Source organism: Oncorhynchus masou, unplaced genomic scaffold, assembly GCF_036934945.1.
Source record: "Oncorhynchus masou masou isolate Uvic2021 unplaced genomic scaffold, UVic_Omas_1.1 unplaced_scaffold_912, whole genome shotgun sequence".
Taxonomy (NCBI): Eukaryota; Metazoa; Chordata; class Actinopteri; order Salmoniformes; family Salmonidae; genus Oncorhynchus; species Oncorhynchus masou.
Genome location: NW_027015596.1, coordinates 212575 through 284663, shown reverse-complemented (window position 1 = coordinate 284663; position 72089 = coordinate 212575).

The following is a 72089-nucleotide window of genomic DNA, read 5'->3' as shown; positions in this document are numbered from 1 at the left end:
AATAACTGATGGCCCACTCTCCTGATCGCAACAGATAGTTCAGATGAAAGGTAACAGAGTCTGTGGACTTAACGTGGATTCATAGACGCACAGAACTTCTGGATTAGACGGAGTTAAGGAAGAGAAAGCAGCGAGATCGGGCGATGGCCATTTCCTCCTTTTATGGAGTTGAGATCTGTGAGATATTTCCACCTGACCTAATTAAAGCACTCCTGGCCCAGCTGAGCAAGTGGCCTTGAATTAAAAGATTCTTCCACCAACTCCATGGGCCTTTTCTACACTGTAATTGAAATTGAGTTCTATTTGGATTTCATGTAATGGACATACACAAAATTGTCCAAATTGATGTAGTGAAATGAAAAAATAAGATGTTTCAAAGAAATTCTAAACTGTAAAAGTGGTGCGTGCATATGTATTCACCTCCTTTTCTCTGAAGCCCCCTGATGCAACCAATTACCTTCATAAGTGGCATGAAATAGATTGCACACAGGTGGACTTTAAGTGTCACATGATCTCAGTGTATATATATACACCTGTTCTGAAAGGCCCCTAAGTCTGCAACACCACCAAGCAAGCGGCACCACCAAGCAAGCGGCACCATGAAGACCAAGGAGCTCTCCAAACAGGTCAGGGACAAAGTTCAGGGTTGGGTTATAAAAACATATCCGAAACTTTGAACATCCACGAAGCACCATTTAAATCCATTATTAAAAAATGGAAATAACGGGCCTCCCGGGTGGCGCAGTGGTTAAGGGCGCTATACTGCAGCGCCAGCTGTGCCACCAGAGACTCTGGGTTCGCGCCCAGGCTCTGTCGTAACCGGCCGCAACCGGGAGGTCGGTGGGCGACGCACAATTGGCCTAGCGTCGCCCGGGTTAGGGAGGGTTTGGCCGGTAAGGAAATCCTTGTCTCATCGCGCACCAGCGACTCCTGTGGCGGGCCGGGCGCAGTGCGCGCTAACCAAGGTTGCCAGGTGCACGGTGTTTCCTCCGACACATTGGTGCGGCTGGCTTCCGGTTGGATGCGCGCTGTTAAAGTTAAAGATGCAGTGCGGCTTGGTTGGGTTGTGTATCGGAGGATGCATGACTTTCAACATTCGTCTCTCCTGAGCCCGTACGGGAGTTGTAGCGATTAGACAAGATAGTAGCTACTAAAACTGGATACCATGAAATTGGGGAGAAAAGTGGTAAAATTTTTTAACAAAAATGGAAAAAATAACAACAAACCTGCCAAGGGGGTCACCCAACCAAACTCTCAGACCAGGCAAGGAGGGCATTAATCAGAGAGGCAACAAAGAGACCAAAGATAACCCTGAAGGAGCTGCAAAGCTCCACAGCAGTATCTGTCCATAGGACCACTTTAAGCCATATACTCCACAGAGCTGGGCTTTTTTGCTTTTTTTTTTACCTTTATTTTGCTAGGCAGGTCAGTTAAGAACAAATTCTTATTTTCAATGACGGCCAAGGAACAGTGGGTTAACTGCCTGTTCAGGGGCAGAACAACAGATTTGTCAGCTCGGGGATTTGAACTTGCAACCTTTCGGTTACTAGTCCAACGCTCTAACCACTAGGCTACCCTGCCACCCCAACTTTACAGAAGAGTTGCCAGAAAAAATAAGCAAACACTTTTGGTGTTCGCCAAAAGGCATGTGGGAGACTCCCCAAACATAAGGCACTCTGGTCAGATGAGACTAAAATTGAGCTTTTTGGCCACCCAACACCTCTCATCACCCCGAGAATACCATCCCCACAGTGAAGCATGTTGGTGGCAGCATCATGCTGTGGGGATGTCTTTCATTGTCAGGGACTGGGAAATTGGTCAGAATTGAAGGAATGATGGATGGCGCTAAATACAGGGAAATCCTTGAAGGAAACCCATTTCAGTCTTCCAGAGATTTGAGACTGGGACAGAGGTTCACCTTCCAGCAGGACAATTACCCGGAGCATACTACTGAAGCAACACTCGAGTGGTTTAAGTGGAAGCATTTAAATTGAGAATCTGTGGTATGACTTAAAGATTGCGGAACCCATCCAACTTGAAGGAGCTGGAACAGTTTTGCCTTGAAGAATGTGTGAAAATCCCAGTGGCTAGATGTGCCAAGCTTATAGAGACACATACCCCAAGAGACTTGCAGCTGTAATTACTGCAAAAGGTGGCTCTACAAAGTATTGACTTTGGAGTGGTGAATAATTATGCACGCTCAAGTTTTCATTGTTTTGTGTGTCTTATTTCTTGTTTCACAATATAAAATATTTAGCATCTTCAAAATGGTAGGCATGTTGTGTAAATCAAATGATACAAACTCCTGAAAATCTATTTTAATTCCAGGTTGTAAAGCAACAAAATAGGAAAAATGCCAAAGGGGGATGAAAACGTTCACAAGCCACTGTATGGTGTGGGCTGCAATATCCTGGCATGGTTTAGGTCCTCTACCCCCTTAAAGGGACAGGTAAATGCCAATATATGCATGACTGTGAGTGTGCTTTTGTTGTTAGTCTCTGAACCCTTTGAGATTATAGTCTTATTCCACCTGGAATGTGAGGATCCTGCTTTAAAGCTACAATGCAGACATCACATAGTTTCTGGGTAACAATTAAGTAAGTACCTTGCTGTGATTATTGACAATTTCAATTGAAAACAATAGCATAGCAAAGAACAATTTCTGAAGCAAGAATTCTGCAGGCACAGTCAGTGTGTTTAAGGGAGGGGAAAAGTACCTGTAATTGGGGAAAGAGGTTTGGAAGTCTCTCTTATTGGTATTTAAACAAATGTACCGCCTGGTGATGTCACCAGTCAGGTCAGAACTCCAGCTCTTACACTAAAAGGGCATTGTCCGCAATGTTACTATCATTCCAACCTCATTTTGTGTGTGTGTGTGTGTGTATACATGCATACATTAATACCAAAAAGTATGTGGACAGCTGCTCGTCAAACATCTCATTCTAAAATCATGGGTATTAATATGGAGTTGGTCTCCCCTGTTCTGCTCTAACACCACTCTTCTAGGAAGGCTGTTCACTAGATATTGGAACATTGCTGCAGGGACATGCTTCCATTCAGACACAAGCACTAGTGAGGTCAGGCACTGATGTTGGGCGATTAGGCCTGGCTCGCAGTCATGCTGAAACAGGAAAGGGCCTTCCCAAACTTTTGCCACAAAGCTGGAAGCACAGAATCTTCTAGAATGTCATTGTATGCTGTAGTGTTAAGATTTCCCGTCACTGGAACTAAGGGCCTAGCCCGAACCATGAAAAACAGTCCCAGACCAATATTTATCCTCCACCAAACATTACAGTTTGCACTATGTATTCAGGCTTGTAACATTCTCCTGGCATCCGCCAAACCCGGATTTGTCCATCAGACTGCCAGATGGTGAAGTGTGATTCACTGGCAGCTTCAATAAATAGTACCCGCAAACACCAGTCTCAACGTCAACGTTGAAGAAACAACTCTGGAATGCTGGCCTTCTAGTCAGAGTTGTAAAGAAAAAGCCATATCTCAGACTGGCCAATAAAAAGAAAAGATTAAGATGGGCAAACAAACGCTGGACAGAGTTTTGGCTTTTTCTTTGCAACTCTGCCTAGAAGGCCAGCAATCCTAGAGTCGCCTCTTTACTGTTGACGTTGAGACTGGTGTTTTGCAGGTACTATTTAATGAAGCTTCCAGTTGAGGACTTGAGGCGTCTGTTTCTCAAACTAGACACTAATGTACCGCATGCTCAGTTGTGCACCTGGGCCTCCTACTCCTCTTTCTATTCTGGTTAGATCCAGTTTGCACTGTTTTGTGAAGGGGGTAGTACACAGCGTTGTACGAGATGTTCAGTTTCTTGGAAATTTCTTGCATGGAAATAGCCTTCATTTCTCAGAACACGAATAGACTGACGAGTTTCAGAAGAAAGTGCTTTGTCTATACTGTATTTCTGATCAGTTTGCCATTATATCTCTATACATATCATATGTGTATATATCATATGTGGTGCACATAAGGTGGGCACACCCCCTCTGTATAATGTGTAGTTAATGGTTTGGCAGCGTGCTGTGTGGAGTCGGTTTCTCCACCCCTGCTGTTACTGCACCGCTACAAGACAGATGGATACAACTACTACTGCCCCCAAGGAGGTCCATTTGTCTTAATGTGTTTGTCTTCCCCACTCTCTCCCTTTTCTCTCTCCCTTTTCTCTCTCCCTTTTCTCTCTCCCTTTCTCTCTCTCCTTTTCTCTCTCTCCCTTTCCTCCCTTTCCTCCATTTCTCTCTCTCCCTTTCCTCCCTTTCTCTCTCTCCCTTTCCTCCCTTTCTCTCTCTCCCTTTCCTCCCTTTCTCTCTCTCCCTTTCCTCCCTTTCTCTCTCCCTTTCCTCCCTTTCTCTCTCTCCCTTTCTCTCTCCCTTTCCTCCCTTTCTCTCTCCCTTTCTCTCTCCCTTTCTCTCTCCCTTTCCTCCCTTTCCTCCCTTTCTCTCGCTCCCTTTCCTCCCTTTCTCTCTCCCTTTCCTCCCTTTCTCTCTCCCTTTCCTCCCTTTCTCTCTCCCTTTCCTCCCTTTCTCTCTCTCCCTTTCCTCTATTTCTCTCTCCCTTTCCTCTATTTCTCTCTCCCTTTCCTCTATTTCTCTCTCTCCCTTTCCTCTATTTCTCTCTCTCCCTTTCCTCCCTTCTCTCCTTTCCTCCCTTCTCTCCTTTCCTCCCTTCTCTCCTTTCCTCTATTTCTCTCCCTTTCCTCTATTTCTCTCTCTGTTCTCTATTTCTCTCCCTGCTCTCTCCCTGCTCTCTCCCTGCTCTCTCTCTGCTCTCTCTGTTCTCTCTCTGCTCTCTCTCTGTTCTCTATTTCTCTCCCTCCCTCTTCTCTCCCTGTTCTCTCCCTCTCTCTTCTCTCCCTGTTCTGTCTTTCTCTCTGCTGCGCGGGCTCTGGCTTTGTTAAAGCATTGATAAAATGTAAGCCCTTCTCTCTCCCCAGCATCGACAAGGTGTCCAAGGTGGCGTCGCCGGTGCTGGTGATCCACGGCACGGAGGATGAGGTGATCGACTTCTCGCACGGCCTGGCAATGTACGAGCGCTGCCCGCGTGCCGTGGAGCCCCTGTGGGTGGAGGGCGCCGGGCACAACGACATCGAGCTCTACGCCCAGTACTTGGAGCGACTCAAGCAGTTCATCTCCATCGAGCTGCCCACATCCTGATCTCCCTTGGCCTCCTCCACTAAAACCTAGAGGGGGGCTGCGTATCAAGTCTAAAATGGCTTCCTTTTTTCTTTCCTTGATCTGTGCAGAGAAGTGGATTGGTGGAAATTTGATACCTGAAATCCACCATGTTGGTTTGTATTGTTTATCGGTGCAGATGTTGGAAAGGAGGGGAGGAAGTGTTGAGATGCTTCCCCCAGGGCTTAACCAGGTTGAGCTGAGCCAGGCCAAGGCATCCCGGCGCTCATATGTGGACAGGTCCCAGGTCTCTTTGCCAAGGAGCTAGGGCCCGCTCAGTATTTGCACTTGCTCTTCTATCTGGATCTCGATTTGATTCTCCTTCTTGCTCTCCCTCTCTGCCAGTGGGGATGTGATAACTTCCCTCTGCGATCTTGTTCTCCCTATTTCATCTGTTTCGCTCTCTTTTATGCTCATGATTGATTGACTTTGTATTCTTTTCTACCTGATGAAGAACAATCTGTTTTGCACCTCAGATACATGATTGATGTTCTTGCTTGTTTGTGTTTGTTAAATATTGTTTTGTCTTTTTTTCCCATTCAGGGTGAATTGAAACGAATGCACTTTTATTGTGCAGATATTTTCAGGTAATCATACTGTATGTTCTGATGTATGTTTTTATCTTATTGACATTCCATGTTTCACTACACAGAATCTCATTCCCATCTTGTTTTCAAGGCCAGTGTGTGACCGTGTGAGAGATGCATGTGGTTGAAAAACATCATTACCCAGCTCACCCCTGGGTGTCTCACCTCCTGTAACAATGCTGTTGTTAACTGGAGGTCATGTGTTAAGTAGGGCCAGGTGTTTTTCCTCAACTGGGGTTTTCCAGTGAGGGACACCACCTGACCCTAATGATGACACTTGACCATGTATCAAATAAAAACATACCTACAATGTACTGTAATGAACCAAATCAGCCCCTAGCCAGTACTGTCTCTAGACACACCTGATCAACCCCTAGCCAGTACTGTCTCTAGACACACCTGATCAACCCCTAGCCAGTACTGTCTCTATACACACCTGATCAGCCCCTAGCCAGTACTGTCTCTACACACACCTGATCAGCCCCTAGCCAGTACTGTCTCTAGACACACCTGATCAGCCCCTAGCCAGTACTGTCTCTAGACACACCTGATCAACCCCTAGCCAGTACTGTCTCTACACACACCTGATCAGCCCCTAGCCAGTACTGTCTCTACACACACCTGATCAACCCCTAGCCAGTACTGTCTCTAGACACACCTGATCAACCCCTAGCCAGTACTGTCTCTAGACACACCTGATCAACCCCTAGCCAGTACTGTCTCTACACACACCTGATCAGCCCCTAGCCAGTACTGTCTCTACACACACCTGATCAGCCGCTAGCCAGTACTGTCTCTAGACACACCTGATCAACCCCTAGCCAGTACTGTCTCTAGACACACCTGATCAACCCCTAGCCAGTACTGTCTCTAGACACACCTGATCAGCCCCTAGCCAGTACTGTCTCTACACACACCTGATCAGCCCCTAGCCAGTACTGTCTCTAGACACACCTGATCAGCCCCTAGCCAGTACTGTCTCTAGGACACACCTGATCAACCCCTAGCCAGTACTGTCTCTACACACACCTGATCAACCCCTAGCCAGTACTGTCTCTACACACACCTGATCAACCCCTAGCCAGTACTGTCTCTAGACACACCTGATCAACCCCTAGCCAGTACTGTCTCTAGACACACCTGATCAACCCCTAGCCAGTACTGTCTCTACACACACCTGATCAGCCCCTAGCCAGTACTGTCTCTACACACACCTGATCAGCCCCTAGCCAGTACTGTCTCTACACACACCTGATCAGCCGCTAGCCAGTACTGTCTCTAGACACACCTGATCAACCCCTAGCCAGTACTGTCTCTACACACACCTGATCAGCCCCTAGCCAGTACTGTCTCTAGACACACCTGATCAGCCCCTAGCCAGTACTGTCTCTAGACACACCTGATCAGCCCCTAGCCAGTACTGTCTCTAGACACACCTGATCAGCCCCTAGCCAGTACTGTCTCTAGACACACCTGATCAACCCCTAGCCAGTACTGTCTCTAGACACACCTGATCAGCCACTAGCCAGTACTGTCTCTACACACACCTGATCAGCCCCTAGCCAGTACTGTCTCTAGACACACCTGATCAGCCCCTAGCCAGTACTGTCTCTAGACACACCTGATCAGCCCCTAGCCAGTACTGTCTCTACACACACCTGATCAACCCCTAGCCAGTACTGTCTCTAGACACACTGATCAGCCCTAGCCAGTACTGTCTCTACACACACCTGATCAGCCCCTAGCCAGTACTGTCTCTAGACACACCTGATCAGCCCCTAGCCAGTACTGTCTCTAGACACACCTGATCAGCCCCTAGCCAGTACTGTCTCTACACACACCTGATCAGCCCCTAGCCAGTACTGTCTCTACACACACCTGATCAACCCCTAGCCAGTACTGTCTCTACACACACCTGATCAACCCCTAGCCAGTACTGTCTCTACACACACCTGATCAACCCCTAGCCAGTACTGTCTCTAGACACACCTGATCAGCCCCTAGCCAGTACTGTCTCTACACACACCTGATCAGCCCCTAGCCAGTACTGTCTCTACACACACCTGATCAACCCCTAGCCAGTACTGTCTCTAGACACACCTGATCAACCCCTAGCCAGTACTGTCTCTAGACACACCTGATCAGCCCCTAGCCAGTACTGTCTCTACACACACCTGATCAGCCCCTACCCAGTACTGTCTCTACACACACCTGATCAACCCCTAGCCAGTACTGTCTCTACACACACCTGATCAACCCCTAGCCAGTACTGTCTCTACACACACCTGATCAACCCCTAGCCAGTACTGTCTCTACACACACCTGATCAGCCCCTAGCCAGTACTGTCTCTACACACACCTGATCAGCCCCTAGCCAGTACTGTCTCTACACACACCTGATCAACCCCTAGCCAGTACTGTCTCTACACACACCTGATCAGCCCCTAGCCAGTACTGTCTCTACACACACCTGATCAACCCCTAGCCAGTACTGTCTCTAGACACACCTGATCAGCCCCTAGCCAGTACTGTCTCTAGACACACCTGATCAGCCCCTAGCCAGTACTGTCTCTAGACACACCTGATCAGCCGCTAGTCAGTACTGTCTCTAGACACACCTGATCAGCCCCTAGCCAGTACTGTCTCTAGACACACCTGATCAGCCCCTAGCCAGTACTGTCTCTAGACACACCTGATCAGCCGCTAGCCAGTACTGTCTCTAGACACACCTGATCAGCCCCTAGCCAGTACTGTCTCTAGACACACCTGATCAGCCGATAGCCAGTACTGTCTCTAGACACCCGTGTAGATCTGAAAGGAGCCGATTTTAAGCGGTATTCATGTTTTTCTGCCTTGCTGTTCGGAGGATCTTCTACCATATTGCTAAGACCTATCCATTCATTCAGATCTAGAGGTATGTCTTGGGCGTAGGAGTTGATTTGGGATTCAGCACCAGTGTAGATGTTTTTGTTCAGAAGTTTTCCGTGTTTGTCTGTTCAGAATGAAGATTGTGTTTAACGTAAATGCTTTGGGTTGCTGTTTGGCAGTATTACCTGTTCCTTTCATTTCAACACTTCAAATAAAGCCTTAAGTCTGTGGACATTTCACCCTAACATTCCTGTCGACTTGAGTTGGGGAGTCTCAAGGTCTGCAGGGGGACTGACTGCTGCTATGGGTTCGGTTGGAGGAATCTTCTCAATCACTGTGAAAAGATGTTTTGGGGTAATACTGGTCAAAAAGGTACTTCACCTAATGCAATCTCAATGAGTCTTCACATGTAGATGAGAGATTTTTGAGCCATCTCACCACCATTTGCAGATTCTGGCTGTAACCCTTTTGTCTCGGGGTAAAGGGGGGATTCCCCCCAACAGACCCCTTCCCTGTTTCCCATCTCGTTTCACTCCAAAGAACTCTGCAAGTGTCACCAAGACTACGTTTTGGAAGAAACACTGCATGCAAACCACTTTTCATAAAGGACATTTGAGTGCAGAGAGAAGCAGCCAGAGGAATGACTGGGTTGGAAGTCTTCTGCAAATGTTCTCAGCTGTAAAATAATAATAATAAACATAGAAACACTCCACTGCTCAAGGAGTGTCCTTCTGGAAGGAGCAGGTATCAGTGAAGGATATGTGCGTAGCAACTTGTGATTAACGGTTTGCCTGACAGTGTATTGCTGTGAGGTGATGGCTGTATTTTGCGGTCGTGGTTGGGTTTTCGTGTGTCGAATAAAAGATTCTAGTGGTTTCTCGTCATAACTTACTAAGGGGCCCATGTTTTGACACAAGCCCTTTAACTTAACATCTAGTTTTTTCTGCTTCTCTTTTTAAAGAACGAAAAACTGCTTTAGTCCCATTTTATTGTTTTGATACTTACATTTTTACAATGTTCTTTTCCAGTAAATGTTGATAGATTTACACTCTAATGCTGGTTTGTCAGAACCATATGTAATGTATCTATATATCCTCTATACATAATATAAAACATTGATTTAAGGGCTATTCTAGCCTACTTGAGTTTAACACTGGAGTCACAGTATGCAAATCTAATGCATAAAAAAACTAGTGGGTACAGAGGTTTCTTAGTGTTAAACTGACAGAGAAAAAGCCTTAAATGTGCCGTGCTACAGATTGTCATTCATGTTGGCAGTGTTGCTTTCAGGCAACACAGTGGATGTTTTAATGCTTAATGGAATAAAGAATGCATGGAATTACATATACTTGTCTGTTCTATTGTTTTGAAACATATTATCACAGTCTTCTACTGTGCTGATGTTCCTGTCAATGTTCTAGCATCCATGAAGGATCATTTATTTGTACCTTTTATTTGACACTTGAGTAAATGAGGGGTATTTTGAAAGAAGTTGCTTCTACACAGGTGTGGTTCCTGAGTTAATTAAGCTATTAACATCCCATCATGCTTAGGGTCATGTATAATAATGCCCTGTTGATTATTATTTAGCTACCATGGCTAGAAGAGATCTGTGCCTTTGAAAGAGGGGTCTTAAAGGAGCAGAGGGGCTTTAAAGGCTGTGTGTGTCTGTCACCAGATCTCAACTCAATTAGACACTTATGGGCGCATCTCTATATTAGGAAGGTGTTTTTAGAGGCGACTAACTCAGTTTACTAAACTCTTGTTGAATAATCGCCTCCATAGTAGCCTGTGATAGTAAGCTTTATAGCCAGTCACTAGCTTTATTATAGTTCCAGTATATCGGGTGGCAGGTAGCCTAGCGGTTAAGTGTTGGGCCAGTAACTGAAAGGTCGCTGGTTCGAATCCCAGAGCTGACTAGGTGAAAAATCGGTCTGTGTCCATGAGCAAGGCACTTGCTCCTGTAAGTCAACTGGTTAAGAGCATCTGCTAAAATGACATAAAAGTACAGGGTACTGTAGGTTCTAGGCAATACTCTTTCAGTGTTAAGAAATATCTGTAGTCCAGGGATGGCGAGGGGAAACTTGAAGCCTCTTGTGAGAGTATAGTAGCAGCGTGAGTCGTGCGAGAGTGTACACTGGCCAGCTGCCAGGCTTCGGGGCTCCAGGCGAGGAAGGGGAGGTGAGCCAGCAACCTGTTTTCCATGTCTGGGTGCCTGCCTGGAGGCCCGGGAGCTGGGCTCTGGGCCTGTGTGTACAAACAAAGACATGTGTTGTTGAGGTGTTTACCTGATATGACTGTTGCCATCTGGGGTCTGAAGACTTACATAGTAGCTACTATAAAGTGCATACGAAGGATTGGTCCTTGGAGCCGAATAGCAATGTTTTCCTCTAATTGAAGAGGGAGCTGGATTGGTATGACTATGTTGCGGCTACATACTGTACAGAGCAGCTTGTTCAAAACTGTCTCATTTGTGTGATGTGGTGGCAACAAGCACAATTGAAAAAAAGACAAGTGAGTTTTCATATCAAAGTTCCATGATGTGAGAATTAACTGCAGAACTTCAGGAATGTTTTACATTTCCATTGGGGATCATGATCAAGCACGTTGACACTGAGAAACAATAGCCATCTAGTGGACCCAAGCACTGCAACAACTACGTTTGAACAAGGACATGTGTAGTTTATTTATCTTAATACACATATGGGTAATTCCACGGTTACACAGGGATGTTGAGACTGTATAACAAACAAATGTATAACAAACAAACAAACAATGATTTGGTTGGTAACAGAATGACTGCACCAACAGCACAAACTGTCATTCTCTTTCCAAACTTTGCATCTGCACTGTTAAATGTGTTTTTGTAAAATGTTCAGTGTATGTTGAATGTCTAAGTTTGCAATCATTGGGTTTTGTTTGGCATACATTTTAAAGTGAAAAATCTGAGTCTCAATGTCACTCTGTTTTTGTGGAATGACCCATATCTAAAAACAGGCTCTATAGCTGCAGTGATCTATTGAAATGTCCTTACTACTCTCTCCTCCTCTCACTCCCTCGCTCGCTATACCACCCCCAAACTAAAGTAGCAGCACAAACATCAAGTTAAATGGAATCATCCCATGCAGATTTTACTGCGTAAGTCCTTCAGTAATCAATGTGTAGGCAAATTAAATATTTTGTCTAATTCCAGCATTCCTCAGACAACGCCAGAAATCTACAAGGATTATTTAGTAGGAAATTACTGATTAACCAGCTAATCCATTTCTGGCTCTTGATAGATTTAAGTGATCCTTTAACCACAGGTTTAGGATCAGTTGATCATCCCCACATTTGAACTTTAATTTCTCTTCGAGGTCATGGGCTGGTCACATCCGTACTGTACATGACTTGTGGGACGTGGAAAAGGTCTGGATGTGTGGTAGGGTGATCCTTTTTCCCTGGCGCAAGACAATGACCCTGGCTGGCTGTTTCCTCAGACCATCTTCCTCACGGGGAATTCTGTCATTCCCACACTCAGCTGGAATGAACACAGATTACACACACTTCCCCATAGACACAAAGACATACACACTCGCCTCCTGAAAGATTTACAGACACACACTTTCCACATACGCACTCACACACACTCCCAGATACCCACACATGTCTTGAAACAGACAGCCCACCAAATCCCATGGGCATCCTCAACTAATAATGTAATGTCAAGCCTGAGCAGTGAGTTGTCCACTACCCTCAAGTCAAGTTCTCTCTTCAGGGGAAATGTAATAGGCTTTCAGCCTGAGCAGGTTACTAACCTTCATAGAAGAGTGAGTCTAATGATTAAACTGTAATGCTTGGCTTTCCTTTTGTTCTAGTAACATATTTTTAGACATCCTATTGATTTATGTTTTCTTTGAGTTTCTGGCGATTTACCCTGAAACTTCTGAAGCAACATGAACCTAAGGGAGTTCACCAGCCAGGTTCCTGATGAGATCTTGAGGAGAAGATGGGGTTGGATTGTCTACACCCTCCATCCCCACCAGGCATAGGCATGCTCTATCCTGGAGTCCACAAGGCCCCTCCATCCCCACCGGGCATAGGCATGCTCTATCCTGGAGTCCACAAGGCCCCTCCATCCCCACAGGGCATAGGCATGCTCTATCCTGGAGCCCACAAGGCCCCTCCATCCCCACCAGGCATAGGCATGCTCTATCCTGGAGCCCACAAGGCCCCTCCATCCCCACAGGGCATAGGCATGCTCTATCCTGGAGCCCACAAGGCCCCTCCATCCCCACAGGGCATAGGCATGCTCTATCCTGGAGCCCACAAGGCCCCTCCATCCCCACAGGGCATAGGCATGCTCTATCCTGGAGCCCACAAGGCCCCTCCATCCCCACAGGGCATAGGCATGCTCTATCCTGGAGTCCACAAGGCCCCTCCATCCCCACCGGGCATAGGCATGCTCTATCCTGGAGTCCACAAGGCCCCTCCATCCCCACAGGGCATAGGCATGCTCTATCCTGGAGCCCACAAGGCCCCTCCATCCCCACCAGGCATAGGCATGCTCTATCCTGGAGCCCACAAGGCCCCTCCATCCCCACAGGGCATAGGCATGCTCTATCCTGGAGCCCACAAGGCCCCTCCATCCCCACAGGGCATAGGCATGCTCTATCCTGGAGCCCACAAGGCCCCTCCATCCCCACAGGGCATAGGCATGCTCTATCCTGGAGTCCACAAGGCCCCTCCATCCCCCGGTCATAGGCATGCTCTATCCTGGAGCCCACAAGGCCCCTCCATCCCCACCGGTCATAGGCATGCTCTATCCTGGAGAGTCCCTCAATCCCCACCAGGCATAGGCCCCTGGAGCCCCAGGTCCCCATCCCCACCAGGCATAGGCATGCTCTATCCTGGAGTCCACAAGGCCCCTCCATGCATAGGCATGCTCTATCCTGGAGCCCACAAGGCCCCTCCATCCCCACCGGTCATAGGCATGCTCTATCCTGGAGCCCACAAGGCCCCTCCATCCCCACAGGGCATAGGCATGCTCTATCCTGGAGTCCACAAGGCCCCTCCATCCCCACCGGTCATAGGGCTATCCTGGAGCCCACAAGGCCCCTCCATGTCATAGGCATGCTCTATCCTGGAGTCCACAAGGCCCCTCCATCCCCACCGGGCATAGGCATGCTCTATCCTGGAGCCCACAAGGCCCCTCCATCCCCACCGGCATAGGCATGCTCTATCCTGGAGCCCACAAGGCCCCTCCATCCCCACAGGGAGGCATGCTCTATCCTGGAGTCCACAAGGCCCCTCCATCCCCACCGGTCATAGGCATGCTCTATCCTGGAGCCCACAAGGCCCCTCCATCTCCACCGGGCATAGGCATGCTCTATCCTGGAGCCCACAAGGCTCCTCCATCCCCACTGGGCATAGGCATGCTCTATCCTGGAGCCCACAAGGCCCCTCCATCCCCACCGGTCATAGGCATGCTCTATCCTGGAGCCCACAAGGCCCCTCCATCCCCACAGGGCATAGGCATGCTCTATCCTGGAGTCCACAAGGCCCCTCCATCCCCAGGCATAGGCATGCTCTATCCTGGAGCCCACAAGGCCCCTCCATCTCCACCGGGCAAGGCATGCCTATCCTGGAGCCCCAGGCCCCTCCATCCCCACTGGGCATAGGCATGCTCTATCCTGGAGCCCACAAGGCCCCTCCATCCCCACAGGGCATAGGCATGCTCTATCCTGGAGCCCCAAGGCCCCTCCATCCCCACAGGGCATAGGCATGCTCTATCCTGGAGCCCACAAGGCCCCTCCATCCCCACAGGGCATAGGCATGCTCTATCCTGGAGCCCACAAGGCCCCTCCATCCCCACCGGGCATAGGCATGCTCTATCCTGGAGCCCACAAGGCCCCTCCATCCCCACCGGGCATAGGCATGCTCTATCCTGGAGCCCACAAGGCCCCTCCATCCCCACAGGGCATAGGCATGCTCTATCCTGGAGCCCACAAGGCCCCTCCATCCCCACCGGGCATAGGCATGCTCTATCCTGGAGCCCACAAGGGAAACAGAATAGAGCATGGCCACGCAACACTGCAGGTGGGAGTGAATCCTGGAGAGGTACTTACTTAGGAACTAACAGGATGAGGTATAATGTGGAACTTCCACAAGACAGAACTCCTGTGGACGATCTTCAGCCTTTTTGGAGATGGTGTTCCATCACAGACCACAGCGCTTCATCTCCTTTTCCACTGTTATTCTCCAGGTTTTCTTTTAGTCTGGAGAAAAGTACCTGAAGAAGAGATTTCTTTATTTGATCTTTATTTAACTAGGCAAGTCAGTTAAGAACAAATTCTTATTTTCAATGACGGCCTAGTGGGTTAACTGCCTTGTTCAGGGGCAGAATGACAGATTTGTACCTTGTCGGCTCGGGGATTTGAACTTGCAACCTTTCGGTTACTAGTCCAACGCGCTAACCACTAGGCTAAGCTGCCATCCCAGAGTGGGATTAGGGTTGACAAATCAGCACCTTTACCAAAGTTGACCGATGTTCGAGAAATACCAGTTGGAAGATCAGCAGGAAATACAGAATCCTCCAACCAGGATTTCTGGAAAACCTAGGAATTTGTGAAAATTGCATACATTATGCAACCCTACATGGGATGGAGAGGAGTCATCGATGACCTATGCTCCCTGCAGGAGTGATGAGCCTGTAAAGTCATTTCAATGTTCTTCCACTTTGTTGTATTTACATTTACATTTAAGTCATTTAGCAGACGCTCTTATCCAGAGCGACTTACAAATTGGTGAATTCACCTTCTGACATCAGTGGAACAGCCACTTTACAATAGTGCATCTAAATCATTTAAGGGGGGGTGAGAAGGATTGCTTTATCCTATCCTAGGTATTCCTTGAAGAGGTGGGGTTTCAGGTGTCTCCGGAAGGTGGTGATTGACTCCGCTGTCCTGGCGTCGTGAGGGAACTCTACACTAGGAGAGTGTTACCTGGTCATAAACTCCTCAAACTTGGAGCTGGTGAGGTTGAGGCTGGACCAGTGGGTGTCAGCAACAGGTTTGTGTTCGGGGGGCCCCAGATAGGCCAGAAGGGTGGCCATCTTGTCAAACGGCCGCCTACCCACTGCCTTGTGGTCCCTGTTGCTGGAGAGGTATGTGTAGTCATCAGATTTTTCCCAATAAACTTCCTTTAGCTTGTGGATATAAATCCAATAACATATTGTTGATGTGGACAGTCTTTCATAATGTATTTAGGTATTACTTTACACACGAGCATGTGCTGTAGAGTACCTACCAAGAAACAAGTTGGAAAACTCAGTGAGTGGTTCTTCCACCTTGAAGTAGTTGTTCCATTGGTGTCAATAACACTAAGGTATATTCAAAGCATTCATGTCTCACTGCTAAGCCATTCTCTGCTCTCTTTCACTCCATCTTGTCTTTCTCTCTATCTCACCCGCTCTCTCCGTCTCACTCCTCCTTCTCTTTCCCTGTCTCACCCCTCCCTCTCTATCCCTGTCTCACCCCTCCCTCTCTATCCCTGTCTCACCCCTCCCTCTCTCTCCCTGTCTCACCCCTCCCTCTCTCTCCCTGTCTCACCCCTCCCTCTCTCTCCCTGTCTCACCCCTCCCTCTCTCTCCCTGTCTCACCCCTCCCTCTCTCTCCCTGTCTCACACCTCCCTCTCTATCCCTGTCTCACCCCTCCCTCTCTCTCCCTGTCTCACCCCCTCCCTCTCTCTCCCTGTCTCACCCCTCCCTCTCTCTCCCTGTCTCACCCCTCCCTCTCTCTCCCTGTCTCACACCTCCCTCTCTCTCCCTGTCTCACACCTCCCTCTCTCTCCCTGTCTCACCCCTCCCTCTCTCTCCCTGTCTCACCCCTCCTCTTTGTTGCAACATTGATAACGTTCTCAGCCTTCATTATCCCAATTCCTTACAATTCTGAAGATGGACCGCTACTAGCACACACTCACCCCGTGTCTCAGCGGATGGAGGTCATTTTAGAAGAAATGGAAGCCCTCTCCTGGAACTGGCCTCACACTGAGGGAGTTCCTGACAACTGTGGAACTGGCCTCACACTGAGGGAGTTCCTGACAACTGTTGATCAGGCCTCACACTGAGGGAGTTCCTGACAACTGTGGAACTGGCCTCACACTGAGGGAGTTCCTGACAACTGTTGATCAGGCCTCACACTGAGGGAGTTCCTGACAACTGTGGAACTGGCCTCACACTAAGGGAGTTCCTGACAACTGTGGAACTGGCCTCACACTGAGGGAGTTCCTGACAACTGTTGATCAGGCCTCACACTGAGGGAGTTCCTGACAACTGTGGAACTGGCCTCACACTGAGGGAGTTCCTGACAACTGTTGATCAGGCCTCACACTGAGGGAGTTCCTGACAACTGTGGAACTGGACTCACACTGAGAGAGTTCCTGACAACTGTGGAACAGGCCTCACACTGAGGGAGTTCCTGACAACTGTGGATCTGGCCTCACACTGAGGGAGTTCCTGACAACTGTGGATCTGGCCTCACACTGAGGGAGTTCCTGACAACTGTGGAACTGGCCTCACACTGAGGGAGTCCCTGACAACTGTGGATCTGGCCTCACACTGAGGGAGTTCCTGACAACTGTGGAACTGGCCTCACACTAAGGGAGTTCCTGACAACTGTGGAACTGGCCTCACACTGAGGGAGTTCCTGACAACTGTGGAACTGGCCTCACACTAAGGGAGTTCCTGACAACTGTTGATCAGGCCTCACACTGAGGGAGTTCCTGACAACTGTTGATCAGGCCTCACACTGAGGGAGTTCCTGACAACTGTTGATCAGGCCTCACACTGAAGGAGTTCCTGACAACTGTGGAACTGGCCTCACACTGAGGGAGTTCCTGACAACTGTGGAACTGGCCTCACACTAAGGGAGTTCCTGACAACTGTGGAACTGGCCTCACACTGAGGGAGTTCCTGACAGCTGTTGATCAGGCCTCACACTGAGGGAGTTCCTGCAAACTGTTGATCAGGCCTCACACTGAGGGAGGTCCTGACAACTGTGGAACTGGCCTCACACTGAGGGAGTTCCTGACAACTGTGGAACTGGCCTCACACTGAGGGAGTTCCTGACAACTGTGGAACTGGCCTCACACTGAGGGAGTCCCTGACAACTGTTGATCAGGCCTCACACTGAGGGAGTTCCTGACGACTGTGGAACTGGCCTCACACTGAGGGAGTTCCTGACAGCTGTTGATCAGGCCTCACACTGAGGGAAGTTCCTGACAACTGTGGAACTGGCCTCACACTGAGGGACTGAGGGAGTTCCTGACAACTGTGGAACTGGCCTCACACCAAGGGAGTTCCTGACAACTGTGGAACTGGCCTCACACTGAGGGAGTTCCTGACAACTGTTGATCAGGCCTCACACTAAGGGAGTTCCTGACAACTGTGGAACTGGCCTCACACTGAGGGAGTTCCTGACAACTATGGAACTGGCCGCACACTGAGGGAGTCCTTGACAACTGTTGATCAGGCCTCACACTGAGGGAGTTCCTGACAACTGTTGATCAGGCCTCACACTGAGGGAGTCCCTGACAACTGTTGATCAGGCCTCACACTGAGGGAGTTCCTGACAACTGTTGATCAGTCCTCACACTGAGGGAGTCCCTGACAACTGTTGATCAGGCCTCACACTGAGGGAGTCCTGACAACTGTGATCAGGCCTCACACTGAGGGAGTCCCTGACAACTGTTGATCAGGCCTCACACTGAGGAGTCCTGACAACTGTTGATCAGGCCTCACATTGAGGGAGTCCCTGACAACTGTTGATCAGGCCTCACACTGAGGGAGTTCCTGACAACGGTGGAACATGGCCTCACACTGAGGGAGTTCCTGACAACTGTTGATCAGGCCTCACACTGAGGGAGTTCCTGACAACTATGGAACTGGCCTCACACTGAGGGAGTCCCTGACAACTGTTGATCAGGCCTCACACTGAGGGAGTTCCTGACAACTGTTGATCAGGCCTCACACTGAGGGAGTCCTGACAACTGTTGATCAGGCCTCACACTGAGGGAGTTCCTGACAACTGTTGATCAGTCCTCACACTGAGGGAGTCCCTGACAACTGTTGATCAGGCCTCACACTGAGGGAGTTCCTGACAACTGTTGATCAGGCCTCACACTGAGGGAGTCCCTGACAACTGTTGATCAGGCCTCACACTGAGGGAGTCCCTGACAACTGTTGATCAGGCCTCACACTGAGGGAGTCCCTGACAACTGTTGATCAGGCCTCACACTGAGGGAGTTCCTGACAACGGTGGAACATGCCTCACACTGAGGGAGTTCCTGACAACTGTTGATCAGGCCTCACACTGGGGAAGTTCCTGACAACTGTGGAACTGGCCTCACACTGAGGGAGTTCCTGACAACTGTGGAACTGGCCTCACACTGAGGAGTCCCTGACAACTGTTGATCAGGCCTCACACTGAGGGAGTCCCTGACAACTGTTGATCAGGCCTCACACTGAGGGAGTTCCTGACAACTGTTGATCAGGCCTCACTGAGGGAGTTCCTGACAACTGTTGATCAGGCCTCACACTGAGGGAGTTCCTGACAACTGTGGAACTGGCCTCACACTGAGGGAGTCCCTGACAACTGTGGAACTGGCCTCACTGAGGGAGTTCCTGACAACTGTTGATCAGGCCTCACTTAGGGAGTTCCTGACAACTGTTGATCAGGCCTCACACTGAGGGAGTTCCTGACAACTGTGGAACTGGCCTCACACTGAGGGAGTCCCTGACAACTGTGGAACTGGCCTCACACTGAGGGAGTCCCTGACAACTGTTGATCAGGCCTCACACTGAGGGAGTCCCTGACAACTGTTGATCAGGCCTCACACTGAGGGAGTTCCTGACAACTGTGGAACTGGCCTCACACTGAGGGAGTTCCTGACAGCTGTTGATCAGGCCTCACACTGAGGGAAGTTCCTGACAACTGTGGAACTGGCCTCACACTGAGGGAGTTCCTGACAACTGTGGAACTGGCCTCACACTAAGGGAGTTCCTGACAACTGTGGAACTGGCCTCACACTGAGGGAGTTCCTGACAACTGTTGATCAGGCCTCACACTGAGGGAGTTCCTGACAACTGTGGAACTGGCCTCACACTGAGGGAGTTCCTGACAACTATGGAACTGGCCTCACACTGAGGGAGTCCTTGACAACTGTTGATCAGGCCTCACACTGAGGGAGTTCCTGACAACTGTTGATCAGGCCTCACACTGAGGGAGTCCCTGACAACTGTTGATCAGGCCTCACACTGAGGGAGTTCCTGACAACTGTTGATCAGTCCTCACACTGAGGGAGTCCCTGACAACTGTTGATCAGGCCTCACACTGAGGGAGTCCTTCACAACTGTTGATCAGGCCTCACACTGAGGGAGTCCCTGACAACTGTTGATCAGGCCTCACACTGAGGGAGTCCCTGACAACTGTTGATCAGGCCTCACATTGAGGGAGTCCCTGACAACTGTTGATCAGGCCTCACACTGAGGGAGTTCCTGACAACGGTGGAACATGCCTCACACTGAGGGAGTTCCTGACAACTGTTGATCAGGCCTCACACTGAGGGAGTTCCTGACAACTATGGAACTGGCCGCACACTGAGGGAGTCCTTGACAACTGTTGATCAGGCCTCACACTGAGGGAGTTCCTGACAACTGTTGATCAGGCCTCACACTGAGGGAGTCCCTGACAACTGTTGATCAGGCCTCACACTGAGGGAGTTCCTGACAACTGTTGATCAGTCCTCACACTGAGGGAGTCCCTGACAACTGTTGATCAGGCCTCACACTGAGGGAGTCCTTCACAACTGTTGATCAGGCCTCACACTGAGGGAGTCCCTGACAACTGTTGATCAGGCCTCACACTGAGGGAGTCCCTGACAACTGTTGATCAGGCCTCACATTGAGGGAGTCCCTGACAACTGTTGATCAGGCCTCACACTGAGGGAGTTCCTGACAACGGTGGAACATGCCTCACACTGAGGGAGTTCCTGACAACTGTTGATCAGGCCTCACACTGGGGAAGTTCCTGACAACTGTGGAACTGGCCTCACACTGAGGGAGTTCCTGACAACTGTGGAACTGGCCTCACACTGAGGGAGTCCCTGACAACTGTTGATCAGGCCTCACACTGAGGGAGTCCCTGACAACTGTTGATCAGGCCTCACACTGAGGGAGTTCCTGACAACTGTTGATCAGGCCTCACTGAGGGAGTTCCTGACAACTGTTGATCAGGCCTCACACTGAGGGAGTTCCTGACAACTGTGGAACTGGCCTCACATTGAGGGAGTCCCTGACAACTGTGGAACTGGCCTCACTGAGGGAGTTCCTGACAACTGTTGATCAGGCCTCACTTAGGGAGTTCCTGACAACTGTTGATCAGGCCTCACACTGAGGGAGTTCCTGACAACTGTGGAACTGGCCTCACACTGAGGGAGTCCCTGACAACGGTGGAACTGGCCTCACACTGAGGGAGTCCCTGACAACTGTTGATCAGGCCTCACACTGAGGGAGTCCCTGACAACTGTTGATCAGGCCTCACACTGAGGGAGTTCCTGACGACTGTGGAACTGGCCTCACACTGAGGGAGTTCCTGACAGCTGTTGATCAGGCCTCACACTGAGGGAAGTTCCTGACAACTGTGGAACTGGCCTCACACTGAGGGAGTTCCTGACAACTGTGGAACTGGCCTCACACTAAGGGAGTTCCTGACAACTGTGGAACTGGCCTCACACTGAGGGAGTTCCTGACAACTGTTGATCAGGCCTCACACTGAGGGAGTTCCTGACAACTATGGAACTGACCTCACACTGAGGGAGTCCCTGACAACTGTGGAACTGGCCTCACACTGAGGGAGTCCTGACAACTGTTGATCAGGCCTCACACTGAGGGAGTTCCTGACAACTGTTGATCAGGCCTCACACTGAGGGAGTCCCTGACAACTGTTGATCAGGCCTCACACTGAGGGAGTTCCTGACAACTGTTGATCAGTCCTCACACTGAGGGAGTCCCTGACAACTGTTGATCAGGCCTCACACTGAGGGAGTCCTTGACAACTGTTGATCAGGCCTCACACTGAGGGAGTCCCTGACAACTGTTGATCAGGCCTCACACTGAGGGAGTCCCTGACAACTGTTGATCAGGCCTCACACTGAGGGAGTCCCTGACAACTGTTGATCAGGCCTCACATTGAGGGAGTCCCTGACAACTGTTGATCAGGCCTCACATTGAGGGAGTTCCTGACAACGGTGGAACATGCCTCACACTGAGGGAGTTCCTGACAACTGTTGATCAGGCCTCACACTGGGGAAGTTCCTGACAACTGTGGAACTGGCCTCACACTGAGGGAGTCCCTGACAACTGTGGATCAGGCCTCACACTGAGGGAGTTCCTGACAACTGTGGAACTGGCCTCACACTGAGGGAGTCCCTGACAACTGTTGATCAGGCCTCACACTGAGGGAGTCCCTGACAACTGTTGATCAGGCCTCACTGAGGGAGTTCCTGACAACTGTGGAACTGGCCTCACACTGAGGGAGTTCCTGACAACTGTTGATCAGGCCTCACACTGAGGGAGTTCCTGACAACTGTTGATCAGGCCTCACACTGGGAGTCCTGACAACTGTGGAACTGGCCTCACACTGAGGGAGTTCCTGACAACTGTGGAACTGGCCTCACACTGAGGGAGTTCCTGACGACTGTGGAACTGGCCTCACACTGAGGGAGTTCCTGACAGCTGTTGATCAGGCCTCACACTGAGGGAAGTTCCTGACAACTGTGGAACTGGCCTCACACTGAGGGAGTTCCTGACAACTGTGGAACTGGCCTCACACTGAGGGAGTCCTTGACAACTGTTGATCAGGCCTCACACTGAGGGAGTTCCTGACAACTGTTGATCAGGCCTCACACTGAGGGAGTCCCTGACAACTGTTGATCAGGCCTCCCACTGAGGGAGTTCCTGACAACTGTTGATCAGTCCTCACACTGAGGGAGTCCTGACAACTGTTGATCAGGCCTCACACTGAGGGAGTCCTTGACAACTGTTGATCAGGCCTCACACTGAGGGAGTCCCTGACAACTGTTGATCAGGCCTCACACTGAGGGAGTCCCTGACAACTGTTGATCAGGCCTCACATTGAGGGAGTCCCTGACAACTGTTGATCAGGCCTCACATGGAGGGAGTTCCTGACAACTGTGGAACATGCCTCACACTGAGGGAGTTCCTGACAACTGTTGATCAGGCCTCACACTGGGGAAGTTCCTGACAACTGTGGAACTGGCCTCACACTGAGGGAGTCCCTGACAACTGTGGATCAGGCCTCACACTGAGGGAGTTCCTGACAACTGTGGAACTGGCCTCACACTGAGGGAGTCCCTGACAACTGTTGATCAGGCCTCACACTGAGGGAGTCCCTGACAACTGTTGATCAGGCCTCACTGAGGGAGTTCCTGACAACTGTGGAACTGGCCTCACACTGAGGGAGTTCCTGACAACTGTTGATCAGGCCTCACACTGAGGGAGTTCCTGACAACTGTTGATCAGGCCTCACACTGAGGGAGGTCCTGACAACTGTGGAACTGGCCTCACACTGAGGGAGTTCCTGACAACTGTGGAACTGGCCTCACACTGAGGGAGTTCCTGACGACTGTGGAACTGGCCTCACACTGAGGGAGTTCCTGACAGCTGTTGATCAGGCCTCACACTGAGGGAAGTTCCTGACAACTGTGGAACTGGCCTCACACTGAGGGAGTTCCTGACAACTGTGGAACTGGCCTCACACTGAGGGAGTTCCTGACAACTGTTGATCAGGCCTCACACTAAGGGAGTTCCTGACAACTGTGGAACTGGCCTCACACTGAGGGAGTTCCTGACAACTATGGAACTGACCTCACACTGAGGGAGTCCCTGACAACTGTGGAACTGGCCGCACACTGAGGGAGTCCTTGACAACTGTTGATCAGGCCTCACACTGAGGGAGTCCCTGACAACTGTTGATCAGGCCTCACACTGAGGGAGTCCTTCACAACTGTTGATCAGGCCTCACACTGAGGGAGTCCCTGACAACTGTTGATCAGGCCTCACACTGAGGGAGTCCCTGACAACTGTTGATCAGGCCTCACATTGAGGGAGTCCCTGACAACTGTTGATCAGGCCTCACACTGAGGGAGTTCCTGACAACGGTGGAACATGCCTCACACTGAGGGAGTTCCTGACAACTGTTGATCAGGCCTCACACTGGGGAAGTTCCTGACAACTGTGGAACTGGCCTCACACTGAGGGAGTTCCTGACAACTGTGGAACTGGCCTCACACTGAGGGAGTCCCTGACAACTGTTGATCAGGCCTCACACTGAGGGAGTCCCTGACAACTGTTGATCAGGCCTCACTGAGGGAGTTCCTGACAACTGTTGATCAGGCCTCACTGAGGGAGTTCCTGACAACTGTTGATCAGGCCTCACACTGAGGGAGTTCCTGACAACTGTGGAACTGGCCTCACACTGAGGGAGTCCCTGACAACTGTGGAACTGGCCTCACTGAGGGAGTTCCTGACAACTGTTGATCAGGCCTCACTGAGGGAGTTCCTGACAACTGTTGATCAGGCCTCACACTGAGGGAGTTCCTGACAACTGTGGAACTGGCCTCACACTGAGGGAGTCCCTGACACGGTGGAACTGGCCTCACACTGAGGGAGTCCCTGACAACTGTTGATCAGGCCTCACACTGAGGGAGTCCCTGACAACTGTTGATCAGGCCTCACACTGAGGGAGTTCCTGACAACTGTGGAACTGGCCTCACACTGAGGGAGTCCCTGACAACTGTGGAACTGGCCTCACACTGAGGGAGTCCTGACAACTGTTGATCAGGCCTCACACTGAGGGAGTTCCTGACAACTGTTGATCAGGCCTCACACTGAGGGAGTCCCTGACAACTGTTGATCAGGCCTCACACTGAGGGAGTTCCTGACAACTGTTGATCAGTCCTCACACTGAGGGAGTCCCTGACAACTGTTGATCAGGCCTCACACTGAGGGAGTCCTTCACAACTGTTGATCAGGCCTCACACTGAGGGAGTCCCTGACAACTGTTGATCAGGCCTCACACTGAGGGAGTCCCTGACAACTGTTGATCAGGCCTCACATTGAGGGAGTCCCTGACAACTGTTGATCAGGCCTCACACTGAGGGAGTTCCTGACAACGGTGGAACATGCCTCACACTGAGGGAGTTCCTGACAACTGTTGATCAGGCCTCACACTGGGGAAGTTCCTGACAACTGTGGAACTGGCCTCACACTGAGGGAGTTCCTGACAACTGTGGAACTGGCCTCACACTGAGGGAGTCCCTGACAACTGTTGATCAGGCCTCACACTGAGGGAGTCCCTGACAACTGTTGATCAGGCCTCACTGAGGGAGTTCCTGACAACTGTGGAACTGGCCTCACACTGAGGGAGTCCCTGACAACTGTGGAACTGGCCTCACTGAGGGAGTTCCTGACAACTGTTGATCAGGCCTCACTGAGGGAGTTCCTGACAACTGTTGATCAGGCCTCACACTGAGGGAGTTCCTGACAACTGTGGAACTGGCCTCACACTGAGGGAGTCCCTGACAACGGTGGAACTGGCCTCACACTGAGGGAGTCCCTGACAACTGTTGATCAGGCCTCACACTGAGGGAGTCCCTGACAACTGTTGATCAGGCCTCACACTGAGGGAGTTCCTGATGACTGTGGAACTGGCCTCACACTGAGGGAGTTCCTGACAGCTGTTGATCAGGCCTCACACTGAGGGAAGTTCCTGACAACTGTGGAACTGGCCTCACACTGAGGGAGTTCCTGACAACTGTGGAACTGGCCTCACACTAAGGGAGTTCCTGACAACTGTGGAACTGGCCTCACACTGAGAGAGTTCCTGACAACTGTTGATCAGGCCTCACACTAAGGGAGTTCCTGACAACTGTGGAACTGGCCTCACACTGAGGGAGTTCCTGACAGCTGTTGATCAGGCCTCACACTGAGGGAAGTTCCTGACAACTGTGGAACTGGCCTCACACTGAGGGAGTTCCTGACAACTGTGGAACTGGCCTCACACTAAGGGAGTTCCTGACAACTGTGGAACTGGCCTCACACTGAGGGAGTTCCTGACAACTGTTGATCAGGCCTCACACTAAGGGAGTTCCTGACAACTGTGGAACTGGCCTCACACTGAGGGAGTTCCTGACAACTATGGAACTGGCCTCACACTGAGGGAGTTCCTGACAACTATGGAACTGGCCTCACACTGAGGGAGTCCCTGACAACTGTGGAACTGGCCTCACACTGAGGGAGTCCTTGACAACTGTTGATCAGGCCTCACACTGAGGGAGTTCCTGACAACTGTTGATCAGGCCTCACACTGAGGGAGTTCCTGACAACTGTTGATCAGGCCTCACACTGAGGGAGTCCCTGACAACTGTTGATCAGGCCTCACACTGAGGGAGTTCCTGACAACTGTTGATCAGTCCTCACACTGAGGGAGTCCCTGACAACTGTTGATCAGGCCTCACACTGAGGGAGTCCTTGACAACTGTTGATCAGGCCTCACACTGAGGGAGTCCCTGACAACTGTTGATCAGGCCTCACACTGAGGGAGTCCCTGACAACTGTTTATCAGGCCTCACATTGAGGAGTCCCTGACAACTGTTGATCAGGCCTCACATTGAGGGAGTTCCTGACAACGGTGGAACATGCCTCACACTGAGGGAGTTCCTGACAACTGTTGATCAGGCCTCACACTGGGGAAGTTCCTGACAACTGTGGAACTGGCCTCACACTGAGGGAGTCCCTGACAACTGTTGATCAGGCCTCACACTGAGGGAGTCCCTGACAACTGTTGATCAGGCCTCACTGAGGAGTTCCTGACAACTGTTGATCAGGCCTCACTGAGGGAGTTCCTGACAACTGTTGATCAGGCCTCACACTGAGGGAGTTCCTGACAACTGTGGAACTGGCCTCACACTGAGGGAGTCCCTGACAACTGTTGATCAGGCCTCACACTGAGGGAGTCCCTGACAACTGTTGATCAGGCCTCACTGAGGGAGTTCCGGACAACTGTTGATCAGGCCTCACTGAGGGAGTTCCTGACAACTGTTGATCAGGCCTCACTGAGGGAGTTCCTGACAACTGTTGATCAGGCCTCACTGAGGGAGTTCCTGACAACTGTTGATCAGGCCTCACACTGAGGTAGTTCCTGACAACTGTTGATCAGGCCTCACACTGAGGTAGTTCCTGACAACTGTTGATCAGGCCTCACACTGAGGGAGTCCCTGACAACGGTGGAACTGGCCTCACACTGAGGGAGTCCCTGACAACTGTTGATCAGGCCTCACACTGAGGGAGTTCCTGACAACTGTTGATCAGGCCTCACACTAAGGGAGTTCCTGACAACTGTGGAACTGGCCTCACACTGAGGGAGTTCCTGACAACTATGGAACTGGCCTCACACTGAGGGAGTTCCTGACAACTATGGAACTGGCCTCACACTGAGGGAGTCCCTGACAACTGTGGAACTGGCCTCACACTGAGGGAGTCCTTGACAACTGTTGATCAGGCCTCACACTGAGGGAGTTCCTGACAACTGTTGATCAGGCCTCACACTGAGGGAGTTCCTGACAACTGTTGATCAGGCCTCACACTGAGGGAGTCCCTGACAACTGTTGATCAGGCCTCACACTGAGGGAGTCCCTGACAACTGTTGATCAGGCCTCACACTGAGGGAGTCCCTGACAACTGTTGATCAGGCCTCACACTGAGGGAGTCCTTGACAACTGTTGATCAGGCCTCACACTGAGGGAGTCCCTGACAACTGTTGATCAGGCCTCACACTGAGGGAGTCCCTGACAACTGTTTATCAGGCCTCACATTGAGGGAGTCCCTGACAACTGTTGATCAGGCCTCACATTGAGGGAGTTCCTGACAACGGTGGAACAGGCCTCACACTGAGGGAGTTCCTGACAACTGTTGATCAGGCCTCACACTGGGGAAGTTCCTGACAACTGTGGAACTGGCCTCACACTGAGGGAGTCCCTGACAACTGTTGATCAGGCCTCACACTGAGGGAGTCCCTGACAACTGTTGATCAGGCCTCACTGAGGGAGTTCCTGACAACTGTTGATCAGGCCTCACTGAGGGAGTTCCTGACAACTGTTGATCAGGCCTCACACCGAGGGAGTTCCTGACAACTGTGGAACTGGGAGGGAGTCCCTGACAACTGTTGATCAGGCCTCACACTGAGGGAGTCCCTGACAACTGTTGATCAGGCCTCACTGAGGGAGTTCCGGACAACTGTTGATCAGGCCTCACTGAGGGAGTTCCTGACAACTGTTGATCAGGCCTCACTGAGGGAGTTCCTGACAACTGTTGATCAGGCCTCACTGAGGGAGTTCCTGACAACTGTTGATCAGGCCTCACACTGAGGTAGTTCCTGACAACTGTTGATCAGGCCTCACACTGAGGTAGTTCCTGACAACTGTTGATCAGGCCTCACACTGAGGGAGTCCCTGACAACGGTGGAACTGGCCTCACACTGAGGGAGTCCCTGACAACTGTTGATCAGGCCTCACACTGAGGGAGTCCCTGACAACTGTTGATCAGGTCTCACACTGAGGGAGTCCCTGACAACTGTTGATCAGGCCTCACACTGAGGGAGTCCCTGACAACTGTTGATCAGGCCTCACACTGAGGGAGTTCCTGACAACGGTGGAACTGGCCTCACACTGAGGGAGTCCCTGACAACTGTTGATCAGGCCTCACACTGAGGGAGTTCCTGACAACTGTTGATCAGGCCTCACACTGAGGGAGTCCCTGACAACTGTTGATCAGGCCTCACACTGAGGGAGTCCCTGACAACTGTTGATCAGGCCTCACACTGAGGGAGTTCCTGACAATGGTGGAACTGGCCTCACACTGAGGGAGTCCCTGACAACGGTGGAACAGGCCTCACACTGAGGGAGTCCCTGACAACGGTGGAACAGGCCTCACACTGAGGGAGTCCCTGACAACGGTGGAACAGGCCTCACACTGAGGGAGTCCCTGACAACGGTGGAACTGGCCTCACACTGAGGGAGTCCCTGACAACTGTGGAACTGGCCTCACACTGAGGGAGTTCCTGACAACTTTGGAGCATGAGCCCCCTATCTGACATGTTTTTCAAAAATGGGGAATGCACTCACTGACTCAGTTCTCTATAGCAACACAACACACTGCCAGAGGAGGGTTGGTAGGGGGGAAGGATACGGAGGAGGTGGGTGGAAGGAGGGGTTTCAGGCAACGTTTCATAATCAACTGATTAAAAGTAATTATATAGTTCATAGTCTATTCATAACTCTGTTTATAGCCTTGATCATTTAAACGGGAAATAGGCTAATTATTCAGCAGTGTTTATCCTACTCATCTATCGAGACTTCGGGTGGAAGGAGGGAAGGGGATGGAAGGAGAGGGAGGAGGGAAAGAGGGGGGTAGATGGAGTGAAGGTGAGGGAGGAGGGGATGGATGGAGAGAGAGGAGGGAAAGAGGGGGGTAGAAAGAGGGAATGAAGGGTGAGGGGACACAGGGACCAGTGTTCCCTTCTAGTTCCTCTCTATCAGTAGCCTAAAGTAACTCTCTCACACATATGCACAGGAGGTGGTCAGAGTTGTGCAAATTGAGAGATGACACGTTGTGTTTTTTCTGTTACATATCTTTCCTTTGGATTGGCCATTTTCAACACAATCTTGCATGAAGAGTTATAATTGGACATACATTGCCAGGTGGTTTTAAATGATTTTTGTTTGCAGCATTATTTTTTTAGGCTATTTGTTTATTTTTGACTCTTTTAACGTTTAGGCCACCCATGCTGTACGTTATGCAAGTAACGGCGGGAGAGCGGCATAGTCTAGTAACTAGAAACGCTGGTCTGGTTGAACACCTGTATAGATAACGTTCTAACACCGTAAATGGCGGGTGCTCAGCCCGGCCATGTGAATTCAAATGTCCTCTCACAACGACACAGGGAGAGAGCGAGGAGGAGATCTGTAACGTTCTCTTATTAGCCGGTGCGACTGAAAGCCAACATTTCAGTGAGGATAATCCGTCTCCAGCAACAACAAGGAGGCAAGGCCAAATATGTGCGCCGTATTTAATGAGGACCTCTGGTGACTGTGTGGAAATTACATTACTATAGTAGACTTTTTGATTGTGATAGTAGGCCTGTCATGCATTTTTGAAAACGCATCGTTGTCTCTGCTGTGATACAGTATCTTCAAGCGGAGATGGGAGCTGTATAGCAATGAGGAGCTAGATTTTATACAAACGCGACTTTTTGGCATATTACACTTAATTAACTTGGAGCCGCAGTGTCTCGGTATTAGGTAAACATGACGGGCCCGGCTGCCAAACGCCGGTGATAATTTCCCCAGCACTGTACCTTGTTCCTGCTCTGAAGTTAGTGTTAACGTCTGACAGACGCAGCGCTCTTTAGCTCTGGCGGGTCTCACTTTATTCAGTTATCAATCGGTATTGATCAGGCAACGTTCCATAATCAACTGATTAAAAGTCATTCTATAGTTCATGGTCTATTCATAACTCTGTTTATAGCCTTGATAATTGAAACGGGAAACAGGCTAATTATTGAACCGTGTTTAGCCGACCCATCTACCGAGACGTCACCTCCGCCGTCCTATCTCGAAATATGCACAGCCTGTATACCGTTTCATTGCTCAAATCCCATTTAACAGCGGCCCCTACGGATGAATACTGGGACATATTTCCCAGTATCCCGATTCATCCTGATAGCAGCAGCCTACAGGGATGGGACTGTTCCAGTGAGGTGGAAGCCAGAAAGAAGTATGTTAACGTTGGTATTGTCTGTAGCAGTGGTTCCCAAACGTTTATAGTCCCGTACCCCTTCAAACGTCCAACCTCCAGCTGCGTACCCCTTCAAACGTCCAACCTCCAGCTGCGTACCCCTTCAAACGTCCAACCTCCAGCTGCGTACCCCCTCTAGCAGCAGGGTCAGCGCACTCTCAAATGTTTTTGTTTTTTTGCCATCATTGTAAGCCTGCCACACACACACACTATACCATACATTTATTAAACATAAGAATGAGTGTGAGTTTTTGCCACAAACCTGCTGCTCTTTATTTAACCATCTTACATATAAAACCTTATTTGTTAATTGAAATTGTGACTAACTCACCACAGGTTAATGAGAAGGTTGTGCTTGAAAGGATGCACATAACTCTGCAATGTTGGGTTGTATTGGAGAGAGTCTCAGTCTTAAATCATTTTCCACACACATTCTGTGTCTGTATTTAGTTTTCATGCTAGTGAGGGCCGAGAATCCACTCTCACATACTGTAGGTACGTGGTTGCAAAGGGCATCAGTGTCTTAACAGCACGATTTGCCAAAAGAGGATACTCTGAGCACAGCCCAATCCAGAAATCTGGCAGTGGTTTCTGATTAAATTAAATTTTCACAGAACTGTTTGTTGAAATTTCGATGAGGCTTTCTTGTTCAGATATTGGTAAGTGGACTGGAGGCAGGGCATGAAAGGGATAACAAATCCAGTTGTTTGTGTCATCTGTTTCAGGGAAGTACCTGCGTAATTGCTCACCTAACTCACTCAGGTGCTTCGCTACATCACATTTAACATTGTCCATAAACTTGAGTTAATTTGCACACAAAAATCATACAATGATAGAAAGACCTGTGTGTTGTGCTTGTTAATGCAGACAGAGAAGAGCTCCAACCTTAATCATAGCCTCAAGTGTGTCCCGCACATTGAATTTATTTGTGGAAAATCCCTGTAATCCTAGATTTAGATCATACAGGCGAGAAAAAACATCACCCAGTCTATGAGAAACTCGTCATCATTCAAGCTATCAGACAAGTTAAAATTATGGTCAGTAAAGAACTTTAAACTCGTCTCTCCATTTAAAAAAACGTGTCAATGCTTTGCCCCTTGATAACCAACATATGTTGTAAAAACGTTAAATGGTCGCTGCTCATATCATTGCATAGTGCAGAAAATACACGAGAGTTCAGGGGCCTTGCTTTGACAAAATTAACCATTTTCACTGTAGTGTCCAAAACGTCTTTCAAGCTGTCAGGCATTCGCTCTCGGTGGATGCTGCAGTGTACCCAAGTGGCGTCAGGAGCAACTGCTTGCATGCCATGAACACTCCACTAAGTATCCCTGTCATGGATTTTGTGCCATCGGTGCAGATACCGACATGAGCAACAGCTACGTTTGGCTACATTCGGACGGTGGAATTCCCATGAGAGAGTAACGGTTAATTTGATTGGATGTAAATTATTTGACTAAGCTACTTGTATTTGACATTGTGTTGTCATTTCGCTGAACACTAGATGGTTCTGGATTTTAATTTTGGCAGTGAAACAAGGCTAATCAGGCGAGACAAAAAACTCACCCAAATATATAGCCACATTGGAAAATATAAATTGACTGTTTTTAATAAATAAATAAAAGGTGAATCACATGTTTATTTGGTGTACCACCAACGGTATTGTCCAGTTTGGGGATACCTGGTCTACAGAACCCCCCCCCAAAATGTTATTGCTTGCTTCATATATGACACCCCTAAAGGTTTTATATGGAGCATTTTTGTAGGGTTCCTTGATCAGAACCCCAGGTTTTATTTTTCACGGAACAAAAATTGGTTCTATATAGAGTCCTTGGGTTCATAGAGTAGACGTAACAGTAAATGTAAATCCTGAAAACTCAAATTAGAATGATATGTTACTTTTGGTATGGTTACATAAAACAGAAGGTATCTTAGGGAAAAGGAGGGTGGTTAGGGTTAGGTTTAGATAAAAGGGTTAAAGTTAGGGGTAAGGTTAGCTAACATGCTAAGTATAACTATATAAATGCAAAACGTTAAGTGTTGGTCCCATGTTTCCTGAGCTGAAGTGAAAGATCCCAGAAATGTTTCAGATGCTACAAAAAGCTTATTTCTCTCAAATATTGTGCACAAAATGTGTTTACATTCCTGTTAGTGAGCATTTATCCTTTGCCAAGACAGTCCATACACCTGACAGGTGTGGCATATCAAGAAGCTGGTTAAACAGCATCATTACACAGTTGCACCTTGTGCTGGGGACAATAAAAGGCCACTATAAAATGTGCAGTTTTGTCACACAACCCAATGCCACAGATGTCTCAAGATTTGAGGGAGCATGAAATTGGTATGCTGACTGCGGGAATGTCCACCAGAGCTTTTGCCAGATAATTGAATGTTCATTTCTCTACCATAAGCCACCTCCAATGTTATTTTAGAGAATTTACCAGAACGTCCTACTGGCCTCACAACTGCAGACCCATGTGGCTCAGTTGCTCAAGCAATGGCGCTTGCAATGCCAGGGTTGTGGGTTCGATTCCCATGTGGGACCAGTATATGAAAATGTATGCACTCACTGCTGTAAGTCGCTCTGGATGAGAGTCTCTGCTAAATTACTAAAATGTAAATGTAAAATGTAAAATGTGTGGGCAAGCAGTTTGCTGATGTCAAAGTTGTGAGCAGAGTGACCCACGGTGAGGTTATGGTTTGGGTAGGCATAAACTATGGACAATGAAGACAATGGCATTTTATCAATGGCAATTTGAAGAGACACCGTGACGAGATCCTGTGGCCCATTGTCGTGCCATTCATCTGCCAACATCACTTCATGTTTCAGCATGATAATTGCAAGGAAGCTGAAAATATCCCAGTTCTTCCATAGCCTGCATACTCACCATATATGTCACCCATTGAGCATGTTTGGGATGCTCTGGATCGACAGCGTGTACCATTTCCCGCCAATATCCAGCAACTTCACACAGCCATTGAAGAGGAGTGGGACAACATTCCACAGGCCACAATCACCAGCCTTATCAACTTTTTGCGAAGGAGATGTGCCGGGCTGCATGAAGCAAATGGTCACACCAGATACTGATTGGTTTTCTGATCCCCACCCATACCCTTTTCTTTAAGTTATCTGTGACTAACATATGAGTATCTGCATTCCCAGTCATGTGAAATCCATAGATTAGAACCCAATTCATTTATTTAAATTGATGATTTTGTTATATGAACTGTAACTATAAAATCTTTGAAATTGTTGGATGTTGCGTTTATATTTTTGTTCAGTATAATTGCAATGTAGCTAAAAAGTAGTGAGTAGTTGAAAAGTTGCTAATTAGCTAAAATGTTAAAGTTTTCCGTGATGAGATTTGAACTCACAACCTTTGATTTGCTAGACTTTCGCAAATGTCTAGCAACCCCCAAAAGGTTGTGTGCTCGAATCTCATCACAGAAAACTTTTGTATGTTAGCTATTTAGCAACTTTTCAACCACTTACTACTTTTTAGCTACGTTGCAACTACTTAGCATGTTAGCTAACCCTTCCACTAACCTTCACCCTTTTAGCTAACCCTTCCCCTCACCTTAACCCTTTTAGCTAACCCTTCCCCTAACCTTAACCTTTTTAACTAACCCTTCCCCTCACCTTACCTTAACCCTTTTAGCTAACCCTTCACCTAACCTTAACCCTTTTAGCTAATCCTTCCCCTTACCTTAACCCTTTAAGCTAACCCTTCCCCTAACCTTAACCCTTTTAGCTAACCCTTCACCTAACCTTAACCCTTTTAGCTAATCCTTCCCCTTACCTTAACCCTTTAAGCTAACCCTTCCCCTAACCTTAACCCTTTTAGCTAACCCTTCCCCTAACCTTAACCCTTTTAGCTAACCCTTCCCTAATCTTACCTTAACCTAACTCCTAATCTTAACCTTAACCCTAACCCTTAGCCTAGCTAATGTTAGCATTTGCCACCTATAAAATGTTAGCCGCCACAACAAATGGGAATTCGTAACATATCTAAGTTTCGCACATTTGTAAGAAATTGTATAATTTGCAAATTCGTAACATATTGTATGTTTTTCAAAATCATAACATATCATACGAATTGTATTTTGCAACATATCATACAAAATGGGAGATGGACAACTACAAATTAGTACATACCATACGAAATCTTACACATTTTACTAAATGGAGCATCTCAGATTTACATGCAGAATAATACGAAATGCTCTGAGAGCTGGTTGCAAAAGGTGCCATATATGAAGCAAGCAGAACCCTTGTTGGTTCTATACAGAACCTTTTTATCTAAGAGTGTAAACAATCTAGACTATTCGACAAGAGACTTTTGAGTTTCAAAGCTCCATTTCATGGTTTCAACCTCCTCAACCATAGCAGGACAGTTACGGAACTCCCATGTTTGACCTGTAAGCTAATGTACAGACAGGAACAAGACAGGCGGTATGGAGAGAAATAAGAATGGAGAGGAACGCTTAGAGAAATAAGAATGGAGCGGAACGCATAGAGAAATAAGAATGGAGAGGAAAGCATAGAGAAATAAGAATGGAGAGGAAAGCATAGAGAAATAAGAATGGAGAGGAACGATAGAGAAATAAGAATGGAGAGGAACGCATAGAGAAATAAGAATGGAGAGGAACGCATAGAGAAATAAGAATAGAGAAATAAGAATGGAGAGGAACGCATAGAGAAATAAGAATGGAGAGGAACGCATAGAGAAATAAGAATGGAGAGGAACGCATAGAGAAATAAGAATGGAGAGGAAAGCATAGAGAAATAAGAATGGAGAGGAAAGCATAGAGAAATAAGAATGGAGAGGAACGCATAGAGAAATAAGAATGGAGAGGAAAGCATAGAGAAATAAGAATGGAGAGGAACGCATAGAGAAATAAGAATGGAGAGGAACACATAGAGAAATAAGAATGGAGAGGAAAGCATAGAGAAATAAGAATGGAGAGGAAAGCATAGAGAAATAAGAATGGAGAGGAACGCATAGAGAAATAAGAATGGAGAGGAAAGCATAGAGAAATAAGAATGGAGAGGAAAGAATAGAGAAATAAGAATGGAGAGGAACGCATAGAGAAATAAGAATGGAGAGGAAAGCATAGAGAAATAAGAATGGAGAGGAAAGCATAGAGAAATAAGAATGGAGAGGAGCATAGAGAAATAAGAATGGAGAGGAAAGCATAGAGAAATAAGAATGGAGAGGAACGCATAGAGAAATAAGAATGGAGAGAGAAATAAGAATAGAGCATAGAGAAATAAGAATGGAGAGGAAAGCATAGAGAAATAAGAATGGAGAGGAAAGCATAGAGAAATAAGAATGGAGAGGAAACATAGAGAAATAAGAATGGAGAGGAAAGCATAGAGAGAAAAGCGATGGTGAGGGACAGAGATAGGATAAAGATAGAGAAATAAGAATGGAGAGGAAACAGAGAGATAAGAATGGAGAGGGTAGTAGAAATAAGAATGGAGAGGACGAGAAATAAGAATGGAGAGAAGAGAAATAAGAATGGAGGGTAGCATAGAAAGATAGGTGGGAGAGGGTAGTGAAAGATGGGTGGGCGGTAGTGAGAAAGATGGGTGGGTGGTTAGTGAGAAAGATGGGTGGGCGGGTAGTGAGAAAGATGGGTGGGCGGGTAGTGTAAAAGATGGGTGGGCGGTAGTGAGAAAGAGGGGTGGGTGGGTAGTGAGAAAGATGGGTGGGCGGGTAGGGTAAAAGATGGGTGGACGGGTAGTGAGAAAGATGGGTGGGACGTAAAAGGTAGTGAGAAAGAGGGGTGGGTGGGTAGTGAGAAAGATGGGTGGGCGGGTAGTGAGAAAGATGGGTGGGCGGTAGTGAGAAAGAGGGGTGGAGTGGGTAGTGAGAAAGATGGTGGGCGGGTAGTGAGAAAGAGGGGTGGGCGGGGTGAAAGTGGGTAGTAGTGAGAAAGATGGGTGGGGGTAGTGAGAAAGATGGGTGGGCGGTAGTGAGAAAGATGGGTGGGTGGGTAGTGAGAAAGATGGGTGGGCGGGTAGTGAGAAAGAGGGGTGGGTGGGTAATGAGAAAGATGGGTGGCCGGGTAGTGAGAAAGAGGGTGGGTGGGTAGTGAGAAAGAGGGGTGGGCGGGTAGTGAGAAAGAGGGGTGGGCGGGTAGTGAGAAAGATGGGTGGGCGGGTAGTGAGAAAGAGGGGTGGGTGGGTAGTGAGAAAGAGGGGTGGCGGGTAGTGAGAAAGAGGGGTGGGTGGGTAGTGAGAAAGAGGGGTGGTGGGTAGTGAGAAAGAGGGGTGGCCGGGTAGTGAGAAAGATGGGTGGGCGGGTAGTGAGAAAGAGGGGTGGGTGGGTAATGAGAAAGAGGGGTGGCCGGGTAGTGAGAAAGAGGGAGTGGGGGGTAGTGAGAAAGAGGGGTGGGCGGGTAGTGAGAAAGAGGGGTGGGCGGGTAGTGAGAAAGATGGGTGGGCGGGTAGTGAGAAAGAGGGGTGGGTGGGTAGTGAGAAAGAGGGGTGGCCGGGTAGTGAGAAAGAGGGGTTGGGTGGGTAGTGAGAAAGAGGGGTGGGCGGGTAGTGAGAAAGAGGGGTGGGCGGGTAGTGAGAAAGATGGGTGGGCGAGTAGTGAGAAAGATGAGTGGGTAGTGAGAAAGAGGGGTGAGTAGTGAGAAAGAGGGGTGGGCGGGTAGTGAGAAAGAGGGGTGGGCGGGTAGTGAGAAAGAGGGGTGGGTAGTGAGAAAGGGGGTGGGCGGGTAGTGAGAAAGAGGGGTGAGTAGTGAGAAAGGGGGGGCGGGTAGTGAGAAAGAGGGATTGGCAGGTAGTGAGAAAGAGGGGTGAGCGAGTAGTGAGAAAGAGGGGTGAGTAGTGAGAAAGAGGGGTGAGTGTGTGCAGAGGGGATTGGGAGGGGAGTAGAGGAAAGAAGAGAAGGGATAAAGGTGTAGGTCATGCGGATATAGGTGGCAAGGATATAGGTGGCAAGGCAGACAGAAGAAATTTCAGTGCACCAAACACTCACACAGTATTTATACTGGCAGCTCATGTTCCCGAGCACCAAGTCACATCACCAGTAGTGTAGGCTACAATATACTTCTCTGCAGAAATCCCACTTTCATGTTTCCATAGCCTAATTAATGCATATTTTAAATACATTTCAAGTTACTGGCCCTGCACTTACAACGTAGGCCTACACATTTGCCTCCAATTATCAAATTATTTTATACATTTTTCAGTCCTCCTAGAATAGCGCTAACGTAGGCTTTATAGATTGTATCTACAATAGGCCTCTGACAATGGAATGATAGAAATGGCTTAGAAATGGACCGGACCAATGAGAGTACGGTGGGCGTGTCCTCCTGCCTCTGCTGGTGTAAACAGCGTGTTCAGAAGCGCCAGGCTCGCGCGGAGCGGAGAGGAGATGCGTGTATAAATATCAGAGTGCCTCTTCTCTCCGCTATAGCAGACCTGACACATGACCTAATTGTCCCTGTCACATCTCCTGTGTGTCCTCACCAAGACCGCACTTCCCGAAGGAGTCGACTAGAAAACGGTTGCTTTATTCTACAGGTTGGTGTGTCTCTCGATCTCCATGGAGTTTATAAGCTAACTACTAAACCTTTTGGGGATTTAAAAACAACTCCAGCTCGCTGCGCACCTCTCTTTTTCTCTCCGCCCGGCTCTTACTCTAGTGTCACCGGTGTATCGGTAGTCTAGCCTGCTAATAGGAATACAACAGACTGCTTTGGGTCGTTGTGGACTGTACATGCTGCAGAAAGGAGCGGCCAGTGCCAGCTGTGGCTGTAAGGACCAGAGGTGTTTGTTTTCAAGGTGCGCCTTTTTGCGGTTCGTTCCAGCTCATCTCCTCCCAGTGCCAGTGATCAGTGTCAAAATAAATCGGGCTACAAAATATACATGTATCCCTACATGTAATTAATGCAATTTACACAATGCCATCCTTCTAGACTTTGACCGTGCATGACAGCAACAATGGTACCGTCTCTGTGCGTTAACAACCTTATCATGTACCAACACGTTTCACCCGGCAAGCAAGCACAACTCGCGCAAGTGGTAGCGTTGTTAAAACCACTAATTATATTTATAGGGCTGGTTTGTGCATGATGTTGTATAATATGATACTGTGCAGCAAGGGTAGCCTATGTTGGGTATTTTCAGGCGCTCCGTTCGCATGTGCCACTATCTTGCGCTCGCTTCTCGTAACGTGCGCGCCCGGTTTCGCTGCCCGAGGGGGCATCAAGTGCACAGGCATCAGGTATGTGTTTTTTATATTCTTCCAACAACATTACGTCATTTTCAACATGTCCATATATTCAAGTTGTATTGCTGATAATAGTTCAGTGTTTTTCAGATTGATGCGCCCCTATACGAACCTATAGCTAATCGGTGATTATATCGAACTCAGTCAGTATTGGTGAGGTAAGAGCAGCGTTAGTTTAGTTTATACTAGCCTATGTACCCAACAGGTTCCTTCATTATCAGAATATGTATGTGGAATGAGTGATGAGCACGTGACAGTTGAGGTTTGACTGACGCTGTAAGGGCATATTGATGATGAATGTAAGACTTGCTTAGAATATGACAGAGCTGTTCAATAAGTGAATGGATTTCCTTCTGTAATTGAAGTCTTTAGAGGGCTTAGTGGTCAGGGAATAAGCAGTGTGTGTGTGTGTGTGTGTGTGTCAGATTTAAGAAAGGGGAAAAGTTAACCCTGTACTTCCCCCTCCGTCTTTCAGTCGCTCTTGTAAAAGATGCACAGCTAGCAGAGATGACAATGATGATGATATCAAATCTCAGGAAAGGAATGACCATGACCGGATTTCAAGGCCATAATTGACAGATCTCTGCATGAGAGAACAAGAGAGAGACAGAGAGGGAGGGAGGGATGTTTGGAAGCAACAGAGGTCCACATTAGAGCCACAGAACAGGGATTGAAGGAACACCCATTGGAACCATGTAATCAGTCCTGGGAATGTCAAAGCATCTCAGAGAAACAGATGCCTTGGTTTGACTGACAGCCAGAGATTGACAAACTAATTGGTATATTCAGAATGTACTCTAGGTTTCCACACATAACCCATAACCAAGGAGAGGAGAGACAAGGGAGAGGAGAGTGAGAGGGGAGGGGAGGAGAGAAAGGAAAGAGAATAGGGGAGGAGTGGAGAGAGAAAGAAGAGGGGAGAAAAGGAGAATGGAGAAGAGAAAAGGAGGACAAGAGAGGAGATGAGATGAAAGGAGAAGAGAAGAAAGGACAGATGAAGAGAGGACAGACGATGAGAGGAGAGGAGGAGAAAGGAGAGGAGAAGAGAGTCGTGAGAAGAAATCAGGAATACAGCAGGTGAGTGCAACCTTTCCTTGCCTTCTTTTGACTTGCAAATATTACTGTGCAAACATGGCCCAAGGGGCAGGTGTGTGTGTGATACCCTCTTACCAGGGTCCCTCTCGAAGGTATCTGTAGAATGACCAGAATAACACAGACAACCCCATTTCTCATGAAGTGTATAAAATAGGCACTACAGTTTATCATATGTCTGTATGGTGGTGGATGTACACATACTGTAGGTGTGGTGGTGGATACACACATAGACTATATATTACAATGAGGGGAGGAGGGAGAGAGAAGGATACAGAGGAAGAGTGGACGAGATGTCTGGAGAGGGAAGTATATAGAGAGAGAAAGTAGAGGGGAAGAGAGGTGGACAGGGATCTAGAAAGAGATTGAGGAGAGCTATACAGAGAGATGTAGAGAGAGGGGCCTACAGTTGAATTATTACTCTAACAGCTACTAGTATCACTCCATCTATTTGAGCTTGTTCTGTAGTTTTCTTAGTATAGATATAGAATGACTAGAAAGGACATTCCATTCATGTTGTTGTGGCTCATATTGGCTGCAGCAATCAGAATGCTCAGTGCATTGACTCATATCATATCCTCATCCCTCAGACTCTCATTGCCTTTCTAAATGCTGTTTGCATGCAGCAATGTGTGTGCGTGCGTGTGCTTGCAATGATATGAAGTGGACCATGACAAATCCAGTGAATTTCAGGCTTGTGCATTTCAACTTGCGTGCTATTCCGTTTTGTTACATCCCTCCCAACTTGTTAGCAGCTCGGCTGTGTTTTTTCTGAGCTGTGTTCAATCTGCTAGGTCTATTTCTGTTTCTATGCCGCGTATATTTCAATGTTTATTCTGCTAGGTCTGCAAGGTTCATTCTGCACGTTTATTTATATGTACAGTCTGTCAAGTCCATTTCTATGTTAATTCCGCTCGGGGTATTTCTATGTCCATTCTGCTAGATCTCTTTCTATGCCCCTTCTGCTAGGTCTCTTTCTATGTCCCTTCTGCTAGGTCTCTTTCTATGTCCCTTCTGCTAGGTCTCTTTCTATGCCCCTTCCGCTCGGTCTCTTTCTATGCTCCTTCTGCTAGCTCTCTTTCTATGTCCCTTCTGGTAGGTCTCTTTCTATGTCCCTTCTGATAGGTCTCTTTCTATGTTCCTTCTGATAGGTCTCTTTCTATGTTTCTTCTGATAGGTCTCTTTCTATGTCCCTTCTGCTAGGTCTCTTTCTATGTCCCTTCTGCTAGGTCTCTTTCTATGTCCCTTCTGCTAGGTCTCTTTCTATGTCCCTTCTGCTAGGTCTCTTTCTATGTTACTTCTACTAGGTCTATTTTTATGTTAATTCTGCTAGGTCTATTTCTATGTCTATTCTGCTGGTTTTGTTTTTATATGTACATTCTGCTAGGTCTAGGTCTACATAAATTCTGCTAGGTCTATTTCTATGTCTATTCTGCTGGTTTTGTTTTTATATGTACATTCTGCTAGATCTAGGTCTACATAAATTCTGCTAGATCTATTTCTATGTCTATTCTGCTGGTTTTGTTTTTATATGTACAGTCTGCTAGGTCTAGGTCTACATAAATTCTGCTAGATCTATTTCTATGTCTATTCTGCTGGTTTTGTTTTTATATGTACATTCTGCTAGGTCTAGGTCTACATAAATTCTGCTAGATCTATTTCTATGTCTATTCTGCTGGTTTTGTTTTTATATGTACATTCTGCTAGGTCTAGGTCTACATAAATTCTGCTAGGTCTATTTCTATGTCCATTTTGGTATACATATTTCTATTGTTATTCTGCTTGGTCTATGTCTACAAGAATTCTGCTAAGTATATTTCTGTCCCTTCTGCTAGATCTATTTCTATGTCAATTCTGCTTGTTTTGTTTTTATATGTACATTCTGCTTGGTCTATGTCTACATAAATTCTGCTAGGCTTATTTCTACTGTGTGGGTGAGTCACTCTCTGAGACAGAGATTCAGGAGTTCTTGGCATGCATATGTTGTGGAACACTGGGGAGCACATACACACACATACACACTGCCATCGTGGACGAGGGAGCGAGCTGCCAGAGGCCACCATTTACTCCAGGAAACCATCAGGGCTCCAGCATAGTTTCAGAGGGGAAAGTAGCACACACACACACACACCTTCCCTCGCTCATGTGTCTGTACAAGCCTCCTGGCTTGGCGAGTTGCTCTCTGCCTCCTCCTTAGGAAAATACCAGCTCTTCATATTATATTGTACAAGGTGCCAAGCAGAAACCAAATGGCACCTTATTTCCTACAAAGTGCACTACTTTTGAACAGGGCCCAATAGGGAATAGGGTGCCATTTAGGATGTATCTTCTAATAGTTTTGGCCTATCCATCAAGCCCTTAATGGGGTGTGAAGTTGTTCAGAGTGGTTGTTGTCCTGTCTCACCGTGCCAGCCTTGCAGCTAGTTCCCCCTGGCATGTATCTTAGGATTCATCCCAAATGGTACCCTATTCATACTTTGTGCACTACTTTTGACCAGAGCCCTATGAGTGCTAGTCTAATGGAGTGCAGTATGTAGGGAATAGGGTGTCATTTGGGACGGAAACTGAGGCTAAGGAGTTAATTAATGAAATAAAACAGTGATCGGTCCAAGAAGTGGATAACATGGTGTAAATTGATACCAGGCGTTTCCATGGCTTGGCTTAGCATCTTGCTTTCTCCTCCTCCGCTGGGGGTTATTTTGGTGTGTGTGTGTGTGTGTGTGTACATGTGTGTTATTTTGGGTGGTGTGTTTGAGGCCTATGGGCTGACTTGGCTAGCCCTAATCTGACCCGGCAGACAGGTGGACACTGACAGATCTCTCTGTGTCTCTCTGTCTCTGTCTGTATGTCTCTGTCTGTATGTCTCTTTCTTTCTGTTCGTGTCTCTCTCTGTCTGTTCGTGTCTCTCTCTGTCTTTATGTGTCTCTCTCTGTCTGTATGTCTCTCTCTCTGTATGTATGTCTCTCTCTGTCTGTATGTCTCTGTGTCTGCCTTTTTTCTTTCTCTCTCTCTCTCCGTCTGTATGTCTGTCTGTATGTGTCTCTCTCTGTCTGTATGTGTCTCTCTCTGTCTGTATGTGTCTCTCTCTGTCTGTCTGTCTCGTGTCTGCCTGTCTTTTTTTCTTTCTTTCTCTCTCTCTGTCTGTATGTCTCTCTGTCTGTCTGTATGTCTCTCTGTCTGTATGTATCTCTGTCTATATGTCTCTCTGTCTGTATGTCTCTGTGTCTGCCTTTTTTTTCTTTCTTTCTCTCTCTCTGTCTGTATGTCTCTCTGTATGTATGTCTCTCTCTCTGTCTGTATGTCTCTCTGTCTGTATGTCTTTATGTCTCTCTCTCTCTGTATGTATGTCTCTCTCTGTCTGTATGTCTCTCTGTCTGTCTGTATGTCTCTCTGTCTCTCTGTCTGTATGTATCTCTGTCTATATGTCTCTCTGTCTGTATGTCTCTGTGTCTGCCTTTTTTCTTTCTTTCTCTCTGTCTGTATGTATGTCTGTATGTCTGTATGTATGTCTCTCTCTCTCTATCTGTATGTCTCTCTGTCTGTATGTCTTTCTGTCTGTATGTCTCTCTGTCTGTACGTCTCTCTCTCTGTATGTATGTCTCTCTCTCTCTGTCTGTATGCCTCTCTGTCTGTATGTCTCTGTACCTATTCCTACTTTGTCTGTCTGTATATGTCTCTCTCTGTCTGTATGTCTCTCTCTCTGTCTGTATGTCTCTCTCTGTCTGTATGTCTCTCTCTCTGTCTGTATGTCTCTCTCTCTGTGTCTGTATGTCTCTGTGTCTGTATGTCTGTGTCTGTATGTCTGTCTGTATGTCTCTGTGTCTGTATGTCTCTGTGTCTGTATGTCTCTCTGTCTGTATGTCTCTGTGTCTGTGTCTCTGTGTCTGTATGTCTCTGTGTCTATATGTCTCTGTGTCTATATGTCTCTGTGTCTGTATGTCTCTCTGTATGTATGTCTCTGTGACTGTATGTCTCTCTGTCTGTATGTCTCTCTGTCTGTATGTCTCTCTGTCTGTATGTCTCTGTGTCTGTATGTCTCTGTGTCTGTATGTCTCTGTGTCTATATGTCTCTCTGTCTGTATGTCTCTGTGTCTGTATGTCTCTGTGTCTGTATGTGTCTGTGTCTGTATGTCTGTCTGTATGTCTCTCTGTCTGTATGTCTCTCTGTCTGTATGTCTGTCTGTATGTCTCTGTGACTGTATGTCTGTATGTCTCTCTGTCTGTATGTCTCTCTGTCTGTATGTCTGTCTGTCTGTATGTCTGTCTGTATGTCTCTCTGTCTCTCTGTCTGTATGTATCTCTGTCTATATGTCTCTCTGTCTGTATGTCTCTGTGTCTGCCTTTTTTCTTTCTTTCTCTCTGTCTGTATGTATGTCTGTATGTCTGTATGTATGTCTCTCTCTCTCTATCTGTATGTCTCTCTGTCTGTATGTCTTTCTGTCTGTATGTCTCTCTGTCTGTACGTCTCTCTCTCTGTATGTATGTCTCTCTGTCTGTATGCCTCTCTGTCTGTATGTCTCTGTACCTATTCCTACTTTGTCTGTCTGTATATGTCTCTCTCTGTCTGTATGTCTCTCTCTCTGTCTGTATGTCTCTCTCTCTGTCTGTATGTCTCTCTCTCTGTCTGTATGTCTCTCTCTGTGTCTGTATGTCTCTGTGTCTGTATGTCTCTGTGTCTGTATGTCTGTCTGTATGTCTCTGTGTCTATATGTCTCTCTGTCTGTATGTCTCTCTGTCTGTATGTCTCTGTGTCTGTGTCTCTGTGTCTGTATGTCTCTGTGTCTATATGTCTCTGTGTCTATATGTCTCTGTGTCTGTATGTCTCTCTGTATGTATGTCTCTGTGACTGTATGTCTCTCTGTCTGTATGTCTCTCTGTCTGTATGTCTCTCTGTCTGTATGTCTCTGTGTCTGTATGTCTCTGTGTCTGTATGTCTCTGTGTCTATATGTCTCTCTGTCTGTATGTCTCTGTGTCTGTATGTCTCTGTGTCTGTATGTGTCTGTGTCTGTATGTCTGTCTGTATGTCTCTCTGTCTGTATGTCTCTCTGTCTGTATGTCTGTCTGTATGTCTCTGTGACTGTATGTCTGTATGTCTCTCTGTCTGTATGTCTCTCTGTCTGTATGTCTGTCTGTCTGTATGTCTGTCTGTATGTCTCTCTGTCTCTCTGTCTGTATGTATCTCTGTCTATATGTCTCTCTGTCTGTATGTCTCTGTGTCTGCCTTTTTTCTTTCTTTCTCTCTCTCTGTATGTATGTCTCTCTCTGTCTGTATGTCTCTCTGTCTGTCTGTATGTCTCTCTGTCTCTCTGTCTGTATGTATCTCTGTCTATATGTCTCTCTGTCTGTATGTCTCTGTGTCTGCCTTTTTTCTTTCTTTCTCTCTGTCTGTATGTATGTCTGTATGTCTGTATGTATGTCTCTCTCTCTCTATCTGTATGTCTCTCTGTCTGTATGTCTTTCTGTCTGTATGTCTCTCTGTCTGTACGTTGTCTCTCTGTATGTATGTCTCTCTCTCTCTGTCTGTATGCCTCTCTGTCTGTATGTCTCTGTACCTATTCCTACTTTGTCTGTCTGTATATGTCTCTCTCTGTCTGTATGTCTCTCTCTCTGTCTGTATGTCTCTCTCTCTGTCTGTATGTCTCTCTCTCTGTCTGTATGTCTCTCTCTCTGTGTCTGTATGTCTCTGTGTCTGTATGTCTCTGTGTCTGTATGTCTGTCTGTATGTCTCTGTGTCTGTATGTCTCTGTGTCTGTATGTCTCTCTGTCTGTATGTCTCTGTGTCTGTGTCTCTGTGTCTGTATGTCTCTGTGTCTATATGTCTCTGTGTCTATATGTCTCTGTGTCTGTATGTCTCTCTGTATGTATGTCTCTGTGACTGTATGTCTCTCTGTCTGTATGTCTCTCTGTCTGTATGTCTCTCTGTCTGTATGTCTCTGTGTCTGTATGTCTCTGTGTCTGTATGTCTCTGTGTCTATATGTCTCTCTGTCTGTATGTCTCTGTGTCTGTATGTCTCTGTGTCTGTATGTGTCTGTGTCTGTATGTCTGTCTGTATGTCTCTCTGTCTGTATGTCTCTCTGTCTGTATGTCTGTCTGTATGTCTCTGTGACTGTATGTCTGTATGTCTCTCTGTCTGTATGTCTCTCTGTCTGTATGTCTGTCTGTCTGTATGTCTGTCTGTATGTCTCTCTGTCTCTCTGTCTGTATGTATCTCTGTCTATATGTCTCTCTGTCTGTATGTCTCTGTGTCTGCCTTTTTTCTTTCTTTCTCTCTGTCTGTATGTATGTCTGTATGTCTGTATGTATGTCTCTCTCTCTCTATCTGTATGTCTCTCTGTCTGTATGTCTTTCTGTCTGTATGTCTCTCTGTCTGTACGTCTCTCTCTCTGTATGTATGTCTCTCTCTCTCTGTCTGTATGCCTCTCTGTCTGTATGTCTCTGTACCTATTCCTACTTTGTCTGTCTGTATATGTCTCTCTCTGTCTGTATGTCTCTCTCTCTGTCTGTATGTCTCTCTCTCTGTCTGTATGTCTCTCTCTCTGTCTGTATGTCTCTCTCTCTGTGTCTGTATGTCTCTGTGTCTGTATGTCTCTGTGTCTGTATGTCTGTCTGTATGTCTCTGTGTCTGTATGTCTCTGTGTCTGTATGTCTCTCTGTCTGTATGTCTCTGTGTCTGTGTCTCTGTGTCTGTATGTCTCTGTGTCTATATGTCTCTGTGTCTATATGTCTCTGTGTCTGTATGTCTCTCTGTATGTATGTCTCTGTGACTGTATGTCTCTCTGTCTGTATGTCTCTCTGTCTGTATGTCTCTCTGTCTGTATGTCTCTGTGTCTGTATGTCTCTGTGTCTGTATGTCTCTGTGTCTATATGTCTCTCTGTCTGTATGTCTCTGTGTCTGTATGTCTCTGTGTCTGTATGTGTCTGTGTCTGTATGTCTGTCTGTATGTCTCTCTGTCTGTATGTCTCTCTGTCTGTATGTCTGTCTGTATGTCTCTGTGACTGTATGTCTGTATGTCTCTCTGTCTGTATGTCTCTCTGTCTGTATGTCTGTCTGTCTGTATGTCTGTCTGTATGTCTCTGTGACTGTATGTCTCTCTGTCTGTATGTCTCTCTGTCTGTATGTCTCTGTGTCTATATGTCTCTGTGTCTGTGTGTCTCTCTGTCTGTATGTCTCTGTGACTGTATGTCTCTCTGTCTGTATGTCTCTCTGTATGTCTCTGTGTCTGTATGTCTCTGTGACTGTATGTCTCTCTGTCTGTATGTCTCTGTGTCTGTATGTCTCTGTGTCTGTATGTCTCTGTGTCTGTATGTGTCTGTGTCTGTATGTCTGTCTGTATGTCTCTGCGTGTGCGTGTGCTATACAGTCCTGTATGTCTCTCTGTCTGTATGTCTCTCTGTCTGTATGTCTCTCTGTCTGTATGTCGCTGTGTCTGTATGTGTCTGTGTCTGTATGTCTGTATGTCTCTGTCTGTATGTCTCTCTGTCTGTATGTCTGTCTGTATGTCTCTGTGTCTGTATGTCTCTCTGTCTGTATGTCTCTGTGTCTGTATGTCTCTGTGTCTGTATGTCTCTGTGTCTGTATGTCTCTGTGTCTGTATGTGTCTCTGTGTCTGTATGTGTCTGTATGTCTCTGTATCTATGTCTCTCTGTCTGTATGTCTCTCTGTCTGTATGTCTCTGTGTCTATATGTCTCTGTGTCTATATGTCTCTGTGTCTGTATGTCTCTGTGTCTGTACGTCTCTCTGTATGTATGTCTCTGTGACTGTATGTCTCTCTGTCTGTATGTCTCCCTGTCTGTATGTCTCTCTCTCTGTCTGTATGTCTCTCTCTCTGTCTGTATGTCTCTCTCTCTGTCTGTATGTCTCTCTCTCTGTGTCTGTATGTCTCTGTGTCTGTATGTCTCTGTGTCTGTATGTCTGTCTGTATGTCTCTGTGTCTATATGTCTCTGTGTCTGTATGTCTCTCTGTCTGTATGTCTCTGTGTCTGTGTCTCTGTGTCTGTATGTCTCTGTGTCTATATGTCTCTGTGTCTATATGTCTCTGTGTCTGTATGTCTCTCTGTATGTATGTCTCTGTGACTGTATGTCTCTCTGTCTGTATGTCTCTCTGTCTGTATGTCTCTCTGTCTGTATATCTCTGTGTCTGTATGTCTCTGTGTCTGTATGTCTCTGTGTCTGTATGTCTCTGTGTCTGTATGTCTCTGTGTCTATATGTCTCTCTGTCTGTATGTCTCTGTGTCTGTATGTCTCTCTGTCTGTATGTCTCTCTGTCTGTATGTCTGTCTGTATGTCTCTGTGACTGTATGTCTGTATGTCTCTCTGTCTGTATGTCTCTCTGTCTGTATGTCTGTCTGTCTGTATGTCTGTCTGTATGTCTCTGTGACTGTATGTCTCTCTGTCTGTATGTCTCTCTGTCTGTATGTCTCTGTGTCTATATGTCTCTGTGTCTGTGTGTCTCTCTGTCTGTATGTCTCTGTGACTGTATGTCTCTCTGTCTGTATGTCTCTCTGTATGTCTCTGTGTCTGTATGTCTCTGTGACTGTATGTCTCTCTGTCTGTATGTCTCTCTGTCTGTATGTCTCTCTGTCTGTATGTCTCTGTGTCTGTATGTCTCTGTGTCTGTATGTCTCTCTGTCTGTATGTCTCTGTGTCTGTATGTCTATATGTCTCTGTGTCTGTATGTCTCTCTGTCTGTATGTCTCTGTGTCTGTATGTCTCTGTGTCTGTATGTGTCTCTGTGTCTGTATGTGTCTGTATGTCTCTGTATCTATGTCTCTCTGTCTGTATGTCTCTCTGTCTGTATGTCTCTGTGTCTATATGTCTCTGTGTCTGTATGTCTCTCTGTCTGTATGTCTCTGTGTCTGTGTCTCTGTGTCTGTATGTCTCTGTGTCTATATGTCTCTGTGTCTGTATGTCTCTCTGTATGTATGTCTCTGTGACTGTATGTCTCTCTGTCTGTATGTCTCTCTGTCTGTATGTCTCTCTGTCTGTATATCTCTGTGTCTGTATGTCTCTGTGTCTGTATGTCTCTGTGTCTGTATGTCTCTGTGTCTGTATGTCTCTGTGTCTATATGTCTCTCTGTCTGTATGTCTCTGTGTCTGTATGTCTCTGTGTCTGTATGTGTCTGTGTCTGTATGTCTGTCTGTATGTCTCTCTGTCTGTATGTCTCTCTGTCTGTATGTCTGTCTGTATGTCTCTGTGACTGTATGTCTGTATGTCTCTCTGTCTGTATGTCTCTCTGTCTGTATGTCTGTCTGTCTGTATGTCTGTCTGTATGTCTCTGTGACTGTATGTCTCTCTGTCTGTATGTCTCTCTGTCTGTATGTCTCTGTGTCTGTGTGTCTCTCTGTCTGTATGTCTCTGTGACTGTATGTCTCTCTGTCTGTATGTCTCTCTGTATGTCTCTGTGTCTGTATGTCTCTGTGACTGTATGTCTCTCTGTCTGTATGTCTCTGTGTCTGTATGTCTCTGTGTCTGTATGTCTCTGTGTCTGTATGTGTCTGTGTCTGTATGTCTGTCTGTATGTCTCTGCGTGTGCGTGTGCTATACAGTCCTGTATGTCTCTCTGTCTGTATGTCTCTCTGTCTGTATGTCTCTCTGTCTGTATGTCGCTGTGTCTGTATGTGTCTGTGTCTGTATGTCTGTATGTCTCTCTGTCTGTATGTCTCTCTGTCTGTATGTCTCTGTGTCTGTATGTCTCTGTGTCTGTATGTCTCTCTGTCTGTATGTCTCTGTGTCTGTATGTCTCTGTGTCTGTATGTCTCTGTGTCTATATGTCTCTGTGTCTGTATGTCTCTGTGTCTGTATGTCTCTGTGTCTGTATGTCTCTGTGTCTGTATGTGTCTCTGTGTCTGTATGTGTCTGTATGTCTCTGTATCTATGTCTCTCTGTCTGTATGTCTCTGTCTGTATGTCTCTGTGTCTATATGTCTCTGTGTCTATATGTCTCTGTGTCTGTATGTCTCTGTGTCTGTGTCTCTCTGTATGTATGTCTCTGTGACTGTATGTCTCTCTGTCTGTATGTCTCCCTGTCTGTATGTCTCTCTCTGTCTGTATGTCTCTCTCTCTGTCTGTATGTCTCTCTCTCTGTCTGTATGTCTCTCTCTCTGTGTCTGTATGTCTCTGTGTCTGTATGTCTCTGTGTCTGTATGTCTGTCTGTATGTCTCTGTGTCTATATGTCTCTGTGTCTGTATGTCTCTCTGTCTGTATGTCTCTGTGTCTGTGTCTCTGTGTCTGTATGTCTCTGTGTCTATATGTCTCTGTGTCTATATGTCTCTGTGTCTGTATGTCTCTGTATGTATGTCTCTGTGACTGTATGTCTCTCTGTCTGTATGTCTCTCTGTCTGTATGTCTCTCTGTCTGTATATCTCTGTGTCTCTGTGTCTGTATGTCTCTGTGTCTGTATGTCTCTGTGTCTGTATGTCTCTGTGTCTATATGTCTCTCTGTCTGTATGTCTCTGTGTCTGTATGTCTCTCTGTCTGTATGTCTCTCTGTCTGTATGTCTGTCTGTATGTCTCTGTGACTGTATGTCTGTATGTCTCTCTGTCTGTATGTCTCTCTGTCTGTATGTCTGTCTGTCTGTATGTCTGTCTGTATGTCTCTGTGACTGTATGTCTCTCTGTCTGTATGTCTCTCTGTCTGTATGTCTCTGTGTCTATATGTCTCTGTGTCTGTGTGTCTCTCTGTCTGTATGTCTCTGTGACTGTATGTCTCTCTGTCTGTATGTCTCTCTGTATGTCTCTGTGTCTGTATGTCTCTGTGACTGTATGTCTCTCTGTCTGTATGTCTCTGTGTCTGTATGTCTCTGTGTCTGTATGTCTCTCTGTCTGTATGTCTCTGTGTCTGTATGTCTCTGTGTCTGTATGTCTCTGTGTCTGTATGTCTCTGTGTCTATATGTCTCTGTGTCTGTATGTCTCTCTGTCTGTATGTCTCTGTGTCTGTATGTCTCTGTGTCTGTATGTGTCTCTGTGTCTGTATGTGTCTGTATGTCTCTGTATCTATGTCTCTCTGTCTGTATGTCTCTCTGTCTGTATGTCTCTGTGTCTATATGTCTCTGTGTCTGTATGTCTCTGTGTCTGTATGTCTCTGTGTCTGTATGTCTCTGTGTCTGTATGTGTCTGTATGTCTCTGTGTCTATATGTCTCTCTGTCTGTATGTCTCTCTGTCTGTATGTCTCTGTGTCTGTATGTCTCTCTGTCTGTATGTCTCTGTGTCTGTATGTCTCTGTGTCTATATGCGTCTGTATGTCTCTGTGTCTGTATGTGTCTGTATGTCTCTGTCTATATGTCTCTCTGTCTGTATGTCTCTGTGTCTATATGTCTCTCTGTCTATATGTCTCTGTGTCTGTATGTCTCTGTGTCTGTATGTCTCTGTGTCTGTATGTCTCTGTGTCTGTATGTGTCTGTATGTCTCTGTCTATATGTCTCTGTGTCTGTATGTCTCTCTGTCTGTATGTCTCTGTGTCTATATGTCTCTCTGTCTGTATGTCTCTGTGTCTGTATGTCTCTGTGTCTGTATGTCTCTGTGTCTATATGTGTCTGAATGTCTCTGTGTCTGTATGTGTCTGTGTCTGTATGTCTCTGTGTCTATATGTGTCTGTATGTCTCTGCGTCTGTATGTCTCTGTGTCTGTATGTCTCTGTGTCTGTATGTCTCTGTGTCTGCCTTTTTTCTTTCTTTCTTTCTCTCTCTGTTTGTCTTTTTCTTTCTCTCTCTGTCTTTCACTCTGTCCTTTCTTAGTTGTCATAATCTGTCACATTGATTTAGCAGTATGCTCAGAAAGACCCTTACAAGGACACTTTGTAGACACTTGGGCCAAAATCCTAACTTTAGGTTCTTGCACGTAACTCAAGGTTTCCATACAAATCTATTGACATCAATGCATACCAGTGGTGGCTGGTGGCACTTTAAATTGGAGGACGGGCTCATAGTAATGTCTGGAACGGAATCTATGGAATGGTACCAAACACATGTTATCATTCCATTACACTACATTCCAGCCATTACTATGAGCCATCCTGCCCTCATCAGCCTCCACTAATGCTTATAGTAAGTTATGCACACATCTAAGTAAAGCACACAGCAGGCTGGTTGAGGGGAGGACGGCTTATAATAATGGCTGGAAGGGAGTGCTTTCAAACATATGGAATCCATGCGTTTGATATCATTCCATAGATTCCATTCCTCCCCAATGAGCCCATCCTCCCCAATTAAGGTGCCACCAGCCACCTGTGGCATACACATCACAAATGAGGTTTTTGCACATTGTTTGACACAGGACTGTATAGCTACTTTGTACTTTAGTCTGAAAGTGGTTCCACTGTCCAAACAGAAATATCCAATTGGAACTGCAATAGTAGAGTAGTAGACTCATACATTATTTAATAAGACTAGTTTGCATAAACATGTATGAATGATTATGTGTCCATATGAATTCCTCACATGGATAAAACATTTAGAATTCAGTTTTAATAGAAAAACAATCCGCCTTAGACTGCGAGCGGCATTCATTTCCTGTTACCCAAAATGCAAGCCAAGCTATTTAAGGCTCTCCAGTTGGACAGGAACCATATGGATCCTTTTTATCTGGTATTTGTGTGTGTGTTTTTTAAATTTGTTTCGGGGCTTGTCTGTGTGTTTTTTCAATTTGCTGTGTGTGTGTGTTTTGGTATCTTAATACAAGCCCTTAGAGGCTTGACACGATAGGCCAAGAATGTTCATGTCTAATCAGGGTGTTCCTCAGCAGCCATTTGACCTGACATGGTTCTGTCAGACAAGATGCAGACGGCCCACTCTCCATACTGTCTTAACATTATACCACTGACCTCATGTTCATTACGGCTTATCCACACACACACACACACACACACACACACACACACACACACACACACACACACACACACACACACACACACACACACACACACACACACACACACACACACACACACACACACACACACACACACAGAGAGAGAGTTGGGACATCTGGCTGTAAATACAAGCCTGACTGCTAATTTGCCAAGAGATGTGTTTGGACAGGTTAGCCTTTTTATCCTCACACAGGAGGACTTGTGTGTGTCAGGGTTGACTGGTGATGAGTAATAGAAGTGTAAGGGAGTGTGGGTGTTAGGTCTGAAACCATGGTGATTGTATTTGGCAACAGTGTACATTTGGATGATTTATCATTAAGGGAGCAACAGAGTACATTTGGATGATTTATCACTAAGGGAGCAACAGGGTACATTTGGATGATTTATCACTAAGGGAGCAACAGGGTACATTTGGATGATTTATCACTAAGGGAGCAACAGGGTACATTTGGATGATTTATCACTAAGAGAGCAACAGGGTACATTTGGATGATTCATAACTAAGGGAGCAACAGGGTACATTTGGATGATTTATCATTAAGGGAGCAACAGGGTACATTTGGATGAGTTATCATTAAGGGAGCAACTGGGTACATTTGGATGATTTATCATTAAGGGAGCAACAGGGTACATTTGGATGATTTATCATTAAGGGAGCAACAGGGTACATTTGGATGATTTATCAGGGTACATTTGGATGATTTATCATTAAGGGAGCAACTGGGTACATTTGGATGATTTATCATTAAGGGAGCAACAGGGTACATTTGGATGATTTATCATTAAGGGAGCAACAGGGTACATTTGGATGATTTATCATTAAGGGAGCAACAGGGTACATTTGGATGATTTATCATTAAGGGAGCAACAGGGTACATTTGGATGATTTATTTAGGGAGCAACAGGGTACATTTGGATGATATATCATTAAGGGAGCAACAGGGTACATTTGGATGATTTATCATTAAGGGAGCAACAGGGTACATTTGGATGATATATCATTAAGGGAGCAACAGGGTACATTTGGATGATTTATCATTAAGGGAGCAACAGGGTACATTTGGATGATTTATCATTAAGGGAGCAACAGGGTACATTTGGATGATCTATCATTAAGGGAGCAACAGGGTACATTTGGATGATATATCATTAAGGGAGCAACAGGGTACATTTGGATGATTTATCATTAAGGGAGCAACAGGGTACATTTGGATGATTTATCATTAAGGGAGCAACAGGGTACATTTGGATGATTTATCATTAAGGGAGCGTTGTGCATGACAAGTGTTAGCATTAATAACCTCAGAACAGCCTCCATTCGTCGGGACTTGGACTCTACAAGGTGTTGAAAGCGTTCCACAGGGATGCTGTCCCATGTTGGCTCAAATGCTTCCCAATGTTGTGTCAAGTTGTCTGGATGTCTTTAGGTGGTGGACCATTCTTGACACACACGGGAAACTGTAGAGCATGAAAAACCCAGCAGTGTTGCAGTTCTTGACACACTCAAACTGGTCTGACTGCCACCTACTACCATACCCCATTCAAAGGCACTTAAACCTTTTGTCTGAATGGCACATATACACTATCCATGTCTCAAGGCTTAAAAACCCTTATTTAACCTGTCTCCTCCCCTTCATCTACACTGATTTGAAGTGGATTTAACAACTGACATCAATAAGAGATTCCTAGCTTGTGCAGGTGTTCATAATGGTTTGTCCAGTCAGTGTATATGCCTACTCTCCTCTAGATTTCAGCAGGTGTTCATAATGTTTTGTCCAGTCAGTGTATATGCCTACTCTCCTCTAGCATTCAGCAGGTGTTCATAATGTTTTGTCCAGTCAGTGTATATGCCTACTCTCCTCTAGCTTTCAGCAGGTGTTCATAATGTTTTATCCAGTCAGTGTATATGCCTACTCTCCTCTAGCTTTCAGCAGGTGTTCATAATGTTTTATCCAGTCAGTGTATATGCCTACTCTCCTCTAGCTTTCAGCAGGTGTTCATAATGTTTTGTCCAGTCAGTGTATATGCCTACTCTCCTCTAGCTTTCAGCAGGTGTTCATAATGTTTTGTCCAGTCAGTGTATATGCCTACTCTCCTCTAGCTTTCAGCAGGTGTTCATAATGTTTTGTTCAGTTAGTGTATATGCCTACTCTCCTCTAGCTTTCAGCAGGTGTTCATAATGTTTTGTCCAGTCAGTGTATATGTCTACTCTCCTCTAGCATTCAGCAGGTGTTCATAATGTTTTGTCCAGTCAGTGTATATGCCTACTCTCCTCTAGCTTTCAGCAGGTGTTCATAATGTTTTGTTCAGTTAGTGTATATGCCTACTCTCCTCTAGCTTTCAGCAGGTGTTCATAATGTTTTGTTCAGTCAGTGTATCTGCCTACTCTCCTCTAGCTTTCAGCAGGTGTTCATAATGTTTTGTTCAGTCAGTGTATATGCCTACTCTCCTCTAGCTTTCAGCAGGTGTTCATAATGTTTTATCCAGTCAGTGTATATGCCTACTCTCCTCTAGCTTTCAGCAGGTGTTCATAATGTTTTGTTCAGTCAGTGTATATGCCTACTCTCCTCTAGCTTTCAGCAGGTGTTCATAATGTTTTATCCAGTCAGTGTATATGCCTACTCTCCTCTAGCTTTCAGCAGGTGTTCATAATGTTTTATCCAGTCAGTGTATATGCCTACTCTCCTCTAGCTTTCAGCAGGTGTTCATAATGTTTTGTTCAGTCAGTGTATATGCCTACTCTCCTCTAGCTTTCAGCAGGTGTTCATAATGTTTTGTTCAGTCAGTGTATATGCCTACTCTCCTCTAGCTTTCAGCAGGTGTTCATAATGTTTTATCCAGTCAGTGTATATGCCTACTCTCCTCTAGCTTTCAGCAGGTGTTCATAATGTTTTATCCAGTCAGTGTATATGCCTACTCTCCTCTAGCTTTCAGCAGGTGTTCATAATGTTTTGTCCAGTCAGTGTATATGCCTACTCTCCTCTAGCTTTCAGCAGGTGTTCATAATGTTTTATCCAGTCAGTGTATATGCCTACTCTCCTCTAGCATTCAGCAGGTGTTCATAATGTTTTGTTCAGTTAGTGTATATGCCTACTCTCCTCTAGCTTTCAGCAGGTGTTCATAATGTTTTGTCCAGTCAGTGTATATGCCTACTCTCCCCTGGGACATGAATGTTACATATTCCTCAAATAAGGCATCAACCTCTAGAGCAGGGGTATTGAACTCTGACCCTCTGAGGTCCGGACCCTACTGGGTTTCTGCTCTACCTGATAATTATTGCAGCCACCTGGTGTCGCAGGTTGAAATCAGTCCCTGATTAGGAAGAATGAAAAAGCAGTGGAACTGGCTTCCAGGTCGAGAATTGAATTTGACAGCACTAGTGTGTGTGTGTGTGTGTGTGTGTTGTAATGAGTTAGAGGATGCGATACACAGAGCCATATCTCTTGGAAGGAGAGTAATCCTTGTGGAGGATGAGGCAGGTTTGTCAAAGCTGACATCTGTCAGAACAGGAGGGAATAAACTACCTGTCACTACCTACAGAGGCTGGAGCGATGGAGAGAGGGAGGGGTTGGAAGGGAGAGAGATTGGGTTAGAGTGGTGGGGGGAGTAGGGGTGATGGGGAGAGGGAGGGGTTGGAAGGGAGAGAGATTGGGTTAGAGAGGTGGGGGAGTAAGAGAGAAGGGGTGATGGGGAGAGGGAGGGGTTGGAAGGGAGAGAGATTGGGTTAGAGAGGTGGGGGTAAGTAGGGGTGATGGGGAGAGGGAGGGGTTGGAAGGGAGAGAGATTGGGTTAGAGAGGTGGGGGAGTAAGAGAGAAGGGGTGATGGGGAGAGGGAGGGGTTGGAAGGGAGAGAGATTGGGTTAGAGAGAGATGGGGGAGTAAGAGAGAAGGGGAGATGGAGGGGTTGGAAGGGAAGAGATTGGGTTAGAGAGGTGGGGGGAGTAAGAGAGGGGTGATGGGGAGAGGGAGGGGTTGGAAGGGAGAAAGATTGGGTTAGAGAGGTGGGGGAGTAAGAGAGAAGGGGTGATGGGGAGAGGGAGGGGTTGGATGGGAGAGAGATTGGGTTAGAGAGGTGGGGGAGTAAGAGAGAAGGGGAGAGGGAGGGGGGTTGGAAGGGAGAGAGATTGGGTTAGAGAGGTGGGGGAGTAAGAGAGAAGGGGTGATGGGGAGAGGGAGGGGTTGGAAGGGAAAGAGATTGGGTTAGAGAGGTGGGGGGAGTAAGAGAGAAGGGGTGATGGGGAGAGGGAGGGGTTGGAAGGGAGAGAGATTGGGTTAGAGAGGTGGGGGGAGTAAGAGAGAAGGGGTGATGGGGAGAGGGAGGGGTTGGAAGGGAGAAAGATTGGGTTAGAGAGGTGGGGGAGTAAGAGAGAAGGGGTGATGGGGAGAGGGAGGGGTTGGAAGGGAAAGAGATTGGGTTAGAGAGGTGGGGGGAGTAAGAGAGAAGGGGAGAGGGAGGGGTTGGAAGGGAGAGAGATTGGGTTAGAGAGGTGGGGGGAGTAAGAGAGAAGGGGTGATGGGGAGAGGGAGGGGTTGGAAGGGAAAGAGATTGGGTTAGAGAGGTGGGGGAGTAAGAGAGAAGGGGTGATGGGGAGAGGGAGGGGTTGGAAGGAGAAATATTGGGTTAGAGAGGTGGGGGGAGTAGGGGTGATGGGGAGAGGGAGGGGTTGGAAGGAGAGAGATTGGGTTAGAGAGGTGGGGGGAGTAGGGGTGATGGGGAGAGGGAGGGGTTGGAAGGGAGAGAGATTGGGTTAGAGAGGTGGGGGGAGTAAGAGAGAAGGGGTGATGGGGAGAGGGAGGGGTTGGAAGGGAGAGAGATTGGGTTAGAGAGATGGGGGGAGTAAGAGAGAAGGGGAGATGGAGGGGTTGGAAGGGAGAGAGATTGGGCTAGAGAGATTGGGGGAGTAAGAGAGAAGGGGAGATGGAGGGGTGGAAGGGAAAGAGATTGGGTTAGAGAGGTGGGGGGAGTAAGAGAGAAGGGGAGATGGAGAGAGGGAGGGGTTGGAAGGGAGAGAGATTGGAGAAAATAGAAGGATGGTTTGGAGAGCGATTTGGTTTGAAAGAACGGAGAGAAAGATGGGATTGGAGAAAGAGAGAGGGGTGGGGGTTGAGGATGGACAGAAAGAGAGAAGGAGACTATCATATTCCCTTGATGAAAATAGGAAATTGAGAGAGCTGGTAGAATACCAACAAGTTACTGTCACATCCTGGATGAGAAATAGGACTTTTTCGATCCAGCCCATCACAAATCATAGGAGACTTGATGGATATTCATTTGATCATCACCAGGTTTCGACTGGTTTCATTTTGGAAAGAAAAACACATTTAAAGCTTGAATCAATCTAATGCAATCAGAGAATCAAGCTCTCAAGGAATATACTGTAAGAGAACAAACATCTAAGTAATGGGGAGAGAAATGTAATGTTATTCATTTTCTAGATTTGTTTTCATACAGGACTGAATTGAATAGACAAACAACCAAAATGTGGCTTGTGATTTTCTCTGTGTTTCAGGAAGACTGTGGGAACTAGAGTGGATCCAGCCCGCTTGACTGTGGTGACAAGGTGAGTACACACACACAGATATACACACACACATACACACACATAAACAAATGCATACACAAATACATACACACACAGATAAAGCTGTGTAAGTGCTCCCCGACAGCTTGCTCCCCGACAGCTTGCTCCCCAGTATTCTGCAAGGCACAGGTTCCATGAGTCGATCCCCAGCACTGCATGTTGTTGTCACTGTGTGTGTGTGTGTGTCCTCGCCACACCATGTAGTGTAGGGAATAATGGATGTATGAAAGTGAGAGACCTCAGTAGAATGTGACTGCAGGGAGGAATGAACAGAGGGCTGAGTCTTGTCTTTCATCTGCCTGCTACGTGTCAATCTCATCTAGCTGATGGCTGTCGTATGGCACACTGTCTGTCTGTCTGTCTGTCTGTCTGTCTGTCTGTCTGTCTGTCTGTCTGTCTGTCTGTCTGTCTCTCTCTCTCTGTCTCTCTCTCTCTGTCTCTCTCTGTCTGTCTGTCTCTCTCTCTCTGTCTCTCTCTGTCTCTCTGTCTCTCTCTCTCTCTCTGTCTCTCTCTGTCTCTCTGTCTCTCTCTCTGTCTCTCTGTCTCTCTCTCTCTCTCTCTCTCTCTCTCTCTCTCTCTCTCTCTCTCTCTCTCTCTCTCTCTCTCTCTCTCTCTCTCTCTCTCTCTCTCTCTCTCTCTCTCTCTCTCTCTCTCTCTCTCTCTCTCTCTCTCTCTCTCTCTCTCTCTCAGGCCTGTTTCTATCTCTATCCAAGGCCAGTTGCAGATGCCATTGTTGGTGCTTGAGTCTGTCTGCCTGTCTGTGTCTCCCCAAGGCTTGTTTCTGATGTTAGCTGGTTGGTTTATCCTAGTAATTCAGCAGTACCAGCCCCAGATTTGTGTCTCGTGTTCGAAATGAATGTAGGAAAGCTGGAGAGGCAGAATTGATGACATATTTTCATTTAGCTCTACTCGGATGATAAGTCATGTTGAGGTGATTCTGATGATGCTAACGGCATGTTTAGTGTGTAGTTGTTCACTTCAGAATGTATTACTTATTCAATACTTATATAAATTGACAAGATCAGTGTGTGTGTTTTAAGTGAGACCCCAGGGATGTGTATGTCTTCCTGATGTAGTTTCTCCAGTCATTGGAGGTGTGGTTTCAATTTATTTTAATCAGCCCAGGACCCATACAGAGTGTATCCTAGCATGGCCTCTTTCTTCCCTACAGAATGTTCCTACTTTCAACCCCAGTACTCTGAGGTGTGTGTGTGTGTGTGTGTGTGTGTGTGTGTGTGTGTGTGTGTGTGTGTGTGTATATTAGTCTAACAGTATGTACAGGACACACATGGTATACATCGTCCAATGAAATGCTTACTTGCAGGTTCCTTCTCCACAATGCAACAACAAAACCAATAATAAAATATAAGACTACTAACATTAAGTAAATGGCTCAGTAAAATAGAATAAACATTTTAACATCAGTATAATACAGGAAGGAACCATGTCTAGTCCGATATGTACATGTGTTCTGGGCAATGGGAGATTGGAGGGAAGTGTATCAACTGAGCAGGTTAATAACAGTCTGGTAAGCAGCAGTTATAATGTGTGTGTAACATGACTGTATACACTGAGTGTACAAAACATTAGGAACACCTTCCTAACATTGAGTTGATGGGGCATGGACTTTACAAGAGGTCAAAAGCCTTCCACAGGGATGCTGTCCCATGTTGACTCCACTGCTTCCCACAGTTGTGTCAAGTTGGCTGGATGTCCTTTGGGTGGTGAACCATTCTTGATACACACAGGAAACTGTTAAACTGTTGAGCGTGAAAAACCTATTTGTGACACACTCAAACTGGTGCGCCTGGCACCTACTACCATACCCCGTTCAAAGGCACTTAGATATTTAGTCTCCCATTCTCCCATTGAATGGCACACATAGACAATCCATGTCTCAATTGTCCAAAGGGAGGGGGGGGGGGGGTCCTTGATGATGCTGCAGACCTTCCTCAGGCATTGTTTCATGTAGATGTCCTGGATGGGTGGGAGCATGGTCCCAGTGTGTGTGTGTGTGAGAGAGCATGTGTGTACGAGCATGTGGTTGTGTGTGCGTGTGTGTGTACATTTCAAGTTCCCCAGCACCCAGAGGGCTATGAGATGGGAGAACCCATCCCTCCCAATACAAGAGCATGAATATAGATAGAATTGAAAAGGGAAGAAAGAGCAAGAGAAGAAAGTGGAAGAAGAAAGATGTTATTTGCCTGACATCTCATACCAACCGGGGAGTTCATTCCAGAAGTTCAATGTGTTTCAGTGATACATTTTCAGAAACACTCATTTTAAAATGTATTTATTTCTGTCCTAGAGCTAAGCTATCGCCATGTCTTGTGGATTGTTCAATGAAAGCTAGGTTGACAGGTAGACGTTCCACTGAGGAAGGGATTTAGTTTTGTACTAAATGGGAGGAAGACGTCTTCCACTGAGGAAGGGATTTAGTTTTGTACTAAATGGTAGGTAGACGTATTCCACTGAGGAAGGGATTTAGTTTTGTACTAAATGGTAGGAAGACGTCTTCCACTGAGGAAGGGATTTAGTTTTGTACTAAATGGGAGGAAGACGTCTTCCACCGAGGAAGGGATTTAGTTTTGTACTAAATGGTAGGAAGACGTCTTCCACTGAGGAAGGGATTTCGTTTTGTACTAAATGGGAGGAAGACGTCTTCCACTGAGGAAGGGATTTAGTCTTGTACTAAATGGTAGGTAGACGTCTTCCACTGAGGAAGGGATTTAGTTTTGTACTAAATGGTAGGAAGACGTATTCCACTGAGGAAGGGATTTAGTTTTGTACTAAATGGTAGGAAGACGTATTCCACTGAGGAAGGGATTTAGTTTTGTACTAAATGGTAGGAAGACGTATTCCACTGAGGAAGGGATTTAGTTTTGTACTAAATGGTAGGTAGACGTCTTCCACTGAGGAAGGGATTTAGTTTTGTACTAAATGGTAGGTAAATGTATTCCACTGAGGAAGGGATTTAGTCTTGTACTAAATGGTAGGTAGACATCTTCCACTGAGGAAGGGATTTAGTTTTGTACTAAATGGTAGGAAGACGTATTCCACTGAGGAAGGGATTTAGTCTTGTACTAAATGGTAGGTAGACATCTTCCTCTTCACTCACTCTCCAATAGAATCATTTTCACACTAACCGTAGTTGAGAGCAGTAATGCAGCTGTAGCAGACGGACCTGACTTTAGTTGTTTTTAATGCTTCATAGCTCTCCTCTCCGCCTTCCAGTTTCTAAGAGCACCTTTGTGTATTTTCAATAGGCACCTTCAATTGGAAGCTTGAAAGAGCTTGAATCACTATGTTTGGTCTAGAATCTGCAGCGATGATACTTTATGACGTGTGATGTTTTCTGTGACTGTGTGTGTGTCTGTTGTAAAAGAGTGTGGGTGTGTGCTGTGGTATGTAAGAGAACAATGAGCAACAGGTTTAGTGAATGAAAACATCTTGTTGTTTTTAAATGAAGCCCCAGTCCTGTGAACTGTTTCTGTTTGGTTCAATAGAATTCCACAGCCTCTCACTACAGATCCACTTTATGTTATGTTGTGTTTTGCGCTGCGACATGTTGTGTTGCTTTGTGTTGTGTTGTGTTGCTATGTGTTGTGTTGCATTCTGTTGTGTTGCTTTGTGTTGTGTTCTGTTGTGTTGCTTTGTGTTGTGTTGCATTGTGGTGTTTTGCTTTGTGTTGCATTGTGTTGTGTTGCATTGTGTTGTGTTGCTTTGTGTTGCGTTGCTTTATGTTGTGTTGTGTTGCTTTGTGTTGTGTTGCATTGCAATATGTTTTGTAGTGTAGTATTGCGTTCTGTTGTGTTGCTTTGTGTTGCGTTGTGTTGTGTTGCTTTGTGTTGTGTTGCTTTGTGTTGTATTGCATTGTGTTGCGTTGCTTTGTGTTGCGTTGCTTTGTGTTGCGTTGTGTTGTGTTGCTTTGCGTTGTGTTGCGTTGTTTTGCGTTGTGTTGTGTTGCTTTTTGTTGCATTGTGTTGTGTTGCTTTGTGTTGTTTTGCATTGTGTTGTGTCGCATTGTGTTGCTTTGTGTTGTGTTGCATTGTGTTGTGTTCTGTTGTGTTGTGTTGCATTGACTTGTGTTGCATTGTGTTGCGTTGCTTTGTGTTGCTTTGTGTTGCGTTGCTTTGTGTTGTGTTGCATTGTGTTGCATTGCGTTGCGTTGTGTTGTGTTGCTTTGTGTTGTGTTGCGTTGTTTTGCGTTGTGTTGTGTTGCTTTTTGTTGCATTGTGTTGTGTTGCTTTGTGTTGTTTTGCATTGTGTTGTGTTGCTTTGTGTTGTGTTGCATTGTGTTGTGTCGCATTGTGTTGTGTCGCATTGTGTTGCTTTGTGTTGTGTTGCTTTGTGTTGTGTTGCATTGACTTGTGTTGCATTGCGTTGCTTTGTGTTGCGTTGCTTTGTGTTGCATTGTGTTGCTTTGTGTTGTGTTGCTTTGTGTTGTGTTGCATTGTGTTGTGTCGCATTGTGTTGTGTCGCATTGTGTTGTGTCGCATTGTGTTGCTTTGTGTTGTGTTGCATTGTGTTGTGTTCTGTTGTGTTGTGTTGCATTGACTTGTGTTGCATTGTGTTGCGTTGCTTTGCGTTGCTTTGTGTTGCGTTGCATTGTGTTGCATTGCGTTGCGTTGTGTTGTGTTGCTTTGTGTTGTGTTGCGTTGTTTTGCGTTGTGTTGTGTTGCTTTTTGTTGCATTGTGTTGTTTTGCATTGTGTTGTGTTGCTTTGTGTTGTGTTGCATTGTGTTGTGTTGCATTGTGTTGTGTCGCATTGTGTTGTGTCGCATTGTGTTGCTTTGTGTTGTGTTGCTTTGTGTTGTGTTGCATTGACTTGTGTTGCATTGTGTTGCGTTGCTTTGTGTTGCGTTGCTTTGTGTTGCATTGTGTTGCTTTGTGTTGTGTTGCTTTGTGTTGTGTTGCGTTGTTTTGCTTTGTGTTGCGTTGTGTTGCTTTGTGCTGTTTTGCATTGTGTTGTTGCATTGTGTTGTGTTGCTTTGTGTTGCGTTGTGTTGCTTTGTGTTGTGTTGCATTGCAATAGATTGTTTATATTGCAGATGTTGAGAGCACAGGAGCTGTGTACAGACAGATGTGTTTGTTAACTCAGGCAAGACGATGTTACATACACACAGTGAGAATGGCTACAGCCATATCAATCTCAGACAGACAGACAGACAGACAGACAGACAGACAGACAGACAGACAGACAGATCTCCAGGTCTGTCCATTCTCTCTGATTTTCCACGGCTCGTCTTAAAGATCATGGGGACAAATCCAGTCTGTGTTGGGCTACCCATCTTAATTATAGATCATCCCAACTAGAGACAAATCCAGTCTGTGTTGGGCTACCCATCTTAATTATAGATCATCCCAACTAGAGACAAATCCAGTCTGTGTTGGGCTACCCATCTTAATCATAGATCATCCCAACTAGAGACAAATCCAGTCTGTGTTGGGCTACCCATCTTAATTTCTCCAGTCTGTGTTGGGCTACCCATCTTAATTATAGATCATCCCAACTAGAGACAAATCCAGTCTGTGTTGGGCTACCCATCTTAATTATAGATCATCCCAACTAGGGACAAATCCAGTCTGTGTTGGGCTACCCATCTTAATTATAGATCATCCCAACTAGGGACAATCCAGTCTGTGTTGGGCTACCCATCTTAATTATAGATCATCCCAACTAGAGACAAATCCAGTCTGTGTTGGGCTACCCATCTTAATTATAGATCATCCCAACTAGGGACAAATCCAGTCTGTGTTGGGCTACCCATCTTAATTATAGATCATCCCAACTAGAGACAAATCCAGTCTGTGTTGGGCTACCCATCTTAATTATAGATCATCCCAACTAGAGACAAATCCAGTCTGTGTTGGGCTACCCATCTTAATTATAGATCATCCCAACTAGAGACAAATCCAGTCTGTGTTGGGCTACCCATCTTAATTATAGATCATCCCAACTAGAGACAAATCCAGTCTGTGTTGGGCTACCCATCTTAATTATAGATCATCCCAACTAGGGACAAATCCAGTCTGTGTTGGGCTACCCATCTTAATTATAGATCATCCCAACTAGAGACAAATCCAGTCTGTGTTGGGCTACCCATCTTAATTATAGATCATCCCAACTAGAGACAAATCCAGTCTGTGTTGGGCTACCCATCTTAATTATAGATCATCCCAACTAGAGACAAATCCAGTCTGTGTTGGGCTACCCATCTTAATTATAGATCATCCCAACTAGAGACAAATCCAGTCTGTGTTGGGCTACCCATCTTAATTATAGATCATCCCAACTAGAGACAAATCCAGTCTGTGTTGGGCTACCCATCTTAATTATAGATCATCCCAACTAGGGACAAATCCAGTCTGTGTTGGGCTACCCATCTTAATTATAGATCATCCCAACTAGGGACAAATCCAGTCTGTGTTGGGCTACCCATCTTAATTATAGATCATCCCAACTAGAGACAAATCCAGTCTGTGTTGGGCTACCCATCTTAATTATAGATCATCCCAACTAGGGACAAATCCAGTCTGTGTTGGGCTACCCATCTTAATTATAGATCATCCCAACTAGAGACAAATCCAGTCTGTGTTGGGCTACCCATCTTAATTATAGATCATCCCAACTAGGGATAAATCCAGTCTGTGTTGGGCTACCCATCTTAATTATAGATCATCCCAACTAGAGACAAATCCAGTCTGTGTTGGGCTACCCATCTTAATTATAGATCATCCCAACTAGGGACAAATCCCAAGATGATACTATTGTTCCATCATTAGTTTCTTAATTTGTTTAATTTGTTTGTTCATTTAGTAATTCATTTATGGATCCATCCATCCATTTATTTAGACAATAATTGATTAGTTCATTGATCAGGATCCTTTCTGCACCTGAGCAACCTCCTGTTGATGGCTGCTTTGTCACTCCAGGTTGTGTGTGTGTGTACTTTACGGTGTGTTGATGTACAGTGTCTGTGTGTGTGTGTATTTTACCTCTCTGTGGATTCCAATGGTTGAGTAATGAGTTGTAAATGAAAACACAGTTAGCCAGCTAGGTGTTTACTTTATTGTGTTAATGGAGGCTAGGTTAGCCCCCCCTCACACACACACACACACACACACACATACATTGACTGCTGTTTAGCACTCTGCCTAGTCTTCATTTGCTGTCACATTCTCAGGCAGGCCGAGTACCTCTCAGTGAACAATAAAAGCATGCAGTGTCAAAACGAATAGAAAACAAGCTCCATGTGTGTGTGAGAGGGTGTGTGCCTCTGTGCTCTCAGATGTACAGTACGTGTGGGTGTTGTTATATGTATATGCTAACCATAATCAGCACCACAGAGATGCACTCTTCCTTCTGGATGCTATTGCAGACAGAGTGAAAGCCCAGATCTAGGATCAGCTGCCCCTCCCCCAATCCTAACCTTAACCATTAGTGGGGAAAATGCCGAACTGACACAAGATCAGCATCTAGGGACAATGTTACCCTGCTCCCATCATTGTCCCCGCTGATGTCCGTTACACTGATAGGCCAATCTCTGACCAATCACCCTGCGTTTTGGGTAGGAGTGATGTCATCCTGAGAAATTGAGGTGGGTAAGTCCTGTTTTGTCTTTCTCATCTGGTGGCCCTCAAACGGACACACACAGACACACACAGACACACACAGACACACACACACTGATACACGCACGCACACACAAGCTGTCCTCAAAGATGGTGTTTTAATGTGCCAGCTACAAAGGGCATACTTAAACTCACATGCTATATAATTATAGAACTGAATAAAAACTCTAAGTCTTCAGTCATCTCAGAGGTTCGTGACTCTAGAGGTCTGGTCTGCAGAGGCTATTTAAAAGGACACACACTGACACAGACTGGAGCCATATTCCAAAGAGAGGGGAAAGGGAAAATCTGGTGAAGCAGTGGAACAATAAGATCTGATGCATCACAATAATGGAGTCCATATGTTTCTGGTATTAAAACTGACTGGCTGATGTCCACCATGTAGAGGCTGGGTAGAGAGGACTGGCTGATGTCAACCATGTAGAGGCTGGGTAGAGAGGACTGGCTGATGTCCACCATGTAGAGGCTGGGTAGAGAGGACTGGCTGATGTCCACCATGTAGAGGCTGGGTAGAGAGGACTGGCTGATGTCCACCATGTAGAGGCTGGGTAGAGAGGACTGGCTGATGTCCACCATGTAGAGGCTGGGTAGAGAGGACTGGCTGATGTCCACCATGTAGAGGCTGGGTAGAGAGGACTGGCTGATGTCCACCATGTAGAGGCTGGGTAGAGAGGACTGGCTGATGTCCACCATGTAGAGGCTGGGTAGAGAGGACTGGCTGATGTCCACCATGTAGAGGCTGGGTAGAGAGGACTGGCTGATGTCCACCATGTAGAGGCTGGGTAGAGAGGACTGGCTGATGTCCACCATGTAGAGGCTGGGTAGAGAGGACTGGCTGATGTCAACCATGTAGAGGCTGGGTAGAGAGGACTGGCTGATGTCAACCATGTGGAGGCTGGGTAGAGAGGACTGGCTGATGTCAACCATGTAGAGGCTGGGTAGAGAGGACTGGCTGATGTCAACCATGTAGAGGCTGGGTAGAGAGGACTGGCTGATGTCAACCATGTAGAGGCTGGGTAGAGAGGACTGGCTGATGTCAACCATGTGGAGGCTGGGTAGAGAGGACTGGCTGATGTCAACCATGTGGAGGCTGGGTAGAGAGGACTGGCTGATGTCCACCATGTAGAGGCTGGGTAGAGAGGACTGGCTGATGTCCACCATGTAGAGACTGGGTAGAGAGGACTGGCTGATGTCCACCATGTAGAGGCTGGGTAGAGAGGACTGGCTGATGTCCACCATGTAGAGGCTGGGTAGAGAGGACTGGCTGATGTCCACCATGTAGAGGCTGGGTAGAGAGGACTGGCTGATGTCCACCATGTAGAGGCTGGGTAGAGAGGACTGGCTGATGCCAACCATGTAGAGGCTGGGTAGAGAGGACTGGCTGATGTCAACCATGTGGAGGCTGGGTAGAGAACACTGTAGACCACTGGCAGGTTGATCAAGACTGTGTGTGTGTGTGTGTGTGTGTGTGTGTGAGAGAGTAAGCAGTTGTTCAGTTGATGGTGTGTAACTCATCAGTGTCTTACTTCATGGGCTTCTGTGTGTAATGAGAAACAGACAAACCTTCAGTGAAACTATCAATCAACCCGTCAGTTGATTTCTGGAAACAGTTAAACCCTCCAGCCCACAGCTGTATGAGAGGGACTTTGTAGTCTGTTTTGTTGTTGTGAGTATCATATCGTATTCTGGGCTGTAGGCACCTTATTCTCTCTATAGGCTAGTGCACGTCTTTTGACCAGAGCCTATAGGGCTTGTCAGAGAGCAGCGTGTCAGAGAGCATGGTGGTGTCAGAGAGCAGCGTGTCAGAGAGCAGCGTGTCAGAGAGCAGCGTGTCAGAGAGCAGCGTGTCAGAGAGCAGCGTGTGAGAGAGCAGCGTGTGAGAGAGTAGCGTGTCAGAGAGCAGCGTGTCAGAGAGCCTCACCAACATAAGTAAAAATACTTTAAAGTACTACTTAAGTAGTTTTTGGGGTATCTGTACTTTACTATTTATATTTTTGACAACTTTTACTTTTACTTCACTACATTCCTAAAGAAAATCATGTACTTTTTTCCTCCATACATGTACTTTTGACACCTGACAACCAAAGTACATTTTAAATTCTTTAGCAGAACAGGAAAATGGTCCAATTCACAGACTTATCAAAAGCTCATCCCTTATCATCTCTACTGCCTCTGATCTGTTCCCCTAGCTATATGTAAATGATGTCTGATTGTTGGAGTGTTCCCCTGGCTATCTGTAAATGATGTCTGAGTGTTGGAGTGTTCCCCTGGCTATCTGTAAATGATGTCTGAGTGTTGGAGTGTTCCCCTAGCTATCTGTAAATGATGTCTGAGTGTTGGAGTGTTCCCCTGGCTATCTGTAAATGATGTCTGAGTGTTGGAGTGTTCCCCTGGCTATCTGTAAATGATGTCTGAGTGTTGGAGTGTTCCCCTAGCTATCTGTAAATGATGTTGGAGTGTTCCCCTAGCTATCTGTAAATGATGTCCGAGTGTTGGAATGTTCCCCTAGCTATCTGTAAATGATGTCTGAGTGTTCCCCTAGCTATCTGTAAATGATGTGTGAGTGTTGGAGTGTTCCCCTGGCTATCTGTAAATGATGTCTGAGTGTTCCCCTAGCTATCTGTAAATGATGTCTGAGTGTTGGAGTCTTCCCCTGGCTATCTGTAAATGATGTCTGAGTGTTGGAGTCTTCCCTGGCTATCTGTAAATGATGTCTGAGTGTTGGAGTGTTCCCCTGGCTATCTGTAAATGATGTCTGAGTGTTGGAGTCTTCCCTGGCTATCTGTAAATGATGTCTGAGTGTTCCCCTGGCTATCTGTAAATGATGTCTGAGTGTTCCCCTGCCTATCTGTAAATGATGTCTGAGTGTTCCCCTGGCTATCTGTAAATGATGTCTGAGTGTTCCCCTGGCTATCTGTAAATGATGTCTGAGTGTTGGAGTCTTCCCTGGCTATCTGTAAATGATGTCTGAGTGTTGGAGTGTTCCCTGGCTATCTGTAAATGACGTCTGAGTGTTGGAGTGTTCCCCTGGCTATCTGTAAATGATGTCTGAGTGTTGGAGTGTTCCCTGGCTATCTGTAAATGATGTCTGAGTGTTGGAGTGTTCCCCTGGCTATCTGTAAATGATGTCTGAGTGTTGGAGTGTTCCCCTGGCTATCTGTAAATGATGTCTGAGTGTTGGAGTGTTCCCCTAGCTATCTGTAAATGATGTCTGAGTGTTGGAGTGTTCCCCTGGCTATCTGTAAATGATGTCTGAGTGTTGGAGTGTTCCCCTGGCTATCTGTAAATGATGTCTGAGTGTTGGAGTGTTCCCCTGGCTATCTGTAAATGATGTCTGAGTGTTGGAGTGTTCCCCTGGCTATCTGTAAATGATGTCTGAGTGTTGGAGTGTTCCCTGGCTATCTGTAAATGATGTCTGATTGTTGGAGTGTTCCCCTGGCTATCTGTAAATGATGTCTGAGTGTTGGAGTGTTCCCCTGGCTATCTGTAAATGATGTCTGAGTGTTGGAGTGTTCCCCTAGCTATCTGTAAATGATGTCTGAGTGTTGGAGTGTTCCCCTGGCTATCTGTAAATGATGTCTGAGTGTTGGAGTGTTCCCCTGGCTATCTGTAAATGATGTCTGAGTGTTGGAGTGTTCCCCTAGCTATCTGTAAATGATGTTGGAGTGTTCCCCTAGCTATCTGTAAATGATGTCTGAGTGTTGGAGTGTTCCCCTAGCTATCTGTAAATGATGTCTGAGTGTGTGTCCCCTAGCTATCTGTAAATGATGTGTGAGTGTTGGAGTGTTCCCCTGGCTATCTGTAAATGATGTCTGAGTGTTCCCCTAGCTATCTGTAAATGATGTCTGAGTGTTGGAGTCTTCCCTGGCTATCTGTAAATGATGTCTGAGTGTTGGAGTCTTCCCCTGGCTATCTGTAAATGATGTCTGAGTGTTGGAGTGTTCCCCTGGCTATCTGTAAATGATGTCTGAGTGTTGGAGTCTTCCCCTGGCTATCTGTAAATGATGTCTGAGTGTTCCCCTGGCTATCTGTAAATGATGTCTGAGTGTTCCCCTGCCTATCTGTAAATGATGTCTGAGTGTTCCCCTGGCTATCTGTAAATGATGTCTGAGTGTTCCCCTGGCTATCTGTAAATGATGTCTGAGTGTTGGAGTCTTCCCCTGGCTATCTGTAAATGATGTCTGAGTGTTGGAGTGTTCCCCTGGCTATCTGTAAATGACGTCTGAGTGTTGGAGTGTTCCCCTGGCTATCTGTAAATGACGTCTGAGTGTTGGAGTGTTCCCCTGGCTATCTGTAAATGACGTCTGAGTGTTGGAGTGTTCCCCTGGCTATCTGTAAATGATGTCTGAGTGTTGGAGTGTTCCCCTGGCTATCTGTAAATGATGTCTGAGTGTTGGAGTGTTCCCCTGGCTATCTGTAAATGATGTCTGAGTGTTGGAGTGTTCCCCTGGCTATCTGTAAATGATGTCTGAGTGTTGGAGTGTTCCCCTGGCTATCTGTAAATGATGTCTGAGTGTTGGAGTGTTCCCCTGGCTATCTGTAAATGATGTCTGAGTGTTGGAGTGTTCCCCTGGCTATCTGTAAATGATGTCTGAGTGTTGGAGTGTTCCCCTGGCTATCTGTAAATGATGTCTGAGTGTTGGAGTGTACCCTGGCTATCTGTAAATGATGTCTGAGTGTTGGAGTGTTCCCCTGGCTATCTGTAAATGATGTCTGAGTGTTGTAGTGTTCCCCTGGCTATCTGTAAATGATGTCTGAGTGTTGGAGTGTTCCCCTGGCTATCTGTAAATGATGTCTGAGTGTTGGAGTGTTCCCCTGGCTATCTGTAAATGATGTCTGAGTGTTGGAGTGTTCCCCTGGCTATCTGTAAATGATGTCTGAGTGTTGAAGTCTTCCTCTGGCAAAAAAACAAGAAAATGGTACCATCTGATTTACTTTATGTAAAGAATTTGAAATGATTTATACTTTTACTTTATTGTAGCAATTCTATTTAATTTATATACCCAAGTATATTTGCAACCAAATACTTTTAGACTTTTACTAAAGTAGTATTTTACTGGATGACTTTCACTTTTATTTGAGTCATTTTCTATTAAGGTATCTTTACTTTTACTCAAGTATGATAGCCTGAGCCTATTTACAGAGAGACACATGGACACACACGCACACACACACGTACACACACGCCTACACACACTGACTCAACCCCCCTTTCTCTTTCATCCCCCTCTATATCTGTGCTACCCCTATCTCTCTCGCTCTATCTCCCCCTTTCTCTCCATCTCTCCCCTCTCTTTCTTTCTCAATCCATCTCTCCCTCTCTCTCTCTTCCCCTCTCTCTCGTTCCATCTCTCTCTCGCTCCCTCTCTCCCTCTCTCTCTCTCTCTCTCTCTCTCTCTCTCTCTCTCCTCACTCCATCTCTCCCCCCTCTCTTCCCTCTCTCTCTCTCCCTCTCCTCACTCCATCTCCCTCTCTCATTAAAGCTGCTTTTCTTTTATTTCGGGGATTTACACTATTTTTACTGTCACCTTGTTTGCATCCCAAATGCCACCCTAGTTCTTACAATGTGCACTACTTTTGACAAGGGCTCATAGGGCTCCAGTCAAATGTAGTGGACTATACAGTATAGGGAATAGGGTGCCATTCAAGACGCAGCCCTTGTCTCCTGGTTAAGATGAGAAGCTACAGCTGAGGGGAGAGTAACCTATTATACACAGCTTGGCATTTCAGATTCATTTCAGATTCATTTCTTTCTTTTCTCTGGCCCCCCAATGGTGGAACAAACTCCCTCACGACGCCAGGACAGCGGAGTCAATCACCACCTTCCGGAGACACCTGAAACCCCACCTCTTTAAGGAATACCTAGGATAGTATAAAGTAATCCTTCTCACCCCCCCCCTTAAATGATTTAGATGCACTATTGTAAAGTGGCTGTTCCACTGGATGTCATAAGGTGAATTCACCAATTTGTAAGTCGCTCTGGATAAGAGCGTCTGCCAAATGACTTAAATGTAAATGTAAATGTTTCTTTATGTTTTTGGGGGTGAGAATCTGTAATGCCATCTGTGTGTTCCGATGGGATACGCAGACATGGATTGCGTCCCAAA